Below are 71,647 nucleotides of genomic sequence, written 5' to 3'. Positions count from 1 at the left end.
CCCCAGAGGAGGCAAGAATTGAGTTGCTGCAGACCTCTATGGATGCGTCGCTGCTAACATTCACTCCTCTGTTGCAGGAACTCCCTTCCTCTTCCTTTCACGTGTCAACACATCAGGACCTCAAATTTTGGCTGCTAATTTCTATGGGAGCAGCAGGAGCTGGCACACCCTACATGGGAGCTACTATGGTTACCCTGAGCTTGTGTCCTCAGCTCCTAACAGCAACTTTCCCTTCTGGAGCTCCATGGCAGGTCCCTGATGGAGCTATTCCTGGGAGCCACCTGCAAACTCTGAACTGATTGGCATTTCTACCACCTGCCTTTCTTTTCTTTTTAAATTCTGAAAAAAGAATAATTCATGGTACTTCTTGATAATTTACATTGCCAATTCCCTAGTTCTCATCTGTATACTGAGGCTACAGGTCAACCATGTGACTGACTTGTGGCAAAGCGAAACCCATGTCTGTGTGATTCAAGCCAGAATCCACTTCCATAGCTACAGAAATGGAGGCCAAGTTGGTCTGGGGCTTATTTATCTAAAAGCTTTACACAAAGCTTTATCTAAAAGCTTTAATGACCACATGGCATATGAGACAGAGAGATTTTTCTGCACAAACTGACATCCCAGACTGCAAGTGATTTCTCCAAGATGTTCTTGAATTAATAATGGCAATAGGTCTCCTGAGAGGATAGTGGTTGCTTTCTTCAAAGTGTCTCCAATATGCTTCTTGGGTGCCCACAGAAGGAGCCAATGCCCAAGATGCAGGGGATGTGCCCGTAGATTTCCAGAACTGTAGCCTCTGCTCTGTCTGAGATGAAGTGAAAACAAGTAAGACTTGTACGCTAAGCTCTTGATCCTGTGCCCATCAGCTAGTAGGCACTCAACAAATATTTGTTGAATGGATGGATGAACTGGCTGTTAGCTAACATGTATGTGGTTTGACGTTCAGAGATTTTTGTAGAGGATCCACTTTCCCACTTCCCATATTTTCCATGGCTTTTCCTGGGATGTCTGGAATTGCCCCATGATGGCTTGTGGCTGAACACTTTACTCCTTCTCAAATGTCATTAACACACAGGATGAAAGGCGGCTCTGGAGAACCAGTGGGAGACAAGAGTGACTTTTTCCACGCTTGCTGTGTTTCTTGCTGTTGCACTTGGAACTGTGGCGTCCTTCAGGGCAGGTAGTGGGCATCTCATCTGTGTGTCCTCTGGGTCTTGCACTGTGCTCAGTGCATGCAGGCGCTCAGAAAAGTGCTCTGAACAAGCGATAGAGAGGATACTTTTGTCTCTTTAGTGTTGAGCATTGGGCTTGGCACACAGTAGGTGCTCAATAAAGGCTTATTCCATGGAAGGCCAAGCATGATTTCTCAGGAACACTGGGAAGTGAGAAACATTTTGATCTCTGGAAAAGGCCACATCCAGGCTAGATAAAGAGGCTTTCAAATATCTTTCAATGAATGAGACCCATGCCTGACACACCTGCTTCCAAAATGTTCATTTCCTCTCCTTTGACTCAGCCCCTGGTCATTGACAGCACAGATTAAGACGTTTCCCAGTGAGTTTCTGGAGGAGTTCCTACTGAGGAACCCCAGGGCCTGCACCCAGGTTCTTGGGAGAGAATCAAAGCACGGTGAATTGCTGGGCCCAGGCAGCGGGAGGCAGTGGGGCATTTGGCCTCTTCCCTCACCTTTTGAGTCAAGCCAGGAAGGACAGTGCCCTCTGTCCAACATTTACTCAGTGCCAAGCATTTACCAGCAGAATCCAACTGAATCTGCACACGATCCTAGAGAGCAGGTGTGATCCCCGCTTTACAGATGGTAAAGCTAATTCTCAGGGGTGTTAACCAACTGGCCCAAGTTCCTGTGGGAAGAGTAGCAGAGCTGGCATCCACACCAGCTGCAGAGCTGTGCCCCCACTCTGGAGCTGCCTCCCACAAGATGGCTGCAGGGTGTCAACACACAATGACGTCAGTCCCGGGTGCACTATGTGCACACAGATGGGGACCTGTGGTACCTCCATTTTACAGAGGAAGGAAGATGCTCGAGCCACCCAGCTCAGGAGGGGACTTGAGTCTGTAAGCAGGCCCTGTAGCCCAAGGCCTGGCTGTACTGGCCTCTTCCACTCCTGTGTTACTGTGGCCACGACATTCCCGACAGAGACCACCTAACAGTCTCCCTGCCCCACCCCAAGTCTTGTCTCTCTTCAGTTTTTCTCACCCCACCCCAGCCCCAACACACCTCAACTGTCTGTATTTCTGTCTGCATCTGAGATCTAAATCTCAGATCTGTCACTCCAGTGCCCATACAAGGCCCCTTGGTGGCCCCTTCTGGGACATGTCTATTTTTCAAGAGTAGACACAAATCAAAAAGCTATTTACCTTGGAAACACTTCACACAAATACTTTCTTAATTAAATTCCATCTCTATCTCAAGCCCCTACTAATAAAATTCCATCTCTATTTCAGTAGGTGTATTAAGGACCTACTATGTGCCAAAACCTGTGGGAAGTGTTGGTGGGTGCGTGGGAGAACCCAGGAGGTCTGCAGACCTCACAGGTGTGGTGTTTCAAGCTGAGGAAGAGGGAAACGCATTCACCCTTGAATCCTCGATTTACCCTGTGCATTGGTACAAGGCCAGGGGATTACACGTGTCAGTACGTTTGATCAGCCCATTTACCCTTGAGAGACGGAGGTTTGAAAGGGCTGAGTGGCCTACCCCAGTGATAGGTGCTGGGGACTGAATCAGCCCAGGTCTCTGTTTTTCTCACAGTGAATACCATGATAGGTGGTGTGCATGAATGAAGGTGGGTGCACAGGCGGCGCTGAATTCGGGCTGAGACTGGCTCTCAATGGGGGCATGGTGGCAGCTGACGCTGAACAACCTCCAGGATTCATCTCTCCTCATTCACAGGGTACCTACAAGATCCCAGGAAACCAGAAACATGAGTAGGAGACTGAGTCTCAGTTCACAAGCTGTGTCACAAGCTGTGTCACCTGGGACAAGTACTTTAGTTTCTTAGCCTCATTGAACCACCTAGGAACATGGAGAACGTAGCTGTGAAGAGGAGGGAGTGGACTGGGTGAAGCCCATGCACATGCTCTGTTCCCATGCATAGGGGATTCCCTGTAAGTACTGGGGGGAGGAGAGGGAGGGGAGCTCTGGGCTGGACTCTGCGTGTGGACAGCACTGAGGTCCCTGCCCCCGAGCCCTTTCCTCCAGGGAACACTGTGGTGGACACGCATTAGTTCTTCCTGGGGCTCAGAGACTGCCCTGAGAACTTGATGGGTGATAGCTTATTTAATGCTGACAGCAACCCTAGGAGAACGTGCCATTGCTGTCTCTCTTTGACAGGTGGGGAAACTGAGGGCTGGAGAGGTTGAAAGATGTCCCCACCCAGGTGACATGGCTGATGGTGAGAGAAGAGGTCTGAGCGTCAGTGCCTCTGCACTTGACTGCATGTGAGGAGCTGGGGGCTCCAGCAGTGGGGGCGGGTGGGAACGGGGCACCTGCTCTGCCAGGTGGAGCTCTGTTCCCTCTCCATTCCCATCATACATGAAATATTCACAGCTGATACCCACCGACAGCTGAGGTGTGTCCGAACTATTTCTCTTCCAGTTTCCCTTAGACCTAAGAAATACCCTTTGGATCCTAGCACTCATTGCTAAGCCTGTGTCTTCCAAGGACAGAAGTAAAAAGGAGAAACAGCGGAGAAAAATCGGGACTGAGATGGGTTCTAAACAGAAATCTACTGTCCTGGGAACTTTTTGGAGTCTGTCTTCATGGGAAGGGGAGTGGTGAAGTGAACAACAGGTGCATCTGAGGGACTGGGGAACATGTGACCATGGATCAGGGGGCACCGCATTTTAAAAGAGGACAGAGAAGGGAGGGAGGAGGCTTAGTCTGCTCCGGCTGCCGTGACAAAATACCATAGGCTGGGCAGCTTAAACAGCAGAAATGTATTCCTTGCAGTCCTGGAGGCTTGAAGTCTGAGATCAAAGGGCTGGCCATTTGGTTTTTGATAAGGGCTCACTTTTTGGCTTGCAAACAGCTTCCTCTCTGTCCTCAAATGATGAAGACGGGGGAGGAGGAGACGCGGGGGTGGGAGAGAGAGAGAGAGATAGCTTTCCACCTCTGGTGTCTCTTCCTGCAAGGACACTAACCCTTTTGGATCAGGGCTCCACCCTCACAACCTCATTTAACCTTAATTACTTCCTTACTCCACATACAGCCACACTTGGGGTTAGGGCTTCAACATATGAATTTGGGGGAACACAATCTAGTTTGTAGCATGAGGCATTTGGGAAGGTGACATTTGAGGCATCCTTGGGGGAGAGTTTGTGGGTAGGGAGAAGGCTTCCCAGAGTCCATCAGAGAGATTCCCTTCTCTGACGCCCCCAGCGTGCCTCAGTTTCCTCATCTATAAAGTGAAACTACACAACTTCCTCACAGGGCTCCTATGAGATGATAGTGAGAAAATCTATCTTGAATGCTCAGCACAGGGTCTAGCACACAGGAGGTATTTCTCTTCTTAGCTAGCCAGGGGGGTGGGGTCTGTTGTCCATCACTTGGCAACGGCTGGGCTTGCGACTTGCTTCGAGCAATGGAATGTGTGGAAGGGACACTGAATTTCAGAGCCGGGGTCCCCAGGTGCCTTGCAGCCCTCCCTGTCACCTCTCTTGGTATCCTATCAATAAGCCTGAGCTAGCCTTTTGGGTCATGAGAGTGAGGCAGAGGAGAGTGAGGAGACATATTCTAGACCATCCAGGTGCCAGCTGGTCACCGACTTTTGGGGAAGCCCAGCGAATATCAACCTGGCTGGCCCAGACCGGGAACATTACCCAGCTGACTGACGGAATTATGAGTTACAAAAAATGATTGTGGCTGTAAGTCATTACATTTTGGAGTGTTTTGTTTTGTTTTTAAGCCCAGCAAAAGTTAAGTGGTAGCTGTATTATCTGTCCATCTTGCTGGTGTGTGTTTATATTGTACATGGCAAAGATCTTGGCAAATATGAGGGATTTTTGTCTTTCTTATTAAACTGGAAGATGACCTCTGAGTTACTATTGAGGGGTACAACATCAGAACTGCTCTACGGCCTTGTTTCTTCCTCTGAATATTTAATTATACGAACGTAAAAATTATACAGATAACCTGTGTACGTGTTCTCTGCGCAAAAACCTGGAACATCTTAGTCGAGGTCCTTTTGACCACGTCTGCCTTCCGATCCTCTCCCCAGGGTAATCCTGGGCCCCCCTTTCTCCCTGTGCATTTCTCTCTGTGAACCCACAGACACTGCAAAGCGGAGTTTTCCATCTTCTAAATGGCATTACGTCAATATTTTTCAACCATTTGCACTTTTGCCCAGTGATTACATTTTGGAGAACTTTTATCGAGATAAGAGCGGCCTCTCTGCGGATGTGTGTCAGCCCTCCCGCCCGAGGTCTGGCACATGGCATGCTCTCAGTGAGTTGTTGCTGAGGGAGCGCCTGAAAACACGCACATGGGCAGTGACGTTGTCGTCCCGCCCGGCTTGCCCTGCTCCGGCACAGCCACCTCACGGTCTGCACACCCGCGACTCCGAGGTGAGTCCTGGTGGCCCCGCCTAGAGCTCCGGGGAGGACCACCCCACACGCGGCCCTGGCATCTCATGGGAGGATGGGAAGAAGAACTTCGAAGGCCACGGTCATTGCCATGGACACCAGGCTTACTCTGCTTGCACAGAGTAAGTGGGGAGGAGAGTGGAGGGGATAGACTTCAGCGACTTGGGGGAGGGGTGTGCGAGGTGGGGGCACCTCCCCTTTGGAGGATCAAAGCGCATGCGCTCAAGCCTCCTCCACTGTGCTCAAGCCTTGCCCAGGTCTCAGAGGGGAGGGCGGATTTCTCAGCTGCTCTGGTTTATATCCACACACAGATGTGGCCTGGTGTGAAGTCTCAGTACAGACGGTTTCTAGGGCAGGGTTGTGTCTAAGGGACCTGAAAAATGGGGAGCCTGAAGTCCCAGGAGCGCCCGATGCATCCCCACTGCTCACTGCTCTCGGACCCGTTAGACTCACATGCCAGATCAGGCCATTCCCCACCGCACAGCTAAACGCCAAGCAGCCTGTGTTCTGCCTGGAGGGCATTTTCTGTGACATCGGTCACGTTGTGGGCTGGAAGTCTGAAGGACACAGGTGTCTTGGGGATTCTCTTCCTGCCTTTCTTTCTGTCTTCCTTCCTTCCTCCCCTCCATCCTCCAGACATGATATATTGAGGGGCAGCGATATGCTGGGCAGCGTGGCAGGCACCAAGGATTTCAGGAGCCTGAGTCAAGTAGAAGGGTCCTTGTGAGGGCTCAGTGCTCAAGAGAGCAGCCCCCTCCCACTAAAACCCATTCGCTCATGGTTGGAAGAGTTGGACAGAGCCTCATCTGCCTTAGAGGTCTTTAGGGAGCACCTTTCTCCTTGGTTAGTATTTGGGGGGAGGCAAGAGAGAGGAAAGTGCACTAAGGAGAGGGCTCCTGGAGCTTACGATCTAGTTGGGGACAAATACGTAGCAGTGAAGGCCTGTGAGAAAGACACAGGAACAGTGACCCCAACAAAGTGGGTTGATTAGGGCCCCAGGGCAGGGCCAGCCATGGCAAACCAGAGGAAGAAGATGCTGGTGGGGGGCAGGGGTCAGAGTGGGGCGGGCCCTGAGACCAGGCAGAGCCTAAAGAGAAGGAGGCTGTCCTGTACTGGGGAGAGGGATCAGGCGCCATGGGAACCCACCACGGGGCAGGCTGCCTCCACTCCAACAGCTGAGTAGGGTGACCAACTGTCTCAGATTGCCCAGGACCTAAAGGCTTCCCCGGACACGGGGCTCTCGGTGCTAAAACCAGGAAAGTCCTGGGCAAATGGGGATGAGTTGATCACCCTCAGGCTGGGTCACTGGGCCAAGCCTCCCAGAGGCTAGACGAGCTATAGCTGGGCCCGGAATGTGGTGTGGGCTGAAGCAGACCAGGGGAAGGCTGTGGGCGGGGTGACTGCATCCCTGCCTGGGTTATTACTACAGGGAATGGTCTGGCCGGCTGGCCACCCACTACCAGCCTGAGATGAACTTTTGCTTTCACCGCTGGCTGCACTTGAAACCAATGACGCAAGCCGAGGCATGTAAATAATGACTTCACAACCACCTGGCCTGCATCCCGTGGTTGGGCAAGTCTGGAAGGGGCCTGGGGATGCAATGACTGTAATCTCCACCATATGGCCTCCTTCCCTTCCTCACATGGTCAGAGGTCACTCCTCGTTTCCCCCAGGAGCGTCCTGGGGCCGGAAAGAGGCAGGAGGCAGATGGGGCAGAGGTTCGGAAGCCCCAGTATTAACCAAGTGGCAGCGGCTCCCACTTACTGAGCTCCAAGCTGTGCCTCAGGGACCAGATGCTTAGAGACCTCCTCTCAGTTCACCCCTACAGCCATCCTCTAGGGGAGGTGCTTGTGGTAGGGTTTCTTACATCTGCCGTCACCAATGACTGCAAATTTAGTGCTTAAAACAACAACAATTTAGTACCTTACAGTTCTGGAACTAGAAGTCCAGAATTATTCTCACTAGGCTAAAGTCAAGGTGTTGGTGGGGCTGGGTCTTTCTGGAGGCTTTCTGTAGCCTTTTCTTTTCTTGTTTCCTTGCCTTTTCTGGCTTGGAGAGGCAGCCCACACCCCCGGGCTTGTGGCCCCTTCCTTGTGATACTCCATCCTCTGGCTTCCTTTGTCACACTCTGACAGCTCATTCTGACCCTTGATCCCTCTCATGGGGACCTTTGTGATGACATTGGGCCCACCTGGATAATGCAGGATGGTCTCCCATCTCAAGATCCTGACTTAGTCACATCTTCAGAGTCCCTTACGCTATCTAAGGTAACACATTCATGGGTTCAAGGGGTATCTTTGGAGGGCCTTCATCAGCCTAGCACAGCTACTCTTGCTCCCATTATACTGATGAGGAAACTGAGGTTCAGATAATGTGTGTGTCTTGCCCAAGGTCAGGGCTAGGATGGGTATCCAGCCCAGGCCCTGGAGGGCCACCACATTAGCTCATTTGGCCCGTGGGTTCCCTTGTGAAAACTAAGAGGAGGTGTTTGTCCTCTGGGCACAGGTGGCCCACACTGGGTGCACAGCTTGGTGAGTGGCACGATCTGCACATCAGCCCCTGGATGCCCCTAAGCCAGGTGTCACTGTAGTGACAACTTGTCACTGTGCAGCCATATGTGGCCTCCAAGGCTGCTTCCATCGTCGCTCTTAACCTGAGGGCTAATGATAAGTGGCCTACTTGGGGTGAAGATGGGATGATAGGACAAATGACTGTGGGGCTGCCTTCTCTGTGCCAGTTGTGTACAGAACTGCTTCCTCCTAAGTCCCCTAGGGGCAGCTGCACCCAAAGATGATAAAAGGGAGGGTGAAGAAGAGAGACTCTCCTGCTGTACTAGCCAAGTGACCTTGCTTGGTCTTTAGGAAGGGCTAGTTCTCAGACTTACCTTCTCTGGTGAGGTTGGCAAATGCTTTCTATAGAGGACCAGACAGTAATTATTTTTTACTTTGCTGGCTATATGGCCTCTTTTGCAAATACTCAGCTCCTATTGCGGTGCTTAAACAGCTATGGACAAGGACTAAACTCTTGGGAGTAGCTGTGTTCCAATAAAACTTTATTTATAAAAACAGGCAGTGGGCCAAACTTGGCCTCTCCTTAGTGCACTTTTCTCTCTCTTGCCTCCTCCCAAATACTAACCAAGGAGAAAGGTGCTCCCTAAAGAACTCTAAGGCAGATGAGGCCCTGTCCAACTCTTCCAACCATGAGGGAATGGGTTTTAGTGGGAGGCGTCTGCTCTGTTGAGCGGTGAGCCCCCACAGGGACAGTCACTGCTAGGGTCTGTGAGCACACACTGTGTGTAAGACAACTGCTGACGTCATCTCCTTAAATTTATAGGACGCTCCTCCATTATATTCCCAGGAAGTAGAATCATAAACAACCTCACATCCCCCACCACAATACCCAATACAAAGGCGGGGGCGGGGTGACTTTGATGGGAATTCATAAATATTCACAGAGCTAGAACCAGTCTGAAATTATTAGGCTGGCTAATAATTTCATCCCATCTATCCCTTTCCAAACAGATGTTCTTTAAGTCCAGGGTTGTAAACACAATACCTACAGGGCCACACAAATAAGATGAGGCTAAACAGCTGCTGTAGAACAACCTGGAGTTTCAGGGAGGCTTCCCTTAACTCACACTGGGCCAGGGCTACTGTACAAATGGAGGACAACACGCCATTTGTCAAAACGTTTTAAAGATAGGATTCAGCTAATGAATTGTGAGCAAAATATGCCCTCTCCTTTTACCTGGACAGATGCACCTTTGCACCCTGGAAGGATGGCTGGGTTTGAGTATAGCCTTCTGGGAATCTGTGATGGTGACTTTTATGTCACCTTGGCTAAGCTATGGAGGCCTAGTTATTTGGTCAAACCCAGTCTAGCTGGTGCTGTGAAAGTATTTTTTAGATGTGATTGACATTTAAGTTACTAGACTTTGAGTTAAGCAGATGACCTTCCATTATGTGGCTGGGCCTCATCTAATCTGTTGAAGGTCTCAGGAGATAGACTTTGCCTGAGTTTCCAGCCAGTTGCCCTTTGGAATTTGGACCTAAGACAGCAATATCTGGCCTACGAGCCTGCCCTACAAATTTCAGCCAGCCGTACTTGCCAGGACCCACAACTGCACAAACTAATTCCTTATTCCTTAAAATAAATCTCTCTCTCTCTCCTTCCATGTATACACACACACACACACACACACACACACACACACACACACACACACACTATATTGGTCTGTTTCTCTTCTGAACTCTAATAGTGGCTTTTCAGGGTTCTGTGCTGGGGTGTGGTGCCCAGGACAGTGGGCCTGGCCCCAGGTCTGCCCCCCTTGTCTTTCCACCCACAGCTTGAACTGTATTTATTTACTTATTTAGAGATGGAGTTTCACTCTTGTTGCCCAGGCTGGAGTGCAATGGTGCAATTTTGGCTCACTGCAACCTCCACCTCCCAAGTTCAAGTGATTCTCCTGCCTCAGCCTCCCAAGTACCTGGGATTACAAGCATGTGCCACCATGCCTGGCTAATTTGTATTTTTAGTAGAGACAGGGCTTCTCCATGTTGGCCAGGCTGGTCTCAAATTCCTGACCTCAGGTGATCTGCCCACCTCAGCCTCCCAAAGTGCTGGGATTACAGGTGTGAGCCACCGTGCCCGGCCAGCTTGAACATCTTGAACATGCCCTTTCCGCATGTCACAGATAGCTGCTCCTGAACCATGGCAGTCAGCTCTCAAAAGTACGAGAACAGACAGAATTCTGGGGTCCTGAGTACAGAAGTGTGATGTAGAAGGGGGATAACAGAGTCAGGTGGACATGTCTTCTGGCCTTTGGAGCCCTTGCCTTGTGGGGAAGGAGCATGGAAGAGGAGGACAGGGAGGGCCTTTAAAACAGAGGGTGCAGGGCAGGCTCCCCTTTTCCCTGGGCTAGGGGGCCGGGCATGAACTGCTGTTCCAAGCACGGGCAGCCAGCCACTGTGTGAATCTTTCCATTTTCTCCAGAAAAACCAGAAATCCAACTTTTCTGTTGCTGTTATTGTTGGTAACCAGTTTAAGTGAGTTTCACAACAAGGTGCAGGCTGAAGACGTTTCCGAGAATGTTCCGCTCGTTGGCCCCATTTCTGGGTTTATGGGGTATGAGGACTTCGTCAAAATTTGTTGAACAGTATAGATAGTTTTCTTTCTGTATGTTGTACTTCAATGCAAAGCTTTATTCAAACAAAGCAGAGCCATCAGAGGTCTGAGGACTGGGTTCGGCCTGTTCACCTGTCTGGGTCCTGGCTTAGAAGGTTTGCTTGGCATTTATTTTGGGAGTGGGGCAGGGTGATCCCAGGAAGTTATCAGTTAATTTCCTCTCTGGGACTTCGTGGTTTAGGGGCTATTTCTCATAGGGGAACATGATTTCCTGAAAAGTACTAGGGGGAATCTCAGAGCTTCTTCTGTTTTTCTTTGCAGCCACCAGCAGGCGACAACCCACTGACCCCAGAGGCTGCCAGGGTCTCTTCCCATCCCTAACACCACACTGCCCCCTGCTGGTCCTGACTCACTGCATTTTTCCATACCACTGATTTTCTAGGACCGGTAACTCATAATTGCCCCTGGGGGCAAATTTTGGTAATAAATTAAATGTTTTGGAGTTTCTTGGGCAAGGCAGGATTTTGAATGTGCTTCCAGGGAGTCAAAGATTGAGGGTCAACACAGGTGCAGACAAACACAATACTCCTGTGGGAGGAGAGTGCAGGTAGGGAGGAGGGGAGCACAGGTAGGAAGGAGGGAGGTAGGGAGGAGGGGAGCATAGGGAGGGAAGGGGGAGGTAGAGAGGAGGGTAGTGTAGGTAAGTGAGAAGGGAGAGCATCTCGGCTGTACCACGTGCTCCTCTGAAAGCTGCTCCAGCTCACACGACCTCCTGATTCTGCAGGCCTATGGGTGTAAGGGAGCCCAGGAGCTCATGGCTCTGAGCAGCCCACCGAGGATTTCGCCTCTGATCCAGCTTCTAGCAGCACTTGGAGCCAGCCAATGGGAGTCACACGAGCTCATCACACAGCCACGTGCCTGCAACTGACCGGTCATCCATCACACGGTGTTTTCATGTTCACATTTGCCCAGTAGTGCTCCTGCCCCCTCCCCCAAACAAAAGGAACCCTAAGCACACTGCAAGGGGAGGGGGGAGCCTTGAATGGATATAAGAAAACCTTCGTCAGTGGCTTCATAACAAGTATCTTTTTCACAGGGTGGAAGCAGTCACAGTTGGGTTCAGACCCTGTAGCAACTGGGCCTCTGTGTTTCTCCTCTTCAGGGCTATCTGGATGGACATGAAGGCTTCCATCCTAGGATCCACACAGTTGGCTTACAGAGCAAGAAAAAGGATGGCCAAGGCTTGGGTGAAAGGGCAGACGAAACTCAGGGCTGTGGCTTCTGTGGTCAGTGTTTACGATGACCCTGGGCTGCAGAGAGCCCTCTAAGGCTCTGGTGTTAGCCTCCAGCTTCTCAAGACTGATTGCTGATTGCTAAATTCAATCCCAGGCATCTAATTAATCAATGGAGGATGGAGTGCCTTGGGTTGTGGGGTCTAGAAGAACTGAATTTGAAGCCTACCCTGTCACTCACTGGCTGTGTGATATTGGACAGGTTGCTTAACCTCTCTGAGCTTTAGCTTCCCTATCTGTAAAATGTAGATGAGCATGTCTAACTCTCATGGCAGTTAGGGTCATTTCTTTTGGTGTGTTCCCCAGAAACAGACCTGAGACCAGGGTTCAATGCAAGTGATTTATTAAGGAAGTGCTTCTGGGAAATGGGAATGTTTGCAGGAAGCAAAGCCAGGGTAGCAGTTTCAGGCAGTGTCCTGCTGGGGGCAGCTTCAGTTTGGTCCTGCAGGGAGTTCTGGGGTGTAAGTTGTTAGAGCCCATTGGAGGCAAAGGGGCTGGGACACCTGTCGTCAGTGCCACCGTGTGGGAGGAGGAAGGGAGCAAACTGCCTGGCCTTCCCGGCTGCTCCCTCCGTGTGGACAAAGCTGCTGCTCCCATAGCCAGAGGGCGGCCTGCAGATGTTTCAGTGACAGAGGCACACTGCTGCTGGGAGGTGTGCACACCAAAATGCACCAGCCCTCTGAGGATATCTGGGCAGTGCACTGCAGGCCTCCTGTGTGGTCAAATTTAAAAATGTATGTGAAATGCCTTAGCTTGGAGAAACAACAGAGATTTATTTCTAGCAGCTCTAGAGGCTGGAAGTGCAAGAACAAAGTGCCAACAAGGTTGGGTTCTGGTGCACCCCTTCCAGGTTGCAGAGGGCCGTCTTATTACATCCTCACTCAGCAGAAAGGGGGTGAGAGGGCTCTCTGGGGTCCCTTTGATGAGGGAACTTCCCATTCATGTGGCTCTACCCTCATAATCTAATCACCTTCAAAAGATCCCCTCCCCGCTCCCCTGCTACATCTTAATACCATCACATTAGGGGTTAGGATTTCAACACAGGAATTTTTTCGGGAGGTGGCAGAAATATTCAGTCTACTGCATGAAAGATTTCTGCAAACTACGAAGTGGGATGCATAATGTTGGTTATGGTAGGCTTCCTGGAGCAGCAGTAATGGCAAAGGGCTGTACTGGGGCTGTCCCCTACCCCACTCTACTGGCATGAAACAAAAATGAGAAGCGAGTTTGTTTGACACATTCTAATTCTTTGGAGGCAGAGTCAGGCTAATGCTGGGGTCAGGTCGTAGGTGCTGAGCCTCATTGGTGGTCAGATTCTGGGGCCATCAGAAACCAGCAGATAAGGCCAAAACCAGGGACAACGTGTCAAGCCAGAAAAGCTGAACCTGTGGCTAGACTCACAGTTCAAACTTCCAGGGACAAATGGAACTAGGTGAGAGCAGGAATAGAGTGAGGCAGCAGCCAGGCAGGAGAGCCCAGGATGGCCGAGAATGAATAGGACGGCGCCCTGGAGCTCCTCAACCTGGGGGTGGCCATCCCCATGTGGGGTGAAGGTCAGAGTGCACTGAAGTAGTATTGCCAACACCCTTCCTATGACAAGGGGCAGAGACTCAACTCAAACTGCTTCAGGTAGACAGGGAATTGATCAGCTCACATAAGGAGAATCAGATGTGGCTTGATCCACGGGGGTCCAGTTAGACCCATCAGGATCCAATCTCTTTCTTCCTATCTCTGGGCTCCGCTTCCTGCAACTTCACTCTCAGCAGCTTCTCTCACAGTGGTGAGATGGTGGCTGCCAGGACAGGCTCACATCTTCCTGGCTTTCCTTCCAGCAGAGAGACAGAGTCCCTCCTGCAGACCTCACTTCCCAGTGCTCCCTTACAAATCTGGGCATCTATGCTGCTTGCATCTGTCTGGTTGTATAATCACTCCTGGCCCAGCCACTGGGATCAGGGGGTTGCAAGGTCGCCACTGCTCAGGCCAGAGCCATGCGCCCACCTTGTACATTTCATTGTGGCCATGGGGCATTCAGACTACCCAGCCCAGGAGGGATCAAGTACACAGACAGGGGATTGTGGCTCCCCAAGAGGAAATAGCAACCTTTACCGAAAGGAGTGACAGCAGATGCTGAGTCCAAGACCAGCATGCACCTACCCCAGCAGCCGTGTCTGACTTCTCGAGATAGGTGCTAGGGTGCTAGGCCCCAGCAGCACCTGCGGGAGCCACACAGGGAGGGGCCTTTCCCACTCACAAGGGTCCAGCGAGGTACAGGGCACCATCTGGGCATTCCCTGTAGGCAGCAATCTCCAGCCACTGTCACCCGCATGCAGACTTTGGCTGGTTAACCAGGTATCTTCTGAGACTTAATCTCAGGGGAGAACTGGGTCCTGTAGCCCCAACCATGAACATGACATAGGAACTTTGAACCTGGACCATGAGCACCGTGGGGGCAGCAGCCAGCGGGTATTCTTGCCTGTCCAGCTCAGAGTAGAGACTCAGTGAAGGAATGGACGAATGAATGAGTGAGTGAATGAATGAATGAATGAATAATGCTATTTCCAAAAGCACTTCCGGGACAAGACTGTAAGAACTGAGTACAAAACTCTCTGTATCCAGAAGCTTGGGGTGGCCAGGCAGGTTGTCAGGTCACCTCTCTGAACTGTCACCCTACCCTGAGCCACTGGCACCACCTCTCCCCTGGGGATAGGAATGCCTTGATCATCCTCTCCAAAACCGCATGCCCCTCCTGCTCCAGCCCCACATTTACCTTCTGTTTCCCCCAACACCTGTCTCTATTCTGCAGCGCATTCTTTCACGGTTTCTTTCTTTTGGTTTTTCAGAAAGTAAGGCTTGATCTTTATTTCTTAATTGGCTTCTTGTCTACCTTCCCTTTGCCATCAGAAGCAGGGGGCTTTGTTTTGTTCACTTTACACCCTGAGTGTCTAGAACAGTGCCTGGCCCGTGGCAGGTGCTCAGTCATTGCTTATTGAATGAACAAGTCAAGGAACTTCAGTTTTGTTTTCTAAAAACTGGAGGCTTGTCTCCCTGGCATTCTAGCCTGAAGTGCTAGCCTGGTTAGGTGGCCCTACTCACCCCTGCCCATTTCCGCTTCTCATTGTTATGCAGTTACAACCCATTGTCTTCATCTGATCATTTGCCTCCCCACCCTGCCCCCTACACAAGACAGAGAGTAGGTGCCCTGCCTGGTTGTGCTTGGGGCGTGGGAGGGGCAGACACAGGTCACCTGTTCAGAGGATGGAAAGCTGGAATGGAAAGTTCTCACAAACCCTAAGGGCAGCACGTCTCAAATGCTAGTTGCTGTGGTAGTTAATATTATTTGTGTTGCTTGCGGAAGAGGCCTCAGCAGCTGGCTCTCATCAATATTAATTGTTGGACCACCTCTCCTGCCTGGTATGGCCAGCACCCTGCGGGAGCCTGAGCCGCTGGAAGTCAAATGGAAAATCCCCAGCGAGGGCAAGCTTTGGAGACCATGGGTATCAGGCAACTAAATAAACAGGCAGCCTCACCAGAATCACTAAGGGGCCCATCTCGGCCTTAGAAACCTGTCCCTCCCCTTTCTCTCCCCCTCCTCCACCCCTAAAGGCTCAGGAAGCTCTGGGGAGCGGATGCAGGGCTTGGCCATTCCAGCAGGCACTGAAGGGAGGCTGTGGTGTTCATCCCCGCCCCCCTCATTAGTTCATTTATGGAAAGCTTGACACTGCCATCCCTGGGCTGGGCACTGGGGAGGACACAGGGGTGAGCCAGAGGAGGCATTAGCCTTCCAAGGGTACACAGCTAATGGGGGGCCAGCTCATCCCCAGGAGAGAGGAACACCCATAGCCTAACTGGCTCCTGGGCAGAAGCGAAGAGCTGTGGTTGTTTGAACCTTTATTTCTTTACAGGCCCCACATTACAGATGGACATTCTGCTCCAGGAAATCTTCCCATACCCTTACAATACCAGGGTTGACTAGGAACAGGCACATTGCATGAGGATGTATGTGTTTACAATCCTGACTGGTAAAACCAAAAATTCAATTAAATGTTAGCAAGGAGGGTGGGGCAGGAAGTGAGGGACATGTTGCGGCCTGGGCTGGACTGGCTGTAGCTTCTTGAGACATAAATTCAGCAGCATTGGACCGGGGATGCCTCCTTTTCTCGAAAAACCTTGCTGCTAGCCATTTTTGCTATTTCAGAATGATGCTTATCAGTCTTGAGAACACAGTCCTTTGGGCCATGTGAAAGCCTCTGCCATCTTTGCAAGGCACACGACTGGGAGGGAGACCCTAGACTATCAGCGATGGGTGCAGGGCAGAGGTGCCATCCAGTGAGCTAGGGAAGATGCCAGAGGGGCAGGTTCGGGGGGAAAAATCAAGAGCCCTTTCCCAGTTCTTTTGCTGCCTCCCCGCTCCAGAAACTGCAGCTCTCTCCACTTGAGAACCAGCCCTGCTTCTGTATGGCCAATGGTGGCCTATGGCCCACCATGGCGCCCACCCTGATATTCAAGGCCCCTTCCAGCTGGCTGTATCCCTTCATCCTCAGCAGCCTCAGCTCTACTGCTGCCTTGACCTTCATCCAGCCTGGCCTTCTAGTCCGACCCCCATGCACCTGCTGCTGTGCACCTGCTTCTGCAGATTCCATGCCAAGTTAAGTCTTGCCTCCTCCAGGCAACCCTCAGTGATCTCTTTAGTTGCTGCCTACAAAGTCCATGCAGCTCTTGACATTATGGAACAACTTCTTGCTCTAACCCCTCCTTTGACTCACTTATCTGTTGGGCTGTTGGCAGGCTGGGAATGGCCAGTGGTCTCTCCTCATCCAGCAGGCTAGCCTTGCTTGCATTCTCAGGGTTCCAAAGACAGAACCAAAAAGAGGCTTCTTAAGGCCTAAGCCCAGGACTGACCCCAAATCAGGTTTCAGTCCTGGTTCACCGGTTACATGGCCTTGGGCAAGAAACCTCTGCAAGTCTCAGACTCCTCATTTGTAAAATGAGGATTAAGTGAGTTAACATGTGTGGAAAGAGCTCAGAGCTGCACCAAACATCTCATAAGTGCTATACGAATGTTTGTTATTATCAGTGAACTAATAAAGAAAATATGGTCCATGTTCCTTGTAGTGTTTAAATGTACTGGGCTGGTCATTCAGGTATCATTCACTCATTCACAGAATAGTGGGTGTTTGCTAGGAGACAGGCACTAAGCTGGGTGGTGGGGATAACATGTTGAATAAGATAAACTTTGCTCTTAGATGACTCAGATAGTTGGGAAAACTGAATGTAGCTTTGCGATTCGATTTGCTACAGGCGTGATGATGGAGTGGGATCAGGAGGGGATAGGGAGCAGGGGACCTGTCCTGCCCCAGTGGGGCAGGGAAAGCATCAGAGTGGAGGTGACGCTGGGGCTGAGCCTTTTAAAGCTGAGTAGATTGTCTGCTTTACATAAAGCACAGATGAGAACGAGACACAGAGGTGTTCATGTTTTCTTCTTTTCTCTCTTCAATTATCATAATAGAAAACGACAACAGCAACAATGCTAACAAAGTGAGAAGATTTCACAGATACATTTTTACATCTTTTAAGGTTAGATATTTTTAATCAAAAGAGCACATCAAAATCCTACATTAAGAAAGAGTCTTCGCTGTAGAAAAGTGAGTGATCGCATGGTGAAACCAGGTGCTTGGGTAGCAAAGGTCCAAGAATAGTTAAAATATCTTTTATGAAGTCAATTGCTTACATTTACAAGTTGATCATGAAAACACCAGTAAGACACAGAAACATTTCCGATGCTCTCAGCACGAAGAACTGGTATCCGGAGAGCAGCACATTACAATAATAAGGTTTCTGCAAAAGATTAAATAGTATAAAGAATATTAGTATGCCTTCAACTGGCGGAAATAGGACTGGGCACGTGGAAAAAGGTCAGAAATAAGAGAAGATGCAGATTAGCTCAAAGGTTGCTACCCAGCACTCCCACGCCCATCTCATTCCTAAGCGCTTCCCCAAGCATGCGCCTCAGGGGCACTGGTGAGGGGCCAGGTCCCTGGAGATCCCAGAGACACAAAGTTAGGGGTGGGGAAAAATCCAGCCCCACACTCCCATCCACTTTGTAGGGTTTTCTGCCTTCAGTCTGGGGGACCCCACAAATGCCCAAGATGGTGGAAACAGTCACATGAATTTCTAAGAGACCCATATGACATGCTGGGAGTTCCAGATCACTGTCCTCCACTGGCGTTATTTGAACTCAGGGCAGTGACCATGATCACTGCTGCTGCTCAGAAGAGCTTTGATTTATTCAATGACTCACGAATGGGGAAAAGTGGAAAGCACGCATCGTTTTGGAATCAGAGATAGGATGGTCCAGGGCAGGGTTCCCTGACCTCGGCACTGTTGGCATTTTGGGGCTGGGTAATTCTTATTTGTGGGGGGCTGCCCTGTGCATTGTAGGATGTTCAGTGGCATCCCTGCCCTCCACCCATGAGATGCCAGTAGCAGTCCCCACCAAGCTGTGAGAGTCAAAAAGGTCTCCAGACGTTGCTGATGGACCCCAGCCCTTCCTTGAGAACGACCGGCCTCATGAAAGTCACCACTAAGTCTCCTAGTGAAAACTCGATAGTTAGGTGTCCTGGGCTCAAGACCCCTGGCTCCTGAGAAGCTCCACCTGGCAACACTCCCAAGCCTCTCAGAGACTCAGTTTCCTCAGGTTAAAAGGTTGGAAGCTCCCTTCTGCCAGCCTATAGAGCCCTTGTCAGGACCATCTGCACTGCTGGGACAATGCTTCGAACGGCAAACGCAGTAATGGTGTGGTTCTTTAAGAAACTGGCAGAAAGCAAGCCAGTGAGACAGATACAGGGGACACAGGGGTGTTGCTCAGCCACATGGACGGGGCTCGGTGTGGAGTGGGCTCTGGTTCTCCCAATAACCAAGGCCTGCAAATTCCCTGCAAATATGCCGTGCACAACTGTCAGGATTTATTTCCAAGGCAGAATGGGGCTCAAATCTCCTCTTGGGGAGGCAGGAAACCAGCTTGAAAAAGGATCCAGGAGCAGATGACGACCTTGCCAAATGTCTGGATGGAGCCATCTGGGCAGGGGTGAGGCTGCCGCCACGGTCAGAAGACCAGCATCCGGAACCCCCCGGGGACCGCACCGCCGGTGCAGCCTCTCCAAGGACCAATGTCCACGTCATTCTCTGCTTTTATTTTCTATCTTGATAATAAACGCATGGCTTCTACAGTGACTCAGAACACACCACACACTTTTATTTCAAAATGTATGGAGTCAATTTTGTGTACTTTTTGGCTCTTCCATTCTGCTTCTGGCAGTAACTGTTTTCTCGCTCCAGGGAGTCTTTTATCGTCTTCAGTCATGATGGTTTGCATTGCTTTGTCCTTTGTCACTTTCCCTCCTCCTCAAAAAGAAACCCAGTAAATGTTCAAGGTCTGATCTCAGAAGGACGCACTGGGAATGTGTGGGTGCTGTGATAATTCTGGTTATCCAGATTTTTCAGAGAGGTCCCTTTTCCTGTTTGGAAGTTGTGGACTCTGTCCCTCTGGGTTCTCAGCACTCAGTTCAACCACCTTCTCCTCCATCCCTCTCAGTGAGTGACCATGGTCAGGGGCCTGTGGAGTGGGCCAGGGCCGGAGGGGCTGGGGCAGGTGAACATAGAACATTCAGGCTCTGACTGTTCCCTTTGGCTCCCTGAGCAGAGCTCCCTGGGCCTCCCTGTCACAGCAGCTCAGCCCAACCCTGGGACTTGCTCAGGCACAATCACTGGGCATCTGCCAGGATGAAGCAAAGGGGGCCGGTGGCAGCTGCAGTGAGTACAAGCCACCTCGGGGCTGGGGCAGGCAATCCTGGGCAAGCCCTTTGCTTCCCACTGAATGCACAACGTGCTGGACCACGGACCCCTGGGCCAGGCGCCCAGACTCTTGTCAGCTCTCCACTAATTCTCCATGTGGCCTCAGCTGCTCTCCCCCAAAAATTAAAGGTCTCGATTAGATGCTCTGTAAAGCCTCTTATCACTGCGAGGTTCTGAAACTGATAAATCCATGTGCACTGCTGCCTGCCCCTTTCCTGGACTTACACTTGAACGTGGCAATCTGGCTACAAGCTCTTCAGGACCAAACCTCAACCCCAGTCTCCGAGGCCCCATATCCAGAGATGGTCCATCCCAGGGGGATCACCCTGGTGGGCACAGATGCAGGTGCCTCTAGAGCTGACAGAACTGGGTCTGAATCACAGCTCCTTAGCTGTGAGCAATCAGCTCTGGCCTCAGTTTTCTCCACAGAAAAATGCGACAGTAATTAATGTGCATCTCTCTGCATCCTCATTCCTGCCCCCAGGGGCAATTTGAGAAGCAAATGAGATACAAATAGAGCAACAAAAAGATATGCAAAACTGGCACCAGCAAGAATAATAACTGGTAATAATATTACTGTTAATAACAAAGGCAGATCATGCTTCTGAAGAAGGAAAGTGCCATTTGTCTTGCAGGGATCAGGCAGCAGCGCTGACAACAGACAGACTCCACCGAGCCTCTTCAGTCTCCAGGGACCCACTCCAGGATATGCCAGAGTGGTCTGGCCAGCCTCCAAGCCTTCCAGCTGAACCGGGGCTGGAAAAGCGTCTACTGCCTTTCCAGCGAAGTGCTGCTGCCCCTCCTCCCATCCTTTCTCTCTCAGATCCTGGGGGATCTGAAAGGAGACAGAATCATTTCTCTCTTGGGGGTAGAGTGGAGCAGGGAGTCTTATTTGCTTCTTGACCTTGACTTCATGGGAAAGGGGAAGGACAGCATTGTCTTGGAGTAGGAAGAGCTGCGCCATCATCCTGCCTGCCTGGGTCCCTGGAGGCACAAGTCCTCTTAAGACAGGCCTGGCTACTGGCTACAGTCGTGTCTGGCCACTTCTCAAAGACTTCCAGTGGTGGCCGCTCACAACCTCACAAGGCAGCAAGTTGCTCTTTTTTTTTTTTTTTTTTTTTTTGAGACAGAGTCTCGTTCTGTTGCCCAGACTGGAGTGCAGTGGCACGATCTCAGCTCACTGCAGCCTCTGCCTCCTGGTTCAAACAATTCTCCTGTCTCAGCCTCCTGAGTAACTGGGATTACAGGCATATGCCACCATGTCTGGTTAATTTTTTTTTTTTTTTTTTTTTTTTTGTAGAGACGGGGTTTCACCATGTTGGCCAGGCTGATCTTGAACTCCTGTCCCTGCCCGCCTCGGCCTCCCAAAGTGTTGGGATTACAGGCATGAGCCACTGTGCCCAGCATAAGTTGCTCTTTTGAATCACCTAATTGCTTGTAGAGGAGCAATGGAGGGGCACACAGAAGGGCAAGCACAGAGAACATTCCAGAAAATGCAGGACACTTTCTCTGAGGCACAGCTATTTAACAGGCAACCCCATCAAGGGAGAAACCAGTACAGAGGTCCCAGCTAGAGTCTGAACAAGGGGTGATCCCTCTCCCCTGTCACCTTGCAGAACAAGATGGTCCCAGGACTCTGACTCTGCACTTCTGGCTGCTGTGAGCCTCTTTCTATGTGTGGGTGCTTCTGTTGGGGTCCTGGGTGTTGGCCAGGGAGGGTCCCCTTTCTGCCTGCATCCCAAGAAAACCAGTCTCCGAGAACTTCACCAGAGACTTCCAAGGAGACTTGAGCTCAGTCTTAAAGAAGGGGGCACGCCTTCGGGACCGGTACCCCTGAAATCTGGGCAGAGAGAGCGCACTGGGCAGGAGGTTGAGCATATTCCACTCTGAGGGCGGTCAGGGACCTGTGGAAGCCAGAGCTGGCCCAGGCCACACCATGACGGGCATCTTGAGAAACAGCCTCTGCAGATTCAGGGCCTGGTGTAAATGTGCCCTGGAGGTGTCACCCAGTCACAGAAGGCAGTACTGTGTGGCAGAAAGAGCCTGGCTTTAGAGCCCAACTTCCCAGATTCAAATCCTAGCTTGTCACTTTCATGCTGTGTGACCTCAGGAAGGCGACTTCACTCCTCTGAGCCTCTGGTTCCTCATCTGTGCACTGGGGCGATGATGCCGTGTGGTGATTGTAAGGAGTTAGTGTGCATGCAAGTCTAGCGGCACCTGGACACATAATTCAAGCAGTGAGGACCGGCATCTTTCTCCCCTTTCCGAACTGCTAAGACGGACCCCTGCTGAGGCAGGAGGGAGAGTGCAGCTCGCTCTGGCCGGAAATCCATCCTTTGCTCCTTAATCAGACACTAATGGGCACATCTATCTTCATTGTTGTTTGAGAGATGGTGGTAAAAAAAAGCTGATAAAGAAACCATAGGAGACCAAGATGGAGCAACCCCAAGGAAGTCACTGAAATCTGCAATGCAGAGTGGTTGAGGTCTCCAATGCCCTGGACCATCTACCGCTCTGATAATGAAAAGCGAGAGAGGCTTGAAAACTGAATTTAACTGACATTTATGTTAAGGGCTGGAGGCTGAGGGGCCTCCATAGGGAAAACTCCTGCAGCCAGAAGCGCCCAGTTCCTGGGATGCTGGAGTCCTCTTCAGGGCTAGAAGCCATCCTTTTCTCCTGCCTTCTCCTCCCGTTGCCACAGCAGACACAGAACCTCCTCTCTCGACTGCCATCTCCATGGGCCATTTGGAAGCCAGGGAGTTGCCTCCTGCATCTTTACAGGGGTCAGGCCCTCCTGGGGATGTGGGGCCAGAAGGGAAGATCTGAGCATGTGGGGCAGAGTGACTCCATGAGGACATCACGCAACCCCGCCTTGGCTCTGGGCTTCTCGCCTTGGGTTTTCTCATGGAGACATCCATCTGTTAAAGATCTTGCTTATGGAGCAGACCTGGGGTTTGATGGAGAGAGACTTGCTGGAGACACAGCCACCCACGCACACCGCAGCTAACTCCCCAGCCCAGCCTCCACCCTGTCAGTGATTCCAGGAATTCCAGGCAGGTGGTCCGTGTCCCTTCTCCCTTAATGCCAAAGTCAGGTTCTTTGCACTCGTGACCTCCCCTTAAGCTGACGCACTGGCAGATGATATACGGCAGCAGTGACGGATGTGATCAGTAAGAACTGGTAGCCATGAGCAGGCACTGTCTGGAGCCAAGCTAGGAATCCTATTACCATGGCTGCTTCCAGGGAAGAGTGCTGCTTCTGGACACCTAAGATGTCCCTTTGCCTGTCGTCAAGAACGCTCATTTCTCCTGAGACCAGAGTGAAAAGTTCAGCTTTCTTGTAATTGTCCCTAAACCTACACACGAGCTTCCTAACCAGCTTTTTAAGTTTCTCTACCACAGAGGGTGTTATTGACACAATTTTTCTTCTTCTTTTTTTTTTTTTGCAGTGTACAAAGTGAGGAGAAAGCCTCTCTGGGCCTAGAGGTGAGCCCCCTTCTGGGACCTTTGCCACTCTATCTGCACAGGGAGGCTGCCTTGGGAAGGTGTGGGGTTGGGGGTCGGTCCTGTGCAATAAGATTTCCTAAGGAAGAAAGAAAAGTCTGCCCTTCTTTCTGGTTTTTACTTGGAAGCTTCCTTGTTTGCCAGGACCCCAGATGCTGATTTTTGAGAATTTAAGGAAGTGGCTTGGGCAGAAGCACTTTCACGCTGCAGGAGAATGCACGGTATCCACACTGAGTGTAAAGGACGGGTGACTGAGCAGCCTGCCAATCTGGCATCCACCTTCAAGATGCCTGGACATTCTCCCCAGGGCAGCTTCTCAGCAACCTCCTCAGGGAAGTGCTTAGTTGGGGCAGAGAGAGCAGTGAGCTGAGCAGTGAGAGAGAGCAGTGAGCTGAAACAGAAAGGACACATCTTCCTCTCCCGACTCCTCCACGAACGTGCCTGGTGACCACAGGCAAATCACCCCACTCTCTGACCCATGCATTGAATAATTCAGTGGACATGAATCTTGTTCATCTTTAAAATTCCACGATTCCTCAGAGAAGAAAGAGCATCCTCATGTGGGTGGCCTGAAGAGTCCACTGCCTGGCAGATCTAGCTCTTAAAGACATCCTCTCCCATCCTCTCCCCTCCTCTTCTTAAAAAGAAGAGAAAGTCCGGCCAGGAGATAAAAACCACTAACAACACTCCCAGAAACCCCACCCTATTACCAGTAACCCCCCATCCCTGGGTCTCCAGATGCACTTGGGTCTTGGAAGGGACCGGGTGTCTCGTGACAAAGGTGCCATTTCAAAGTCAAATTAGGAACATCCAATGGCCCTACTAGATGGCCAAGGGACTGAATGTTAAACCAGAATTGGGTCAGGAACACTGAAGTCCTGAGGGTTGCTCCTGCCCCAGCACCCCACACCCTAGGTTCGATAAGTTTGCATAAAAACAAGACACACGAGTGATTATTTACCACCAGCAAGCGACCATCAAACCGTGCCTATGTTTTAAACCTAACTAGCTGTTCCATCTAGTCTCCTGTTCCTGGAATGTAGTTTCAAGGATCCCCAATCTGCCCTCTGAAGGCCTTGCCCCATCATGCCTGTAGGAGTGGGAGGCCCATACTTCCATGTCTTCTGACTCAGCTTGACCACAACGTGGGATATTTGAAATCAGGGCTGCTGGGGGGAAATTCCAGAAGGATGGCTGCTGCCTCTGGTCAAAACTCCTGGTTCTAGAACATGAGAGCAGCCAAAGGCCAACAGCAAATCAGAGCTACGTGCCAAGCCTCACCCCATGGTGGTGGAGGGTGCGCCGTCCTCAGAAGGTGAAGGCGTACACCACACCCACCACCACGATGTTCCCCAGCGTGGCTATGATGGCAATCCATAGCAAGACGGCGTCGTTGGAGGACCGAGGAGGATCTTCCGGCTGGCCCTGGCCGTTGGCAGCTGCGTGGACATTGGCAGAGGAGTTAAACAGGGAGTACTCGGTGCTGAAGTCCTCGTTGGGCGAGTCCATGAAAGCTCCTCCCATCATGGGCAGCTGCAAAGAAGGAGAGAGAGAGACAATTATCCAGGGCCATGGGAGCTTGGGTAGATGTGCCCTCTAAAAGGGATGTGGCCTGGCCAAACAGCCCCACATGAAGCTATGACTTCTACTGCACCTGCAAAACAGGGCTTTGCTTTCATGGTTTTATAATTGATGGTGCATATGGTAATCTATAAAAAATTAGTGTTCACAGCAGCCTGTTGAGGCAGACGTTGTCATGCCCACGCTACTATGAAAGCATCAAGGAACTCACCCAACAGCTAGCTGGTGACTCACTAGGACTCACAGCAACCCCTCCAGCCATTCCTCTCCCCCAATGCCAGGCTCCTCCATGACAATATGGGTTGTAAAATACCTTCATTTCTCTTCTAATTTTAAAAATAATATATGCTTAGCATAGAACACTAAGAAAACACAAAACAGGATAAAAAAACGAGAATCATGATCCCACTACATGATCACTGCTCACATTTTGATGGTTTTTATTTCCAATCTTTTTTCCTCTGTATGTGTGTGTGTGTATGTGAGAGAGAGAGAGAGCGAGCGAGCGAAAACACATTTAAATGTGTTTTTTAATCCATGTTTCAAAATGACCATCAAAATTCCATTTTAACAGTTGTATATTATTCTATCACGAACATAAGCCAAAATGTAACCACTGCCCTAGAGTTGGAGATTTAGCAATTTCCACTTTTCCTATGAAAAATAATGCACCGATCAACACCCTTGTACATCCTTTAGCATGTACCTGCATCCTTGTACACACTTTGTTATTTATTAGGGCAGACTCCCAGACACACAATTTCTGAGTCGATGAGTATGAACACTGTATACCTTCCGGTGGATAGGAACAAATACCCCAGAAGAGTGACCCTAATTCCCACCGCCTGCGCCGCACACCACTGCACACGGGATGCCAGAATGTTTGCATTCATGGATGAGAACTTCCCATCTCTGTTTTTAAAGGTTCTCTGCTGCTCAGACTTCAGGTGGGAGGTGAGGTGCTCCAAGGGAGGGGGTGATCCTGGACACAACAGTGAAGAGGAGGCCCCTCCCTGCCCCAGCCCAGGAGGCCCACATCCAGGCTTCCCAGGCCCTCTCCAGAGGCAGAATGTGCATCTGCATTCCCGGGCTGGCACTGACACCTATTTGGCCCATAATCAATGTTTCTTTTGAAGGGAACCTGAGTGAATGAACACGACACAGTGATGCCTGCGTTGGATGCACAGTTACCAAGCACTGCCTGAAACAGTATTCTGCGTGGAGCTCCTGCTATGGTCAGGGGCTGTGCTAGAGATATTAAAATACTCTCAATCATTCAACTATCCTGGCAGAGGCTACTACTGCAACCCCATTTTACAGATGGATAAGCAGAGGTCAAGGCCATAGCACTAATCTGTGGTGGTGTCAGGGTTGAGCACCAGGAGTGTCCAACTATGAGCCCAGGTACTCCCTGCTCCGCATGCAGCCCCATGGGCTTCAGGGTCAGGCTCCTGGAACATGAGAGGCACACGGGTGCCTGGGCAGCTGCTGCTCAGAAGCTCTCTGGCCTGCTTTCAGTCTCAGTGGCCTCTTCTTAAAGGATGACCATTACCAGGTCACCAGGTGGCCCTTGAGCATCTGCTTCTGATGGGCTCCTGCCAGGAGGCACTCGGCACCTATATTCCTAACATGGTGCTGTCCTTGAGGGGATGGAGCAAGGCAGTTGTGGACCTTGACAGTGCAGTGACTAGAAGGGACTGTTATGGGGCTCAGGGCAGGCCAAGCGCAATTTCCGAGTGGGGGCTGCAGGTTACCATGCTGTGTTCACCCCTCGAGGGGTACATTTTTATATAAGTACTTCTTATATATATAACATTCTATTAATATATTTAAATTAAATATGATGACCAATGCAGACAAGAATATTACAATAGTTTTTCTTAGGCTAAAAATACAATTTTAAGTGGAAATAAAAGAATTGCAGGTCAGATGGGGTGCGGGTGAATCAGACACATGCCAGCCTAATGGGCGGCTTCCCCTTCCCCAGGTGACATCGTCAGTGCCTTTGCCCAGCCTGTCCACAACAGAAGGCCTCCCAGGCTAAGGTAAAGTCACCAACATTTGCTGGTGGCCTCTTGGAAAGCAGGCTCAGTGTGGGAAGCTGTGCTTTCTTCCTCTTGGGTGTGACAAGGGCTGCGGGGGTTTGTTCTGCCCCCACATCCCCCCATGACCCCTGCCAGATTCCCTGGAATTAACCAGAGTTCCCGTCCCTTCCCACTCATTGCTTCTTGTCTCTCCTCCCTCACCAGGCCCATGCTGCTGGGTGCTCAGACAGATGGCTCCCTGGACTCCACGCATGGGATCTGATCCACTCTTCCACCCCATGGAGCTCTCTGGGCATATGTCCCATCTCTCTCCTCTCTTTAGAGCAAATGTGAATGAGATGAGTATTTTCATCCAGATTACTGGGGAAAGAGGGAGGGAATCTGGACAGATCCTTTTGTAGGACTCCCGCCAACCGGGTCATCAGGTGGCCCTTGAGCACCTGCTTCCGATGAGCTCCTGCCAGGAGGCACTCGGCACCTGTATTCCAAACACTCCTGCCAAACAGGTCAGAGTGATGCCCTCCAGCCTCTGCACCCCTCACTTCTCTGCCTCCCTGCAGGTATTTATTTAATACCTTTGCATGTCAGTTTCCTGTTGCTGCTATGACTAATTACCACAAGCACAGTGGCTGAAAACAGCACTAATTTATCATACAGTTTCAGAGACCTCACTAGACTAAAATCGAAGCGTTGGCAGAGCTGCACTCCTTCTGGAGGCACTAGGGGACAATCTGTTTTCTCCTCTTTCCCAGCTTCTAGAGGCCGCCCACATTCCTGGGCTCATGACTGGGCTCATGGCCCCTTCCTCCATCTTCAAAGCCAGCAGTGTAGCATCTTCCAATCTCTCTCTCTCATCTTCCAATCTCTCTTTCTCATCTTCCAGCCTCACTCTTATAAGGGCCCTTGTGATGACACTGAGCTCCCCTGGCTAATCCAGGCCACTCCTACCATCTCAAAATCCTTAACTTAATCACACCTGCAAAGTCCCTTTGGCCATGAACGGTAACCCATCCACAGGTTCTAGGGATTAGGATGTGGACATCCTTGGTGGGGGCATCATTCTGCCGACCACATCCCGGACTTCTGTTACAGAAAGGAGTCAGGATGGTGTGCATAACTGGATGTCCACTTCCCATTAGACAGAGAACTCTTGAAGGCAAGGATATGGTCTATTTATCACAAACTCCCTCAGCACCATCCTTAACATACAAAAAAAGTGACAAGTAAAAGCATGCAGAATTAATGAATATGAAATCAGCAGGAGGGTTCCCCACAGGCAGTACTTCATAAACCCCAATCCTGGAGCTCCCAGGTGTGGGACAGGCCTCACGGGGAGTCCCCTTTGCCCTGCACCTGTGGTGGGAGCTCAGAACTGCCAGAGAGGATGGTCAGTGTTGGATGGATTCTGCTGTCTCGGAGTGTGGGAAACGAGGGTGGGTTCTGGTGTCAGAAAGGCTCGGGGTGAATCCACATACGGTGGGGCTTGGGTGAGTGACTTACCCACTTGCCTCACTTTCCCTTCTGTAAGTGATGAAGAGAATGCAGTCCAACCAGCGAGACTGTTGCAAGCAATGAATAAGATCATGTATAAGAAAGCATGGCCCCAAACAGTTACACAACAATTACCAACCAGTATTCCTTCCCTCTGTCGTCCTTATCGGAGAGTATTATATGCATCTCTTATCCAGCTGCTTAAGCTAAAGTGAGGAAATCAGGAACACGGCATTTCTGGTCTTGTGCTTTTTGTGTGATTGATAACTAGATACTCATTTTTAGTTGTCAGCAGATGGCCACCCGTGCCCCCAACGTATGCTGAGACAGGCGGCTGAGAGGTGCTCCAAAGCTGGTCAGCCCTGTTGCTCCATCCGTCTCAAGTTTGTTGGTTTTATTTTGTTTTGATATTTTTTTCTTTGTAAAATAGGTTCTAAATGGAAAGTGCTGAGTTAGACATAAAAACAACTTCAACCATCCTGGCTAACACAGTGAAACCCCACCTCTACTAAAAATACAAAAAATTAACCAGGCGTGGTGGCGGGCGCCTGAAGTCCCAGCTACTCCGGAGGCTGAGGCAGGAGAATGGCGTAAACCCAGGAGGCGGAGTTTGCAGTGAGCTGAGATCGCGCCACTGCACTCCAGCCTGGGCGACAGAGCAAGACTCCGTCTCAAAAAAATAAAAATAAAAATAAAAAAATAACTTCAAACAGCAGAATTCCATGACTCGAAAACAAAAAGTCAGTCTCAATTCCAACATTTGGAAGTTACGAAAATTTGATGAGGATCTGGCTTGTGGTCAGCACGAAGGGTGTTGGCTGAGGTCATCCTGGAAGCAGGTGGTGAGAGAATGTCACTCTCAAAGCCCGCCCGACCAGCTCCAGTCTACTTTTAGCCATTTTTAAAGATGCCCTTTTGGTGGCACGCCACTGCTGGAAACGAGCAGCTGGGCTTTCTCACACCAGTGGGCAGGGGTGGCCACCGGCCTTCAGAGAATGGGACTCTTGGATGAGGTTTTGACTCAGAGCAGATTTGGGGGGTGTGATCCTAACCTTAAACCCTAGAAAAGCTACTGTGTAGAAAAGAGAGTGGCTTAAGGGGGCAGAACAAGAAAACTAGTCTCCTGTTGCTGAGTTAGACACTGGCAACCAGGACAACATGAGGTGACCTGGGGGGCGATGGTGGCCTTGATTCCCTATCAGAGGAGATATTCATGTCAAGATTAAAAACAAACAAACAACAACAAAAAAAACATTTGTTGGCCGGGTGCGGTGACTCATGCCTGCAATCCCAGCACTTTGGGAGGCCAAGGTGGGAGGATTGCTTGAGGCTACGAGTTCAAGATCAGTCTGGCTAATGTAGTGAGACTCTATCTCTATAAAATATTTAAAAAATTAGCGGGGTGTGGTGGTGTACACTTATGGTCCCAGCTACTAGGGAGGTTGATGTGGGAGGATCACCTGAGCCCAGGACATCGTGGCTGTAGTGAGGTATGATGGCACCACTGCACTCCAGTCTGGGCACCAGCGAGACCCTGTCTCAAAAAAAAAAAAAAAGAAAAGAAAAAGAAAGAAAACAGAAACACTGATTGGCTTGTCGAAGAGAGAAGGCTGTATTTTTCTGCCTACACTTTTCAGAAGGCAAGGATTTTCCACAGTATCACCGTATCCCCAATGCCTAGACCAGAGCAGACACTCAAAAAATATTTGGTGAATGAATGAATCCTAGGACCATCAGTCAAGAATCCTGAGGGCATGATGAGATTTAGTCCCAGGGCCAACATTGCCTCCTGGTGTGATCTAGGCCCACTTCTTAACCTCTCTGAGGCAGAGGGTTCTCAGTTAAAAACAGGGAAAATAATAAAGACAGCTCATAGAAGGGGGCTGCTGGGAGGTTCTTAACACTGGATGAAAAATGCTTTCTAGGGGAAAAAGGCAAGTCACAAAATAAACTCAGATAGCATTCTTGAAATCAAAAACATGCATGCATAATATTACCATGTACTATGCATGGATTTATACAAATGTTAGTAAAAGTACCAACTTGGATTGAGAAGCCAGATTCACGATCGCGGCTGCCTCTGGGAAAGGGGGAGATGGGACAAAGGAGACTGATTTCATTTGCAGTCGTTTCTTATAAGGAAAGACAAGGCAGACATGATGAAATATTATAAATGGCCTATTCTGGTCAGTGGGTACCTGAGTGTCTGCTATAGTCTGGTATTTTTGAACTTCCTAAAATTAAGAGCAGTGCTTCGAGCACTGGAGTGCACCACGCGCGTGATGGTTACAATCGATCGTGGCTGTGGGATTAAGCACTCTCTGAATTCAGGAGGGTGCCCCCGGCTCGGAGTCTCTGCCCTGCAGTGTTGGGGCACCATATGGCATGTGGCGGCTGAGTGCGATGTAGGGTGTTCCCGGTGGTCCGGGCCATTGTGGACAATGGGATGACATCCCCCAGGGGCCTCAGAGGGCCTTGCCTTCCCGACAGTCTCCATCCTGCTCCCAGAGCAGAGCTGCTCCAAGGAGTGGAGTAGCCTTTAGGTCACCACCTGTTCTGCTAAAGAGGTGACGGTTATATAAATCTCCCCTAAGCGCCACCTCTACAGAGAAAGGAATGGAAAATGCTTTCAGAAGGAGATCTTCAAAGCATGGTTATCAGAGGTGACCCCGGCAGGCCTTTCAGAGGACGGGTAAACACAAAACAACAGAAGTGTAATTGTGATAGCTTATGATACGGGGGCCACCAGACCCTCCTCCCTCAGATGCAGTCTCAGTGCCCGGCTTGGCCTTGCCCATCCTGTGGCATCCTGGCCCAGAACGGTTAGAATCTGATGCTCCTGGGCTGTGAATTTTAAAGTTAACTTTGTATGGGGGTAAAGACAGCCATGTCCCCAGTGGGCTGTGCTGCTCCCATGCTGCTCTGGGTCTGGAGAGCCGAGATCTGGCCCTGCTCCAGCCCTGCCCTGTCTTGGAGCTTTACGTACTAGGGATCAGCCTAGATGGGGTGATATCTAAGGTCAGAAGTCCCTGCCCAATACTAAGAAGGCTGAAGTCAGTTATAGACAGGCCTAAAGTGACAGCCTGTGTGGCAAATATTGCCACACAAAGCCTTCAATAAAATTCTCAAACAAAATATAAGATGCCCAGTTAAATTTGAATTTCAAATAAACAACAACACAATTTTTAGCATAAGTATATTCCACATATTAGCATAAGTGTATCCCACATATTGCATGGCATATACTTATCCTAAATAATTATTTGTTGTTTATCTGACAAGGAAATTTAGCTGTGCGTCTTTTATTTGCTACATCTGACAACTCAATATGTGGCTATCTAAAAAATAGCAGCAATTTCAGAATTTGTACAAGGGACCACGCCTTCAGTTTTGTCTCTTCAGAACACACCATCTGTGGCCCAGGCTCTCTGGGGGACCTAGCACATCAGAAAATTCCAGAGAAAGCTCCAGTTAGTGTACAAACATTATAAAGATAATTTCTCTCATCACTAAATTCTCGCAGGCTCTCTGTGGTCCAAACATAAAGCCTGGATAGATTTGAATACCATCCATCCATCCTTTCGTCATTCATTCAACAAATACTGAAGGCCCACTGGCACCAGGAACTGATAGACAGACATTAGGCACACCAAGGGTTACTCATGACCTCTGAAGGGCTCAACATTTTAAAAGAATATAGACTTAAACACACAGTCATAAAATAGTGTCGTGTGCACTTTCACAGAGAGAGGAAAAAGGTGATGGGATTTTGATGGGATGAAGATATTTCGGCTAGAAAGAAGCAACACAGGCCGGGATTCTTTACAAGAGCCGCAGAATCAGGCATGAGACTGAGCTCCCGCGTGATTCCTTTTTAGCTGTATGATGAGGGCAAGTGACTAACCATCCCATGCCTCAGCTTCCTTATCTGTAAAATGAAGATAAGAGCAGGAACCACCTCCTAAGGTGCTGTGGGGTGACAGACAGAAATTCACAGCACCCGGCTGTGTGTGTTCCATGCTCGTGAGCTGTCATTGTAAGTTTCATCCTTGCTGTGTGGCCCCATGGCTTCCAAGGCAAAGAGCTGGATCTGCTGTCTCAGGGTGTCTCTAGAGTGGGGTCTCTTTTGATTTTCTCCATTTTCCACTTTTGGGTCTGGTTTACTTTATGTGGATTCCACTGGTAAGAAAAGAAATGAAAGGCGCATGGCGAGGTACACGCTGATCCCCTCATAATGTCCTTTGATGGGGAGGGCTGAAGCCCCACAGAGCAGGAGGGTCAGCAAAGGATGGAAAGGCACCTGAGTTTTCATTGCCCACTCACGGGCTCTTACAAATCAGCAGGAACTGCTGGGAGGCTGGGCTCTGAATGGCACAGTGGCTTCCTGACCTGGGACGGGCAGGACCGCAGGACCGCGAACAGGCAGGCAGGTCCTCCTGAAGGGATGGGTGGTACCTGAAGGGGCCCTAAGGGAGATGTAAGATCCTGATGCCAGCCCAGTCTGCCTGCTGGACTAGGCCACTTCTATTGCTGGATCTGTTCCCTGTCTCAACACAAGAACTCCTGCCTGGGACCCACGGGACCATTATGAAACTAGGAGAATATGATAAAATGCTTGCAGTGCCGGCGCAGATAGAGTAAGCTCACTGCAGATTACAACTAAGAACCCCAGGCAGGCTCCAACAAGCAATGGCAACGCCCCTGACAAGAAGGCCGCAGCAGCTGGCTCGGGGAGGGAAAATAAACCTGGAGAAAGACAGGCGTCATGAGCTTACTGGGGTTTTTGCCTTTTTTATCTCCCAGGATTGAGCACAAAAGCTCTAGAAGAAACCCCCCTTCTCTAGACAGAAGACTGAGAAGCCAGGCTCCTGTGAGCTGGCAGTTTGAGGGGAATCCCTGATTTTTGCTTGTTTTCTCTTTTTTATCTCCTGGCCCTGCCTCACAAGGCTGTGTCAGTTGCTAAGCTGTGTTGCCACGGTCACAACGGCAGCAGTGACAGTGACCTAAACACAAGAGAAACCCTTCCTGCTGGCCAGAGGAACCCGGGGAAGGACCTCATGTTCTGAAGAGTGTGGGGGGCTCCCTTGATCTCTTCCATTTTCTCTCACTGCTTTGCCTGCAGGGTGCCCCGGCGGTGCAGACCCGTGCAGCAGCACAGGAGGATGCAGCGGGCAGAAACGCCGGCTTTGCAGCCAGAGTTTTAGACAGAAAGGCCCCTGGTAGCTAGACAGTGTCAGGGGAACCCAGAGGGAGGAAGTTGGAGAACGGAACGCCCTAAGTTTGTTGTGTGAACCTGTACACATTTTGGGTTCACCCCAAACTGCATGCACAAAAGAGATTCAAAGGAGCACAGTAAAGGCTCTGATAACTCAACTATGGTGCAAATCCCCACCATGTCGAGACTAACTCCTGAGGGGTGCACCTGCAAGACACACCCAAATGACATGCAATCACTGCTTATAGAAGGTGACAGAGAATTTTCAGACCAGACCCAACCTGCTAAAACAAAGCAATGCTCTAAAAATTTTAACAAGACACAGTATACTAGTTTGCTCTGGCTGCCATACAAAGTACTGCAGACTGGGTGGCTTAAACAACAGAGATTCACATCCTCACAGTCCTGGAGGTTGGATGTCCAAGGTTGAGGCGTTGGTAGGACTTGTTTATTCTGAGGCCTCTCTCCTTGGCTTGCAGGTGGCTGTCTTCTCCCTGTGTCTTCACATGGTCTTCCCTCTGTGCATGTCTGTGTCCTAATTTCCCATTCTTACAAGTACTCCAATCATACTGAACTACGGCATACCCTAGTGACCTCATTTTGACTTTTAAAGACCCTATCTCCAAATACACTGACGTCTAAGGTATTGGGAGTTAGGGCTTCAACATAGGAATGGCGGGGTTGGGGGAGGGGGCAACAACTCAACCTATAGCCGCCAGCATCTCACAACATAATATTCAAAACACCAAGAATCCAATCCAAAATTATCACACCTCAGTACTTCTCTCTTGGTATAGGAAGAAATAGGAAATCAACAAGGACACAGAAGACCTGAATGCCACCATCAACCAACAGGATCTAACTGATGTGTATTGAACCTTCCACCTGACAACAGAATGCACATTCTTCTCACAGGCACATGAAATAGTCACCAGGACAGATCATATCCTGGGTCATAAAGCAAACCTTCACAAGTTTAAAGGAATCAAAATCCTGTGAAATATGTCCTCTGATCATAATGGAATTAAACTAGGAGTCAATAACAGAAAGATATTGGGGAAATCTCCCAAAACTTGGAAGCTAAACAACACACTTCTAAATAATCCATGGGTCAAGAGGGAAGTCTCAAGGGAAACTAGCAAATACTCTGAACCGAATAAAAGTGAAAATACAAGTTATCAGCATGCATTGATGCAACTAAAGCAGTGCTTAGAGAAAAATTTATAGTACTAATTGTTTATATGAGAAAAGAAGAAAGGTCTCAATTCAATAATCTAAACCAATCTTTTCCAACCCACAGCCTACGGGCTGCATGCAGCCTAGGACAGAATGTGGCCCAACACAAATCCATAAACTTTCTTAAAACATTACTAGATTTTCTTGTGTTTTTTTTTTTTCTCATCAGCTATCACTAGTGTTAGTGTATTTTATGTGTGGACCAAGGTAATTCTTCTTCCAATGTGGCCCAGAGAAGCCAAAAAGTTGGACACCCCTGATCTAAACTATACCTTAAGAAATTAGGACGAGGGGAAAGTTAAATTAAACCCAAAGCATACAGAAGGAAGGCAACAATCAAGATAAGAACAAAACTCAATAAAATTGAAAACAGAAACAATAGAGAAAAATCAATGACTCTACAAACTGGTTCTTTTAAAAGATCTATAACAATGATAAATAATTCTTGCCACACTGAACAAGAAGGAAGAAAACACAAATTATTGATATCAGAAATGGAAAAGGGATATTGCCACAGACATTACTGAGAGCAAAAGGATAGACAATAAGGAATTACTGAGATGATTAAAAACAACTACATACCCATAGGTTTGACATTGTAGGTGAAATGAACCAATTCCTTAAAAAACACAAACTACCAAAACTTACTCAAGGAAAAAAGATAAACCACATAGTCCTTTTAGCTATTAAATAAATTAAAATTTTAGTTTAAAATCTCCTGGGAAAAATCATCAAATGATTTTATTGAAGAATTTACCAAAAATATGAAGAAGAAAAATACCAGTTGTAGACATTCTGTTCCAAAAAATAAGAGGAGGGAACATTTACCAACTCATTTTATGGAACACTTCCCAAATTATCTTAATGAGGCAGCATTACTCTGCTAACAAAATCGAAGACATTACAAGAGCAGAAAACTGTGGATCAATATCTCAATTGAACACAGACAAAAAGCAGTCGACGAGATATTGGCAAATTAAATCCAGCAATATATAAACAAGATAATGCAAAGCATTCAAATATTCAGCATTCAAAAAAAATCAATCCATATAATTTATGCCACACTGACAGAACTACGAAGAAACAAAACAATCATATCAGTAGATGCAGAAAAAACATTTCACAAAAGTAAACATCCACTCATGATTTAAAACCCTTAGTAAAATAGAAATAGAAGGGAACTTCCTGGATCTGACAAAGAACATCTAGAAAACAAAACCAAACAACCTATAGCTAACATCATACGTAATGGTGAATGAGTGAAAGCTTCCCTCTACGATCTAGGGAATACAAGAGGATGTCTAACCTCACCACTCCCATTCAAAATCACAGTGAAAGTTTTTGCCAGTACAATAAAGCAAGAAAAAGAAATAAAAGTCATATATACGTAGATGTCTTATATATAAAGAAGACATAAAACTGTCTCTAATTGCAGAAGACATGTTTGTCTATACAGAAAATCTCAAGGAATTTCCAAAACATTATATAACTAATAACTGAATTTTGAAAGGTCATAGAACACAAGGTCAATATTAAAAGATCAATTGTATTTCCACACTCAAGCAACAAACAATATCAACTTTAGCCAAAAAGCACTATTTACAACAACACCAAAAAATAAAATATTTAGCCCAGATCTAACAAAATATGTGCAGGAACTGAATGCTTCATGAAAGCAGCATACTGATGAAACAGCAAAGAAGATCTAAATAAATGGAGAGAAATACTATGGTCATGAAATCAAAGACTCCATATTGTTAAGATGTGAATTCTCCTCAAATTGATGTAGAACCTCAATGCCATCCCAATGAAGATCCCAGCAGGAATGTTTGTTGATGCCAACAAGCTGATTCAAACATTTATTTGCAAAGGCAAAGGACTAAGCATAATCAAAACAATTTTGAGAAAGAAAACAAATTTGGTGAGCTCATGCTACTGTATTTCAAGACTTATAATAAAGCTACAGTTATCAAGACAGTGTAGTGTTAGCAAAAGGATGGATACATACATTAAATAGAAGCTCCAGAAATGAGATGCACATAATATGGCCAAATAATTTTTGAAAAAATTGCAAAGGCAATTCAATGGAAAAAGGATAGTCTTTTCAACAAATGATACTGGAACAAGTGGACATCAATATGCAACAATATACAGAGAGATAGATATGTGAACTTGGAACCCAATCTCTTACACAAAAATTACAAAACAGCTGCAGCAAAAAAACGAAACTCATACCAAAAATTCAAAATGAATCTTAGACCTAAATGAAATCATAAAACTATAACACCTTTAGGAAAATATGTAAGAGAAAAATGCCTGTAACCTTGTGTTAGGCAGAGTTATTAGCTCCAACATCAAAAGCATAATCCATACAAGAAAACACTGCAAACTGGATCTTATTAAAATTATAAATGTTTTCTCCATGAAAAACACCATCAAGAGAATGAAAAGACAAGCCACAGGCTGGAAGAAAATATTTACAAATCATCTATCAGACAAAAAAAACTTATAAGTAGAATATATAAAGAACACTAAAACCAGTGTCCCCACATGTGTCCATGTGTTTTCATCATTCAGCTCCCACTTAAAAGTGAGAACATTCAGGGCTTGGTTTTCTGTTTCTGTGTTAGTTTGCTGAGGATGACAACTTCCAGCTCCAACCTTGTCCCTGCAAAGGACACGATCTCATTCCTTTTTATGCCTATGTAGTATTCCATGGCATATATGTACCACATTTTCTTTGTCTAGTCTATCATCGATGGGCATTTGGATTGATTGCATGTCTTTGCTATTGTGAATAGTGCTGCAATGAACATATACATGCATGTATCTTCACAATAGAATAATTTATTATATACTCCTTTGGATATAATCCCAATAATGGGATTGTTGGGTCAAATAGTATTTCTGCTTCTAGATCTTTGAGGAAGTGCCACACTGTCTTCCACAATAGTTGAGCTAATTTACACTCCCAACAGTATAAAAGCATTATTTTTCTTTACAAACTTCCCAGCATCTGTTGTTTCTTGACTTTTTAATAATCACTGTTCTGACTGGTGTGAGATGGTACCTCATTGTGGTTTTGATTTGCATTTCTCTAATGATCAGTGATGTTGAATTTTTTTTCATAGGTTTCTTGGCCACATGAATGTCTTCTTTTGAGAAGTATCTGTTCATGTCCTTTGCCCACTTTTTAATGGGATTGGAAAACAACCCACTTTTAAAAATAGGTAAAAGATCTGAACAGCTAAATAGAAAATATATCCCTGAACAAGAGATACATACACAGAGGGCAAATAAACACTTGAAAAGGTGCTCATCATCATTAATTAGGGAAATGTAAATTAAAACTACCATGAGGTAACACTACACATCTACCACAATGGCTAAACTTAAAAAAAAAAAGAAAAAACCCTCATGTTACTAATTTCTGATGAGAAAGTAGGGCAACCGGAACTCTTGTACCTTGCTATGGGAAGCAATTATGCAGCCATTTAAAGAAAACAGTTAAGCCAGTTCTTACAAAGTTAAATATATGTTTATCATATGACCCAGAAATCCCACTTCTACGTATTTACCCAAGAGGAATAAAAACTGATGTTCACCAAAAACCTGTGTGCAAATGTTTACAATAGCTTTATTCATAACTGCCCCACACTGGAAACAATGCAAGTGTCTTTCAACTGGTAAATGGGTGAACTGTCTACATTCACCCAATAGAATTCCACTCAACAATAAAAGTGAAGAAGTTATTGATGTCCACAATGACATGGGTGAATCTCAAATGCATTAGGTTACCTGAATGAAGCTATATGGGAAAAGCCATTTAGACAGTATCCTGGATGATGCAAAAAACAATGGGGTGGACAACAGCAGAGACAGGGGTGTGTGCAGTAGGGGGTGGTTGGCTGCAAGAGACAGCAGAGGAGATATTTTGGGGCGATAAAGAAAGTTCTAAATTTTGATTGTGGTCATGGTCACAGGGTTCTGTGCATCTGTTACCAGTTAGAGAACCATATCATCCCCTCCACCAAACAATCTTCTGGTATGCATATTAGCAAGTAAATCAAAAGCACACCTGGGAAGGAGACTGTGGCATTTGCTCTTAGCCAGGCGCTGTGGCAAGCCCAGCGTTTGCCATTCCATGCAGTCCTCAGGGCCCCTGGGAGGTGGTGGTGGCCTTCCAACTGCACAGTCTCTCAGCTGAGGCCCCAGCGCCCAGGGTCAGGTTAGACCCCAAACCACATCTGCCTCCACGTCCCAAGCTCTTTCTACAGCGCCAAGATTTTACTGCATGTATGACAAAGGTGCTTGGCAAATCGAGACTCAGTGGACCTCAGCCCACAGCAGAGATCACTGTGGCATTTCGACAGGCCTGCAGAACATGTGACAGCTTTCCTGAGGAAGTGCTCAGGAGTCTCCAGCAGCGTGGCACAGCTCCCCAGGTCCCAGGCCTTTCCACTCACATCTCCCACCTTAACCCTGATGTCCATTCCAACCTGGGGGCTCTCTGGAGCCCTGCATGACCAGTGTGGAGTCTGAGTCAGAGGCAACTCCAAAGAGAGCTTCTCCCTTCACACCAGGTCTCCCTTCACCTCTCTGCGAGGCCACATTCACAAGGCTCTCCCAGGCATGCCCCGGAGCTGAGGCTCAAGCTGGTTGATTTCAGCAAAAGTCCTTTGTGATGAAGGCCCAGGGCTGGACAGGCACAAGGAGACGTCCACCAGCCCTGGCAGAGCACCCTGTGTGCCCCACCTCCCTGCAGCTCTCCACACTCCCCATGGGGCTGGTCTCCTGCTGAGACATCTGGGGCTCTCACTCACCTCAAACCAGGGCCCAGCTTCCCAAGGTTGAGTGGCACCATCCCTCAGGGTGGCAACAGGCTGGGTCCACAGGCTGCCACCTGAACCCCTTCAGGAGAGAGGGCTGGGACTATGGCAAGCTGGTCAAAGACTGGGGATCCCCAGGGAGAAGTGTGTGTGTTCATGGCTTAATTGGGGTGATAGTAGTCAATGATGGCAATCAGAACACTTGAGTTTATGCCACCAAATTCAGGGAAGGTAGAGAAGAGACAGGGGCTTGCTTGCATTTCACTATAGGAGAAAGACAACTGGTGATGAAGCCTTGAAGGGAGACATGGGCCACAGAGGGAGAGTGAAAAGACTGTGTCCCCACCCAAATCTCATCTTGAATTGTAGCTCCCCAAATCCCCATGTGTTGTGGAAGGGACCTGGTGGGAGGTAATCGGATTACTGGGGCAGTTACCCCCATGCTGCTGTTCTCGTGATAGTGAGTGAGTTCTCACACAATCTGATGGCTTTATAAAGGGGCTTTCCCCTCTTTTGCTCAGCACTTCTCCTTCTCGCCATCATGTGAAGAAAAATGTGTTTGCTTCCCCTTCCGCCATGATTGTAAGTTTCCTGAGGCCTCCCCAGCCATGTGGAACTATGAGTCAATTAAATCTCTTTCCTTTATAAATTACCCAGTCTCAGGTATGTCTTTATTAGCATCATGATAATGGACTAATACAAACCTCATTGGATGTTGCTTCCCCTTCTCAGCACATCACCGAAGGCTCAGAGTGAGCTCAGCTGTCTCTGCAAACGGCAGACAATGATCAATGACCTTCACAGTGCGGCAGTCATTAACTCACAGTGGTTTAGCTGCCTTTCAGAGACCCTACCACCCTAGGGATGAAGAAACTAAGGTGATACAGGTGCACCCCACGAGGATGCAGGGCATGCAGCTACTCCCCTGCACACCTTCCATCGGAATCTTCAGAACTGCCAGTGACTCTGGTGGGATAATTTCTATCCATGCCGTTAACAAAAGGGGATGCAGAAACTGCCCCTAGAAAGGGTTAAGCGATTTGCCCAAGGTTAGTCCCTCAGCTAGCAAGGAGTAGAAGGGGTCAGTGCAGAGTGTGTGTGTGTGTGTGTGTGTGTGTGTGTGTGTGTGTGTGTGTCTGTGAGAGAGAGAGAGAGAGAGAGAGGGAGAGAGACTTCAGGTAAACCTTTGCAATCCAGTTCAGATTAGAATCTGGGTTTCCTGGGACATGCCTCGAGTATCTCCTCCTCCCTGTGGACTTGCATTTCTACAAACCTGGCTCCAGTTTTATCTGCCATGGGCTTCCTCAAGGAGAGAGAAAAGGAGAGACCTTTAGATGGTACAGAAGAAGAATGAGGCAGCGATAGGTAACCGGCTCCAGAAAAGGCAGGCCGGGCTGAGTTCAGCTCCAGTGATCCAAGGGAAGATGGCTACCCGGCTCATGACACACTGAGGTGGGCAATCAATTATTTAAAAAGTAAACAACCAAGTAAAGAACGTAGGGCTCTAGGCACCTAGACTTAATTACCAAGGAAAAGGGACAATTCCAAGGGGCACAACCTGAGTGCCCTCCACAGTGGAAAACCCTCATTTGTCCACAGAGTTCCTACCTCACAGGCTCTTGGTTTATCCCTGGCTACAAGTGTAGGTGAGGTCTGCGGGTGCATTTCAGTAAATCTGCCTGGCTTAGTACAAAAGCCAACCCCTCTTCCTGGGGCAGGGCTCTCGGTGTGGAATATTAAGTGGAAGCAGGGCAATAGCATCTTGGTGAATTTCCTCCCAGGGGTCTTTGGAAGGCCCTGGAAGAAATGCTAACCAGCACAGGTTTGAAGACTTCTCCTTAGTGAGATGTCTGCGCCAAGAGCATCAAAATAAAGTTCCAGGCTGTAAAAATAAAGGTTGATTGGTGTTTGCTGGGAAGAAGGGATCTCAAAGTAGAAAGCCATCCTCTCTAAAATAATACATATTGAGGTCCTTTAAAACTTAATAAAAAAGCAGGATTTTGTGGCATGCCATTCCACATCATCAAGGCCCTCAACACCATTACATGAGTAACTCATGGGGGTCCCTGGTCAGATGTCAGCCTCTGAGTCCTGGGCCTTTGAAGCCAGTGCAGGAGGCTGAAGCCTTCGAAAGCCACCTGTCTGCCCAGGCTGACTGTGCCAGCTCCAGACTGGGCTGCCAGTTGTCCAGCTTCATGCACACCCCGTGCCTGCCCTGGCTAATCACAGTGTGTCTCACAGTGAGGTGGAGGTGGTGTCTTCCCACCACACAGGTATTATAACTGAGGCTTTGACAGTTTAAATATTTCCAGAGAACCAGAAACTAAATTCAAACTGCCTGAGTATCATGGTATACTTTGCAATATTCTAGGATTATATAAATCAATAGTCTCTACCAAATCTGTATTAGTCCAGGTTCTCCAGAGAAACAGAAACAGAACCAATATGTATATATATGGTTCATATATATATACTTAATATATATATGTACAGAAACAGAACCAATAGCATATATATATACACACACACATACATACATATATGAAGAGATTATGAGGAATTGGCTTACGCAATTATGGAAACTGAGAAACCCCACCATCTGTTACCAGCAAGTTGGAGACCCAGGGAAGCTGGTGGCATAATTCAGTCTTAGGTCCAAAGGCCTGAGAACCAGAGGAGCTGTGGTGGTAAAACCCAATCCAGGAGCAGAAGACCAGTGTCTCAGCTGAAGCAGGCAGGCAGGAGACAAAAGGGGCAAATTCCTCTTTCCTTCTCCCTCAGTGGACTGGTTGATGCCACCCACATTGGGGAGGATCATCTGCTTTACTGGGTCCACGGATTCAAACGCTGACCTCATCCAGAAACACTGTCATGGACACACCCAATCTGGGCATCCCAGGGTGGAGCCAAGTTGACACCTTAAATGAACTATCACAGTCCCCTGGTGCTCAGCACAGTGCCTGGAGCACAGCACGTGCTAAAGGTGACAAGAGCTAATGGGCAGAATTTTGCACAGAAGCCAGGTACATAGGCTTTTGCTGATGAATGTGGCGAAGCTTTTCTCCCGGGGGTACTAAGCGGCTGCTGCTCTCTATGTGGTCCGTGTGCTCATCCTGATGGAGGTGGAGATAGAGAGCTCCAAAGAGTCCCTGCTTTGGTCGCATCTGGAAGTGAGAAATTCTTCTCTACTCCCTGTAGAGGTTACCAGTGAGTGGGGTCTGCCTCTTTCTACAGACAGGGGGCTGAAGGCTGGAATCAGCACCCACACATCTACAGTGAGTGCCTGCTGGACGGGGCACGGAGCACCCCGCCTAAGATCACTCACATCACACACCTGGGAATGGCGTCCAGGCCTCCTCCGATCCCCAAACCCCAAAGGCTTTCTCGTTAACTTGCCCAGCCCTGCAACATGTTGGGGTGACATCCTGCAGAGAATTGGCCTCCAAATCTGGCTGTTTTGCTGAAAAAACATAATCTGCCCTTTCATTAAGCTTTCCAATGCACAGGGAGCTCCCAAGCCTTTCTGTGCTGCTCGCCCATGCAGGCTGCAGTTAAGGGCAAGATTTGCTACTGGATATCAGTACTTGCCACTCTCCTTGGCTAATGTTTTCATGCTGGAGAGTCTCAATTTACAATGAGGTGGATGAAATAAAAATGAAAGCTAATATTTATTGAGAGCCTGCTCTATGCCAGGTATGGGCTGAGCACATTACAGGCATGATTGGGTTTTTATTATCGCAACCCTATGAGGTGGGTACTATTGTCACCCTTGTTTGACAGGCGAGGACGCAGGCACACATGGCAAAGAAGACATCACCCTCTCTGGAACCCCTGTAAGTGGCCACCTGCATGTCCTTACATTGCGTAGGACAAAGAGGGCTGCTTTCTTCCCTCAAAGAGCATCTAAGCTGGTGGAAGGTAGAGGGCAACCTACGGCACTCCAAATGTGACCAGGCACAATGACACTGGGATCTATGCTGAGTGCATGCTAATTTTTTTTTTTTTTTTTTAAACAGAGTTTTGCTCTTGTTGCCCGGGCTGGAATGCAATGGTCTGATCTCCACTCACAGCAACCTCTGCCTCCTCAGTTCAAGCGATTCTCCTGCCTCAGCCTCCCAAGTAACTGGGATTACAGGCGCCCACCACCGCGCCCAGCTAATTTTGTATTTTTAGTAGAGGTGGGGTTTCTCCATGTTGGTCAGGCTGGACTCAAACGCCTGACCTGAGGTGATCGGCTCGCCTTGGCCTCCCAAAGTGCATGCTAATTTTTAGAGCAGTGTTCGTGTTTGTTGCGGTGACTCCCTTGCAAGCACTTTACCACTGTGCTATCTTTCTGGTTCAGCTGAAGCTTTCAAAAGGGGTCCCACCCAGAGCCCAGGGATGGCAATGGGTTCAGATCCAGTTCCCTGCACTGGCCACACTGGCTGTCCTATCTCCCCCCGAACTGATGTGTCAGGTGTGCTCACGTGGCCGCCTTGCTGCTGGCACGACTGCCTTTGACGGAAGTACTGGCCTGCCTCTTCGCTGCCTGCGGGTCCCTCTATCTATGCTCACGTCCTCTCCTGAGCCCCTTCTGGGCGCCCTGGCACCTGGGCAGGGAGGAGCAGTATCTTTCGAGTAACAGCTGCTCCAGGACTGGCTGTTGTAACTTTGTGGTGTCCCCTCATTTTCACAACAGCTCAGGATGAGATGGAGGATTAGAGCTCAGAGAGGGATGTTCATTTCCCTGAGCTGGCACAGCTCGTATGTAACTGATCAGGAATCAAACTCCAGATCTACCGACTCCTAACCCTCCTCACTCCAGGCTGAATTAACAGCTTTCTCTACTGGGGTCCTATGCTAATTTATTCCTAGAACTGACAAAATATTCATTACATTACATTATATTTATTACATTGCATATATTATAGTACATTATATTATATTACTTTATAATATATTATGTTATATTACATTATCTTATAGTTAGATGTGTCCTTATGTTACATTATAATTAGCTGTGTATTATCTATTTTTCGTAGGGGCTGTGAGCACTTATAGGATATGAGTTGAGTCCAACTTCTCTTTGAATCCCAGTGCCTAGCACATCTACTGACATAGAGCAGATACTAAAAATATTTTTTATTAAAAAAAGTATACCCAATCAATAGCTGTGCATTGAGCTACTTGATATAACATATACATGGCAGAGGAGATGGTTGTATTTTCTGTGTGTCCGACATGTAGGACCCAAGGAAATAAGGATATTTTTGGAAAGCTTGAGAGCATTTCAGAATTAAGAGGAAAAAGCCAATTCACCTCTTCTGAAAGTGTTGCCATAGTAACTCAGCACAACGCAGGGGGAGAAAACGCTGTCTCATCAGAGTACATCATCTTAGATTAGCAATAATGGAGGAAGCACTTGCCCTGGGGAGACAGAAAGGCCCAGATGGTGTGGTCCAGGGCCCTGGGGACCTTGTCCTCCATATGCATCCCATGGTCCATGGTAAGAACTCAGGGGACTGGGACAAGCCCCAGGCCACAGCTTGCATTCAGAGGAGGCTGGCTAAGAACCTTAAGAAGAAACAGCCAAGGCCAGTTTGAGATGCCCCACCTCCCTGTCTGTACCTGAGGAGCTCCTCCACCTGGCTGTGGCTTCCTGAGGTGGGGATAGGGGGGAGGAGTCTGTGCCTCTGTTGGTTCAGCTATGAGAAGTTCAGGCCACTCTCACTGGATCTCAGCAGTCAAGCAAAGCAAGAGGACGGGGAGTTTAAAAATTTTCCCTTGGGGAATAGCTGGCAAAGATTGCTATAAATTAGTATTTATTCTACCCCAATTAACTCGATAGCATCTTTCAAGTGATTCAGCAGTGTCATTGGAACCAAATGGATGTCCCCTGTGTGGGCTAGCAGCCTCTTAATCAGATTAAATTCCTTTCTGCTGTGGAGAATAAAATATCAGGGCCTTAGGAGGATGGATGGGGAATTTGTTTGTTCAATTGTTATCTCGTTCATTGGCTAAACAGACATTTTACTGGGCACCTACGACATGCCAGGGGGTCAGGTTGGAAGCCAGAAGTACCGAGAGAAAAACTGTGTAATCCCTATTTTGGAGGAAGAGAGAGAGAACGGGAAAGTGGTGGTGGGTGATGAAGGCTGAGAAGAGAAGACAAAAGGAATGAAAGTGAAATTGAGCATCATTCTCCATCAGCGAGCACATGCATCCTGGAGCCAAGCGGGGGCTGGGGCAATGGCAAGTCCAGCGTGTTTACCTCCCTGAGTGGATCCTTTTGGTTTATCTTTAAACATCCTCTCCTCTATATGGCAAAATTGTCTTCAGTAGTAATCATAGCATGAAACAATAGCAACAAAAGGCCAGATTCTCCACTGGAGGTGCACATCGGAATCTCCCGGAGAACATTCTAAAATGCTACAGTCTCCTCCAACCAACGTAGCTCTCAGGGGCACGCACTGCACTCTCCTCCCCAGGGGCACCTGTATGAGCAGAAGAGGAAGGCACAGAGGTGGCCATCCTCTGCCAACACAATCCGGCTCAGGACTCGGCAGCCTCACAGTTATTTCAGCACGCCCAGCCGGGTCAGAAGCCAGAGAAAACTCCCCCCACCACTACACATGATGTTCAGGAAGTCACGTCAAAACCGCCGACCTGTGTACGGGAGGAAGAGCGCACACTGGGTTAGGAAGAAAACAGGGCCAGAAAAGCTAAGGGAGGTGGCACCGTGTGTGCACAATCCCTGCCAACCAGCAAGCCTGTTCAACAGAGCTGGCCTGAACAGAATCCCAGCAGGGAAAATGCAAAATGCCAGGAAAGCAAATTAAGACTAGGATGTGACTATTTTTCTTTTTTAATTTTTTTTAAATTTGATTTTTCCATAAGTTATTGGGGTACAGGTGGTTTATGGTTACACAGGTAAGTTCTTTAGTGGTGATTTGTGAGATTCTGGTGCACCCATCCCCTGAGTCACATACACTGCACCACATTTGTAGTCTTTTATGCCCCCTTCTACTCTTCCCCCAAGTCCCCAAAGTCCATTGTATCATTCTTATGCCTTTGCACCCTCATGGCTTAGCTCTCACGTATCAGTGAGAACATAGGATGTTTGGTTTTCCATTCCTGAGCTACTTCATTTAGAATAATAGTCTCCAGTCTCATCCAGGTCATTGCAAATGCTATTAATTCATTCCTTTTTATGGCTTCCTAGTATTCCATCTCATATATATATCATAGTTTCTTTATCCACTCGATGATTGGTGGGCCTTTGGGTCGGTTCCATGATTTTGCAATTGCAAATTGTGCTGCTATAAACATGTGTGTGCAAGTATCTTTTTCTCATATGACTTCTTTTCCTCTGGGTAGTTACCCAGTAGAGGGATTGCTGGATCAAACGGTAGTTCTACTTTTAGTTCTTTAAGGAATCTCCACACTGTTTTCCATAGCGGCTGTACTAGTTCACATTCCCATCAGCAGTGTAGAAGTGTTCCCTGTTTACTGTGTCCATGCCATCTATGATTATGGCCATTCTTGCAGGAATAAGGTGGTATCGCATTGTGGTTGTGATTTGCATTTCCCTGATCATTAGTGATGTTGAGCACTTTTTCATATGTTTGTTGGCCATTTGTATATCTTCTTTTGAGAATTGTCTATTCATGTCCTTAGCTCACTTTTTGACGGGATTGTTTTTTTCTTACTGATTTGTTTGAGTTCGTTGTAGATTCTGGGTATTAGTCCTTTGTCAGATGTATAGATTGTGAAGATTTTCTTCCACTTTGTGGGTTGTCTGTTTACTCTGCTGACGGTTCCTTTTGCCGTGCAAAAGCTCCTTAGTTTAATTAGGTCCCAGCTATTTATCTTCGTTTTTACTGCATTTGCTTTTGGGTTCTTGGTCATAAAATCCTTGCCTAAGCCAATGTAGGGACGTGACTTTTGTTGTTCCTCAAAAGGACGCCACATGGCTGCGCATGGTGGCTCACCCCTGTAATCCCAGCATTTTGGGAGGCTGAGGCAGGTGGATCACCTGAGGTCAAGAGTTCAAGACCAACCTGGCCAACATGGTGAAAACTTGTCTCTATTAAAAATACATAAATTAGCCAAGAGTGGTGGCGTTTGCCTGTAGTCTCAACTACTAGGGAGGCTGAGGCAGGAGAATCACTTGAACCCAGGAGGCAGACGTAACAGTGACTCAAGATTGTACCACTGCACTCCAGCCTGGGTGACAGAAGAGACTCCGTCTCAAAAAAACAAAACAAACAAACAAACAAAAAGGATGCCAATGCCACAGTCCTGTTCCTTGGGTGGGCAGCACTTTTCGAGAGGTCAGTTCTTATAAGGAACCTCCTTCCTATTCACCCTCTGTTTCTGAGGAGACGGCAGCTTGGACAGGAGCAAGGAGGCCTGAGACCCACCCCAGCTGCAAGTCAATGGCTGCTTCACAGCTCCCTGGCCTCTGCTTACCCAGCTTTCAAACAGACATGATGATCCCTGCCTCATCCACCTCCCAAACTCTTTAAAAGCATCAGATGAAAATAAACATTTTCTGTGATAAAGGTACTGATACCCACTCTTTTTGTGACTCTGGGCAGAAAGGGTCTGTGGTATCTCTTTGATCCTCAGTGTTTTGCACATAGCAGGCACTCAATAAATGCTCAGTGGCTTGTTTGGGCAACATCAAGTCTATATTATGCTCCATAAGTAACCTGTCTGTTGGAGAGAAAATCATCTCAGAAACAAGATTGGATTCGTCCTGAGAGTATGTAAGGGCACTCCGAAGGCCGAGAAAGAATGTGCCTGGCAGCCCAGGAGAGAAGACAGCACTTTAATCCGCTGTTGAAAAACCTGAGTCCAGTTGCCGAAATGTTTGGCAAAGGGATCTGGGCCACTCTCTAGGGGTTCTGATATGGATGCAGCTCAGAGTGGTGGAATTGAGGGGGTTGTAAGTGTTTGCATCCGTGAGAAGGGAGCTAGACAGGAGGACTTTTTCTTAAGAGGCAGAAAATGCTTCCTTTCCAATTGAAACAGACAGTGCTGGTGTTTCAAATTATTCACATAAAGACACATGTGGAGGGCTGCGATCCCCATGTCAGCTTTTATAAAAGGCAGGGGAGATATAAAGTAGATTAATGAAAGGCAAACACAAAGATCCATTGGTCCTTTTTGCTTTCTTTCTTGATTAATGGGGAACATTTAGAGCTGGTGATGCTCATCTCATGGTTGAGGGTGAAAGAGGACTGGGGGTTCAGGCCAGGGTGCACAGTCAGGCTCTGTCTCCAACTGGTAGTATAGCCACACGTCCACTCCTTCACTCCAAGCCCATTTCACTCCAGTGGGCAGACTGTGGAAGGTTCGGAGATGACATAGGTACATAGCAGGGACTCAACCATAGAGCGACTTGCTGGAGAAAAGCTATGAGCAGATAAGAAAAGCTGCCTGCAAGGGCTTTTGACTTCAACCTGTGCCAAAGGACCAGACCAGCTGGATAGAGGGTGTATCCTCAGGAAGTTTGATTAACTCCTCGTTAAGGGGGAATGTGGTGACTTAGATAGAGACAAAGTATTAGAATAATGGTTCTGTTGAGCATTTGTAAGAAAGTTGTGGAATTATGCTGAGATGTTTATTTATTTATTTATTTATCGATTTATTTATTTTTAGAAAGAGGGTCTTACTCTACCACCCAGGCTGTATGCAGTTGTGTGATCTTGGCTCACTGTAGCCTCGAAATCCTGGGCTCAAGCAATCCTCCCGCCTCAGCCTCTCAAGTAGCTGAAACTACAGGCATGCACTACCACACCCAGCTAACTTTATTTTTTGTAGAGACCAGCCCTGGCTGGTCTCCGACTCCTGGCCTCAAGCCATCCTCCTGCCTCAGCTTCTCAAAGTGTTGAGATTACAGGTGTGAGCCACTGTGCCCACCCTGAGATGTTTATTTCTTTAAATATTGCCCACCCAAAGGCACATGATGGCTAATTAGTGCTACTTAAAAGAAAATGCAGTAAGTTAAATCCACACACAATCAGAACCCCCGTGAATCATATCTGCCACTGCAGACGTTCATCACACACAGCTCTAGCTCTGGCAGTGGGCTCTCCAGGCAGCCACGTTTGCTGTTTGTCACACACACAGTAGCTCCTTAAATGAACCTATGAACTAAAATGAGGGGTGTGACTACACATGCCCAATGGCGACAGATAACACCAACCCCAGCCACTCCAACAGGGAGCAGGTACAGGAACAAAGAGCTGGGCTGTCCGCACCCCTGTCTGACTTGGCTACCATGGAGCTGTGTGACTGTGGACTAATCCCTCACCCTCTCTGGGCCTTATCGTTCTTATCTCTAAATGTGGGTAATGAAAATATTTCCCTCCTTGAGGTGCTGTGAGGGCTTCTTGAGCTGACAGAAGAAAAGCCCTGAGAATGAGACCCAGTGCATGGTTCTAGGCACAGAGCCTAGCACCAGGGAAATGGTAATTTAATAAGCTGCCATTGTGTTCAGTTTTAGTAGCACTAGTAGTAGGTGATGGTCGTGGCACTGTCTTTGTTTTTACTATTTTAAGATGGTGCATGTTCTCGGAAGAACTTTTTCAAACTTGAGAATTATGAGCTTACTGTTTCACTTCCTATTCAAAGGTCTACAGCAAATACACAATGGGCTATGGAAATGGGCAGGGGTGTGTCTCGGGGCTCAGGGAACCCTTTACCCAGACAATTCCCATCTCAGCTCCTTGGATGTTTGGCATGAGAGATGTGGGACTTACTCCTCTTTAGACAGATGTGTTTGCTGGATTTGCTGATGCTGGGCTGAGTCCCTGGCACTGGGCACGGGTGGGAGGGAAGAGGCCTGTGGCCAAAGCATAGAGGTGAAGTTCCTGCCTCTTTCAGGCACGCAGCTTGGGAATTGGGGTGGCTAAGGAGGAAATCAAGTGAATGGGTGAGGCAAGGGAGGAAGACAGAGTGAGGAAGGACATTGCTCTGTCAGGAAGCTGAGCCCTGAGTCCCCAGATGGTAGCACAAGAATGAGGGTGCAGAGGATAAAAAAAAATCTGCTGAATAAACTCAACATTCTGTTTAGCCACTCAAGCAATAAATATGCACGGCGCCGGAACTCTCTACATGTCACAAAGCACATCGCAGCTCTCTTGGCTGGTCAGTGCTCGCTGTGACAATAGAACGGCTGTCATTCCACTTTTACTGTTGCAGAGATGGTGGTTGTAGGGGGTCACCTTTGCAAAGATCCCACAGCCAGGGTGGGGGCCAGCAGAGACCTGGGCCTGTGACACCAATCCCACCTCCTTCATCTTCAATGCAGAATCGACTTCATACCAGCCCTACGTCCTGTGCTAGGGGGAGCCACACAAGAACCGGCCGATCATCTCCACAAATGACAACCTAGCAGATAGGGAGGGAGAAGTCCCCGGGAATGCTACAGAAAAGCACTGGCCACTCAGAAGGACAGCATCTTAGCGTGTGGGATCCAGGCACCTGGTTTTGTGGGAAGGGGATTCTGAATCCAGCATTGAAGGAGGGGAGGGGGGCATCCCAGGGACAAGGCACTGAAAATTTAGGACACCACTCTAGAGAGCTGCATGTGTCTCAGCCTGGCTGGTGTGGGCACCAGGAAGATGCATTTCAGGCCCAGGCCTAGAGATGGTGTCTGTTCACGGGAACAAGGGTTGGACCAAGGCCCTGGCACTGTATCCCATGGATGGAGGAAGCCACAGAAGACTCTCAGCAGGAGGAAGCTCCCTCTGGCAAGGGTGAAGAAAGGAAACAGATCAGGAAGCAACTGGAGACACCCCCCAGGTGAGAAGCACCTGCAGTGGTCCAGGGAGGAGGAGAGGCGGGGCCGAGGGCTGCAGCAGTGCCATGGCGATTTGGACGGATGTTATTGGGTCAAGAAATACCCAGCCCATCTAGGACCCCCTCAGCAGAGACTGCTGCCAGGTTAAAGAATATCCTACGAGCTATGCTGCTGTGTGACAGGTGAGCACAGCACAGTGGCTGACAGCAAGGATGCCCAAACACGACCTGCAAATCCCCCTCTGCCACTTGCTCCCTGTGTGGCTTGGTGCCATAACCCTGGGGCCTCAGTTTCCTCATCTATAGAATGGGAAAGATGAGAAGTGCTGAGAGCAGAGCCTGGCCTTTCATGAGTGCTCAATACATGTCAAGCTGTGTCAGTACTATCTGTTATATTTACAAAGCTATTTGCACAAATTACTCCCTCCAATGTTCAAAATAAACCCATGGAGCAGGTTTTTTGTTTTGTTTTGTCTTCTGAGTGTCTCATTCTGTCACCTCGGCTGGAGTGCACTGCTGCCATCATGGCTCCCTGTAGCTTCGACCTCCTGGGCTCAAGCCATCCTTCCTCTTTAGCCTCCTGAGTAGCTGGGACTATAGGTGTGCACCTGGCTAGGCTAATTTTTTAACACCACACCTGGCTAACTTTTTTGTAGTTTTTGTAGAGACAGAGTCTCACTCTGTTGTCCAGGCTGATCTTGAACTCCTGACCTCAAGAAATCTGCCCGCTTCAGCCTCCCAAAGTGCTGGGATTATAGGCGTGAGCCACTGCGCCCAGCCTGGGGAAATGTAATCTTGAGCCCCTCTTCAAATATACAAACAGGCTCAGTCATGACTTTCTGGGGACATGCAATCGGTTCACTGGGGAATTGAAGCCCCTTGGGCAACCTGTGGCTACCCTGCACAGAAGATAGCCCCCTAGCTGTTCCCAGCCCTGCCAGTGGCAGCCCTACTGCTGCAATGCTTCAGGAGGCACCTGAGTGGGCTGGGCCAGGTAGGGGAATCTATGGGGGCCCATCCTTCTCATTCCCTGTTTGAGATGCATCCTGTCTGATCCATGAGCCCAGGTGGCTGCTGCTTTCTGCTTGAGGGCACAGACTCGTGGATGCATTCTCCAACATCACTTTTAATCTCCCCAACATGCCTCAGTGTCTGGCTGTGTGGGAAAAGCCACAATGCTAACTTCAATTAAAAACTGTTCTCATGCATCTTGCTTTGCTTGAAATGTTCTCAGCACGGGTGAGGGATTGGAGTCTTTCAAGATGTCTCCAGCAAGACGGTAGATGATTAAAACCTACCCCGGGAGGCCTGAGATGGTGCATAAGTATAAATAAGCCAATGTTCACAAGATTCTTAAAAGAAGGGAAAGGTGAGTTGAGAGTGGAAGTCAGGGAAGAGGGGAGGTAGAAATGGTGTCATTAAGGATCTTTATTCCGGTGGAATAAAATAGCACTGGGTCACAGAGGGCAGTTATTTCCAGGAGCCACAAGTTGTGTTTGTGAGTAAGTCGGACATAGACAGAGGTGTAGAGTGACCGAGTGAGGAGGATCTGCCCCATGAAGTGTGGGCAAGGAGGAGAGTGGAGACCCTGAGCTGAGGGAGTGAGCCATGAGACGCAGCACGTGGGAGCCAGGTGGCTGATTCAAATCTGCGCCTCAGTTGCTTCACCTGAAAACTGGGCTTAATTGTAATCTTGACTTCAGAGCATGGTGGTGAGGCTTAGCTGTGCTGCTTCATGTAACACAGAGAGCCTGGCACACAGCAAGGCAGGCGTTAGCATGGTCGGCATGGTCAGTTCTGGTTATGGTGACTCAAGCAACCAATGACACTTGAAGGTTAGCTTCTCCAACCTTCATGATAGGAGCCAAGAGAAGGAAAAAGCTTCAGTGCCTTCACATTGTTCTCCACAAAGGATTCAGGGGTCGAGGCGAGCTTCCTTCCAGATAGACTACAGGAGGCCTGCAGGATCCTCTCCCAGGATGTCTACTAGCACCATGTGATTTTCCTGACCAAAAGTTTAAAAAATGGACTCCACTTCCAAGGGCCAATAGACATCATTCATCAGCAGGAGGCCAAACAGATTCCCCTTTTGCAGAAGACATCACTCCTGCAATGTTTGGCAGAAAGGAGTCTGCTGCTGGGCCCTCAAGGGAACCTCAGAAGGGAGGGATGCCCCGATGGCGAGCTGCTTTTAGCTGCAGGGGCAGAGGAGAGGCATGGCCCCTCCCGGGGGGAGCAAGCTTCCTGTCCTCCAATGCCCCTCTCAGTTCTTTCAGACTCCTGTGGGGTCCTCACCTCCACCTCTGGCACCAGCCTGTCTGAGTCGTGGGACACCTGTCTTCAGCCACAATCCACTCTGCCTGGACAGGCTGCAGAGACAGCCAGGCTGGAAGGAGTTGTGACAGAGAACCACACTCTCTGGGGTTCAGATCTGCCTCCATCTCACCCCAACACTCTACAATCCATCAGCTGTGACTCAATCCTAGCCTTGGGCTCAGATCTAGCCTTGACCCCAGCTTAGCCTCTTCTCACCTGGATGACTTTGGGCAAGGCCCCAAAGCTCTCTGAGCCTCAGTATCCTCTTCTCTAAAATGGGCATGCTGAATGTGTTGCCTTCATAGGCTGCCCGTGCAGCACAGAACCTGGCTGTTAGCAGGTGCTCAAGATTCACCTACACCATCTGTCCTCTTCTTCCACCAGAGGGTGGGGCTCCTGCCTCACCGGTCTTCGTGCCTAGGAATGATGTTCTGTATGCAATGTGTGCTCTCACGCTGTTGGTAAGGATGACAAGGATGATGAAGGCTGGCAATCACTTCTTTCTGGCTTTCCACATTCCCCAACACAGCCTGCCGCAAGGCTGGCCCTGCCTGATTGATTTGATTATTGGGATACGCAGCAGGGCCCAGATGGAACCTCCTCAGGGAGAGAAGAAAGATTGGCAGGAGGTCAGAGAGAAAGCAGGAGATACAGGAAGGGCTGCTAGGACTCGGTGCAGAGAGACGGGGGTGCAGGGTGCCTGGGAGAGCACATTAGTCACCCCCCCTCAGGTGTCCCTCAAAGCTGCTGGAAACCAAGTCTTAATTCATTTCTAATCAGCTTCCAGAGCTTCATGCTGAGGAAATGGATGCGGGGTCTTCACGAGGGCTGGAGGAAATAAGCAGTATTCCAGCTCTTGGCTAAATGGTAGGCTGGCAAACTGCATGGGCCTCAGGCTGGAGCAACCTGCTTCCACCATTTCCCTTCACTTTCATCCTTCTGAGGAACCAGACTTCCTAGGGCCCAGGTATTTGGGATGGAGGCCTAAATAACCCATCCCTGTTCACTGAACTACCCAATTCTGGCTCCTGGTATACAGACCCCACACCTGAATTACAGACTGGCTCCCTCAATGTCTCATGGAACATCGTGTCACAGGATACCTGGAAGAACTCCAAGCGGCAATGGCAGGATGGAAAGGAGTTAGGCTGGTCCATGCATGATTTGGCTTTCTCACTGTTGTTCCCCAGGCTCACTTGACCTGTAGAGTATGTATGTATGTTACTCACATTTTGTGGCATTTGGGAGACAGGGAGAAAGAGAAGTGCTGGATGGACCAGGGTCCATAGCTGGGAGGTAGGGGTGATGGTCTAGATTTAGATTCAAGTGTTAACATTCCTTTTCTCCACAATTGGAGAAAAGGAAGAAGGGTGGAAATATAGCTGTTAAAAACACAGGCTTAAGAAAATTCCACTTCCAGCCAAAATGGAGTAATAGGGACTAGATTTACTCTCCCAACTGAAACAACTGAAAACCAGATAAAATACTTGAAAATGATTTTCAAGACACTGTACATCAGACAATGAAGGACAGTGACCCTTGAGAGATGGGGAATTAGCAAGGTGAGCCATACAGGTGCTCCAGTTTACTGCCAGTGGAAAGTTTCCAGGCCATGGAGCAGGAAACTCAGGCAGGGCTCAATAGACTCCCTGAGTTGAAGAATGGAAATGAGTCTAGGGAGAGTGAGGCAGCTGGAGACCATAGGACAGAGTACGGAGAGAAGACAGCTGCCCAGAGAGAGAACCCTGGGCTTTGAGAGAGGGACCACTCAAACATTCAACAGTGCATGTTTGTGCAGAAGCTGCCTGAGGTAGGGAAGGAATCACCCAAAAAATTGCAGGAAACAGTGCCTGGCACCCGTACAGGACCAGAAATAGTGCCTGTTTCCCTCAGCCATTTTGAAAATCTCATCATTTATGGGGCACTGAGTAGGTAGAATACTCAGAACGGCATTGCCTTAGTGATGGGGAATAATTACTCTTAGATTAAATATGGCTTGATCCTGCCTAACAAATCTTAAAAACAGTACTTACAAAAATCAAACTGTTCTCAAGCATCTGAACCGCATCCCAGAACAAAGCACAAGAATATTTATGGGAATATAAAAATATCTAGCGTACACCACAGTAAAATTCACAATGTTTGGCATCCAACCAAGAATCATCAGGCATGTAAAGCAGCAGGAAAATATGAACCATATGAGGAGAAAAGGCAATCAATCAAAAGCAATCCAGAATTGACATATTCATAATTAATAAGTGAGGACATTAAAACAGTTGTTATAACCATATTCCATATGTTCAAAAAGCTACAGGAAGCAATGAACATCTTAAGAAGAGAATGGAAGAGATATGTTTTATGTAAAAGATCTAAATTAGCTTCTAGAGATGAAAACTATAATATCTAGTATCATAAGTACACTGGGTGGTGCCATTATTAATAGCAGATTAGATATTCAGAAGAAAACCTTGTTAACTTGAAGGCATATCAATAACAACTATCCAAATACAACACAAACAAAAACAAAGACCAAAAAAAAAAGAGAAGAGAGCATCAGTGAGCAGTGAGACAACTTCAGGTGACCTAATATATGTGTATTAGTGACAAAAGAAGAGGAGAGAGAAGACAGAACTATAAATATATATATACACACACACATATACATACATATATAAATATCCATATATATACATGAAGGACAGTGACCCTTGAGAGATGGAAAATTAGCAAGGTGAGACATACAGGTGCTCCAGTTTACTGCCAGTGGACAGTTTCCAGGCCATGGAGCAGGAAACTCAGTCAGGGCTCAATGGACTCCCTGAGTTGATGGAGATATATATATATCCATATATAGACATATGTGTGTGTATATATATCTCCAAAGAAATAATAGCAGAAAAATTCCAAAAGTGATGCAAACTATAAATCCACAAGTGCAAGAAACTCTCCAAACTCCAAGCACAAGAAACATGAAGAAAATGACACTAAAGTACATTATCATCAAATTGTCCAAAATCAATGATACGGAAAAAAATCTTTAAAGCAGCCAGATGTCAAAAAGATGCATTACGTTCAGAGAAACAAAATAAGGATGGCAGCAGATTTTGCACTGAAAATAATGTAAACTAGAAGATGATGGAACAATATCTTTAAACTGTCAACTTAGAATTCTATGCCCAGGAAAAAACAAACAAACAAACTTTAAAAAAACAAAGCCCTTTCCCCCCACACACATACAAAAGATATAAGAATGAATTCATCAGCACTTCTGCATTACTAAAAAAAGTCTTTCAGGCAGAAGGGAAATGATTCCATATAGAAACATGGATCTGCACAAAGGAAGGAAGGGCACTGGCTATAATAACAACATGGGAAAATAAATGAAAATGTTTCTTACTATTTAAACCATTTAAGAGAAAACTGACTTTCAACAAATAATAACAATGTATAACAACAATAGCACAAAAACTAAGAAGGGAGAAATAGAGTTTTACTGTTCTAAAGTTCTTTCTGTATGTACAGTGGCATACTATCACTTGCAGATCCAATCTGACAACCTCTGTTTTTTTAATTGGAGTGTTTAAACTGTTTACATTTAATGTGATTATTGATATGGTTGGGTTTAAATCTATTATTTACTGTATTTGTTTTCTATTTTTTCATCCGTTCTTTCCTTTGTTTTTCTTCTTTTTCTGCCTTCTTTTAATAGGTTGTAATAAGTTAAAGAGCTATCCTATAAATACAAAAGCAACCATAAATTAACAAAACAAAGAGTTGTGTTTAATAAGCCAGCAGAGGAGATAACATGGAAACATTTAAATTTCCCAACCCAAAAGAAGGCAGAAAAAGAAGAAAAACAGAGCAAAAGAAGGATGAAAAAATAGAAAATAAATACAATAAATGGTAGATTTAAACCCAACCATATCAGTAATCACATTAAATGTAAAAAGTTTTGGCCAGGAGCAGTGGCTCACACCTGTAACCCCAGCACTTTGGGAGGCCAAGGAGGACGGATCACAAGGTCAGGAGATCGAGACCATCCTGGCTAACATGGTGAAACTCCATCTCTACTAAAAAATACAAAAAAAACAAAAATTAGCTGGGCATGGTGGTGGGCACCTGTAGTCCCAGCTACTTGGGAGGTTGAGACAGGAGAATGGTGTGAACCTGGGAGGCAGAGCTTGCAGTGAACTGAGATCATGCCACTGCACTCCAGCCTGGGTGACAGTGAGACTTTGTCTCAACAAAATAAATAAAATAAAATAAAATAAAATAAAATAAAAGTTTCAACACTCCAATTAAAAAGCAGAGATTGTTAGATTGGATTTTAAAATAGGCTCTTAAAAATTTATGTCCACAGAAAAACCTGAACAGAGATGTTCATGGCAGCTTTATTAATAATTGCCAAAACTTCAGGTGATCTGCCTGCCTCAGCCTCCCAAAGTGCTGGGATTATAGGCGTGAGCCACCACGCCCAGCCCAACACGGCGAAACCCTGTCTCTACTATAAATACAAAAAATTATCTGGACGTAGTGGCGGGCACCTGAAATCCCAGCTACTCGGGAGGCTGAGGCAGGAGAATTGCTTGAACTCAGGAGGTGGAGGTTGCATTGAGCTGAGATCATACCACTGTACTCCAGCCTAGATGACAGAACGAGACTCCATCTCAAAAAGCAAAGCAAAAACTTGGAAGCAACCAAGATGTTCTTCAATAGGTGAATGGATAAACAAACTGTGGTACATCCAGACAAAGGAATATTATTCAGCACTAAAATGGAAAAAGCAGGCTGGGCACAGTGGCTCACACCTGTAATCCCAGCACTTTGGGAGGCCAAGGTAGGCAGACCACCTGAGGTCAGGAGTTTGAGACCAGCCTGGCCAACATGGTGAAACCCCATCTCCAGTAAAAACACAAAAATTACCTGGGCATGGTGGCATGCATCTGTAATCCCAGCTACTCGGGAGGCTGAGGCAGGTGAATTACTTGAACCTGGGAAGCACAGACTGCAATGAGCTGAGATCATGCCACTGCACTCCAGCCAGGGCAACAGAGTGAAACTGCGTCTCAAAAATATAAAAAATAAATAAAAATAAAAAATAAAATAGAAAAAGCTATCAAGCCTTAAGTGCATATTACTAAGTGAAAGCAGCCCATCTGAAAAGCTACATACTGAATGATTCCAACTATGATACCCTGGAAAAGGTAAAACTGTGAAGATTGTAGAAAGACCAGTGATTGCTAGGGATTGAGGGAAGGAAGAGGTGAATACATGCAGTCCAGAGGACTCTTGGGCCAGTGAAAATACTGTCTATAACGTGGATCCACGTCATTATACATTTGTCCAAGCCCACAGAATGTACAACACCAAGAGAGAACCCTAATGTAAACTATGGACTTTGGAGTGTTTTGTTTTTGTTTTTCTTTTTGTTTTTTGAGATGGAGTCTCACTCTGTCGCCCAGGTTGGAGTGCAATGGCACAACCTCAGCTCACTGCAACCTCCACCTTCCGGGTTCAAGCAATTCTCCTGCCTCAGCCTCCCAAGTAGCTGGGATTACAGGTGCCCACCACCATGCCCAGCTAATTTTTGTAGTTTTAGTAGAGACAGGGTTTCATCATGTTGGTCAGGCTGGTCTTGAACTCCTGACAACAAGTGATCCTCCTGCCTCGGCCTCCCAAAGTGCTGGGATTACAGGCATGAGCCACCACGCCCAGCGACTATGGAGGATTCTGATGTGTCAGTGTAGGTTCATCAGTTGTGGCAAATGCACAGCTCCAGTGGGGATGCTGATGGTGGAAAAGGCTGTGCATAAACAGGGGCAGAGGGGCGTCTGAGAAATCTCTATGCCCTCCTCTCAATTTTTCTGTGAACCTAAAATATCTCTTTAAAAAAGTTCTTAAAAATAATAGGCTGACGTGATGCAGAGGCCTTTGTTTTATCCCCAGCTATGTGCCCTCCAAGCCTCAGTTTCCTCACCTATAAAATGGATCTGAATGTGCCTATTCCATGGGGCCGCTGCAAGGATTCAGTGAGATTCTGTGTATTGCTCAGCACAGGGTTTGTCTGGTACCTCAAAGGCATCGTTGAATGGTAGCTGTGATGGGAAGGTACAGGGACGTCTTGAGGGGACACAGTGAGGAGGGAGTGAACACAGATGGGTCTCCATCACCTCAGCGTAGAAAGAGCTGGGGTACAGGACCTGAGCAGAACAGAGCACACAGCAAGTGCTCCCTAAACAATCAAGCGTTTCACTGGAGACTTGCCGTCCACCCGCAGATGTCCCAGTTCTCTTAGCTTTGTGAGATTCCATTGTTCAAGTCAAATGTCTGAAATCTTAAAACACTAGAAAATTGGTCTACAAAAATCACTGGAATGTTTACTTCTTGAACTGCTCATTACACCTCTGCATAAAATGTAGCCTTGTACTCTCTCCTGAAGCAGGTCTAATTAGAAGGATAAAATATTTAAATCTTTGCAATGGAAACCTGAAGTACAACAAGACAAGCCCTAAGGTAACAGACAATTTGTATTTTAATGTTAATTCTTGCTTGAAGGAAAAGAAGCACTCATTGGCTGAAGAAAATATTCTCCAAGAAGCAGACTGCCAGATTCCCTGGAATTCTATTTTTCTGGATGATGATATGTTCCTCTGGGGATGGACAACTTCTGCTAGTCTCTTGCGTATCTGTCAGAATGAGGCCCTTCCCCGTAGCTAAGAGAGTGTCAAGAGATAAAAAAAATCATCTCTCCAATACGAAGAGATGTCTTTTGTATCTTTTGCCTCCTGAAAAATGATTGAAATGCAAATTAACTGTGAGTCTCTCAAGGTCCTGGGGGTAAAGAGAAGGGGAATTAGCAGGGGATATGCCAGCATCTCAGCTGTGATTAGATACACATGTGGTGTCTCCCAGAAGGACAGGCCCAGTGTTAACATGATGTAAATATGTAGGTGAGACTGAATCCTCCCACCTAGCAAGGGCCAGATTCCAAGAGACAGGCGGAAGAGAGAGGTGGGGGAATTCCCAGCTCCTCAAGCACAGGAAGCCTACTTGGATCTCCCCAGTACAAAGCTGAACCAAATAAAATGGTCATTTGATAGGTCAAAAATGGTCAGATGTCAGCAATTTCACATGGTTCAGCCTAATAAAGTCATGGCCTACCTCCTTAGGAATAAGTGACTTTTCTACTGGGCATGGCAGTGTTTTAAGGTTTTGCCAAGTTCTATACACCATTATTTAGTCTAGAGATAATACACTGTCAGCCCCGGGACGAATCCAGCCCACACACCTGTTTTGTTTGGTCCAGGTAGTAGCCAGTCACCAAGGACAATGACCATCCATTCTGTCCCTCTCTCCTAGACACACACGCTACATGAAGAGCTGGAATCCAACTCTCCTTCCTTTAAATCTGGGCTGGCCTGGAGACTTTCTTGACCAAAAGAATGTAGTGTTAATGACATTCTGCGACTTCCAGGCAGGTCCTAGTAAGCCTGCAGCTTCTACCTAGAACTGCTGGAATACTCTTGGGGGAGCCAACACCATGCAAGAAGAGCAACAACCCTGGGACCTCCATACTGGGAGGAAGCCCAAGCCACCTGAAGAAGCCCTTGCAGGATGAAATCCCAAGAGGAGAGAGTGGTCAAGTTGCCTGGAGGCACCAGACAAGTTCGGAGGAAGCTACAGGCTAGAAGCCTAGACTCCAGCCCCTGCTGTTCCAGCTGATGCCACTGGGGCAAAAACAGGACCCTTGAAAGCTCCCAGGTGATTCTAATGGCAACAACATTTGAGAACCACTGGGTTGGCCAGGTGCGGTGGCTCAAGCCTGTAATCCCGCACTTTGGGAGGCCGAGACGGGCGGATCACGAGGTCAGGAGATCAAGACCATCCTGGCTAACACGGTGAAACCCCGTCTCTACTAAAAAATACAAAACACTAGCCGGGCGAGGTGGCGGGCGCCTGTAGTCCCAGCTACTCGGGAGGCTGAGGCAGGAGAATGGCGTGAACCCGGGAGGCGGAGCTTGCAGTGAGCCGAGATCTGCCCACTGCACTCCAGCCTGGGTGACAGAGCAAGACTCCGTCTCAAAAAAAAAAAAAAAAAAAAAGAGAACCACTGGGTTGAAACCACTCACTATAGGGACGGGACAGTGCAAGACAAAAATAAGGTTGCGCTCTTATGCCCGAGGCATGCTTTCACAGGAGAGTTACACCGTAAGAACAAGCGAAGGAGTCCTCCTGTCTCTGTTGTCCATGCCAATCCCCCGTAACGCGTGCTGGCTTAACCTGCAGAACGTTCCTGAAATGCTCGCTCCCTTCCCCCAGCACCATGGCCTCTGTGTCACTGCACTTCTTGGATGATGTGGGCTTCCCCTGGAGCAAGTGAGCGTCCCAACAGGCCCAAGTGGAAGCTAAGGCTTTTTAGGACTTAGCCACAGAATGTCACCAATACTGCATTCTCTTCACCAAGAAAGCCACTACACTTTCTCTTCACCAAGGATAGTCCCAGATTTAAGGGGAGAAGAATCAGATTCCAGCTCTTGAAGTGGTGGGCAGCAAGCGTGTCCAGGAGGGAGAGAGGAAATGCACAGCAGCTGTCTTTGAACATGGGTGACCCCACCAATGACACAGGGATTTTGGACTCAGTCCTAAAAGACTGATTCTCCCCTTGTCCCCAGGCCACTGGGCGCCCAGGTGACCCTGTCCTCTTGGCCACTCCTGGTCAAAGAGAAATGGATGCCCTTTTGCACTGTTTATATCCTCCAGACTCTCCAGAGACTCAGGGACTGTGTGGAGTGGGACTGGGGTGTTTCCCGGGTGGGGGAGAGGGCAACCAGGAGCCTCCAGGGCTCAGAAGCAAGATGGGGCCCATGAGCACACCCTCAGTGCCTGCAGCCTCTCTTACACTGTCACACAGCCACGTGTACTGCACCAGGGAGGGTGCCTCTGCATAAGAGGATTTGCCAGATAACTGGTGTCTACTCTGTACACCCAAAGAGGATATCTATTTAATGCTTAGCTTCTGAGTGGAAAATCTTTCTAAAATGGCTTATGTGTTCTGGGTCTTCTTCAGCCAAAAACAGGAATCACATTTAACAACATGGGTAAGAAGAAACGTGGGCTTGGAGTCACGTGGATCTGGCTTCACTGACTTAGTAAATCACACAAGTGTGCACGCCCAGCCCCAGGCATCCCTCCCTCCTTCTCTCCTCTACAGGGGCTGAGGTTTTCCCAAGGAACTGCTCCAAGGAACTGCCATTCCCCTGCTTAATAACTTGCAATGGCTCCGACTGCCTACCGATTAGATGCAAACTTCTCACCCCAGCAATCAGCACCTTCTATAATCTGGCCCTGGCCTCTCTCTCCCAGCCCTCCTGCACCCCTATCTTCTAACTTTCTGAAGGACTCTGTGAATATTTCCTGGGCTTACCTATCTTGATACCTCTCCACCTAGAACAGTCTTAACACCCAGGCCCACCAGGAGATATATGCCTATAGTTCTAATCCATCTACAGCCCCCATTCTCAAAGTCCTGATGATGACAGCTGTTCAGTGGCATTGGCATTTGACACTTTGAATTCACTGTCTTTTCCTGTTAATGTCTCTTCGTGAACATACATCTGGTCCTCATCCAATCCTCTAACAAATACTTGTGGACCTACTTTGTGCTGGGCACCTTCTTCAATCCAGCACTTTAGCCATTCCCCTCTTTGGGTCTTGACTGGGCCCATTCTTTCTCCAAGATTTGATAAACATGCAGAAAGAAAATCTACGTTCCATTCAAGTTTGTCCCGCAGGATCCTTGCCCCAGTGCCTGACACTGAGCTTATCACAAGGCAGGTACTAGACATTTGCTGAGCAAGTGGATGGATGCACCAACATTTCTCTGCAAACTGCTCCCTGTTGAGGGAAAGACTGCACAGGGGGACCGTGACTGTCACCCTCACCTGGTGGCCACAGGACACACGAGGGGCAGGGTCTGAGCACTTACTCCAGCCAAGCACTGCGAAGTGCTGCAGGTAGCGGAGCAACAGTTCCCATCCTTATGGGGATAATGGGATGAATCAACAACAGAAAGCAATCCACTAGAAAGGCACAATAGTAAGACCACTTCCCAGAGGGAGGAGAAGAGAGAAATCACTCTGAAATAGATCTGTACTGTACCTTACATCATATCTTTCTCAGGCTGCAGCAATAAGGTGGAAAACCCAGTGGCTTTGCAGATACTCAGACTCAGATTTGAAATCCAGTTCTCCTCCTTACAAATGGCATGTCCTTGGGCAAATTATTTAATCTCGTTTAGTGTCCTGACCTGTAAAATGGGGCCTCCGTCATGGACTTGTAAGGGTTTGCTGTGATAAAATATGCCAAGCACCCAGCATCTGGCACTTAGTAGGTGCCCAATAAACCTTAGGGTCTGTTTTCACGTGTGGGGCACTTCATGTTTCTGTCCCTTGTAGCTAGCACAGTACTGCGCATGTAACCAGTGTCAAAAATGTGTCAAGGAGAATGCGTTGACCAAGTGGAATGTGAATTGTAAACAAAAAAGGAAAACTAGGAACCTGGTCTCTGGGCAGACTCTGCCTAAAGACGTTGAAAAGCCCTGTGTTTATTTTGTCAAGTTGCCATGGCAGCACTGATACTCCAGCCAGCTCCAGGGTTAGCAAGGATCAATTTATCTTGTAACCATGGAAATTCCGGAGGTTCGGTGGGATCCAGAGGGGAAGGCAGACACAGTTCCTCTCCACTCTAGAAATAAATCCCAGAAAGCCTCCTTAGTTTTCGTGCAGCTAAAACCATCATTATCTAAAATGATGTTTACATGACAATATTTATAAGTATGGATTTAGGCACAGGAGAGGTAAAATCAGGCAAAAAAAAGAGGGGGGGGGCAGCTATGCTCAGAAGGGCAATTAGCATCATGGAAAACTTGAGAAGCTGCCAGAGAGCCAGGATCTAGACCCCCAGAGCTAACTTGGGGCTTTTGCATCTTTTATGCTTCCATTTGCAGACTCGCTGTCCACACACAGTCTGGATTTTACTGTCACTTTTCAAACAGGCTTCCACTACAGGTGAAGCTTGGTGAAAAAGAAAGCGTCCCCTCAAACTTCATTCCCTGTAAAAGAAAACAGCAGCAGATGGGGTCCCTGCCACACAGCATGGAGACAGAAGGGAGCCTGGGTGGCCTCCCGACCTCTCTGCTCCCACCATAACCAACCAACACAACCAGAGAAGTTGCAAGACGTGGCTTTGGTAGATTGGGACTTACTCTCCCAAGCCAAATGCAGCCCTTCCCTGGAGCCAGCTCTGGGTCTTCTCTAGCGCCCCAGACTGATGGAGAAATCCGGGATTTGTCTTTGTTCTGGCTCAAGAGAGTTAAGGCACAGAAACAGAATCATCACCCAAGCTCAGAACTCCAGGGGATTCCGCTGGAGGAAAATTCAAGCTGCGAGAGATTTGTTTTTCCGGCCATTGGGAGTCTGTTTGTGTCGGGGGAGGGTTCCGGCCGCGCTGGGCACTGGTGGCTCCATTAGACTCTACACAAAGCAAAAGAGGACAAATGACCGCGGCGCGTCGACGCTTGGCGGGTCACGGTCACAAAGTGGGTCTCAGCGCCTTCCTCAGGCGGCGGCAGAGGGGGCGCTCGAGGTCACCGGCAAGAGACAGATTACCGGCGCCTCGGGAAAACAGAGCGGGGAAGAGCCAGACTGTGCGCCCATCCGCGTTCGCGCGGGTCTGAGCCGCCCCGGTCTTGGAGGGCTCCGGGACCCCAGAAGGGGGACAGCAGTGGGGGATGGGCAGGAAGGGGGCGACTTGGGTTGCCCAGGCTCCTCGCAGCCTCCCTGCCAGAGAGAGGGGCCCGAGTGAGAACAGCTCCAGCCACGGGGGTGCGGGGCGCGCAGCCCGCCCCACCCCGGGAGAGCCGCGATCGCCGCCCCCGACGCGTGCACCAGGTGGGGGTGCCCGGCTCGGGACAAAGGACCGGGACGCGGATCGCGGGCGGGCGCCACTGCCCAGTCCCAGCGTGGAGGGCGAGACCGTGGCCCCGAACCTCCCCAAACTTGGTGGCCCGGGCCCCGTGGGGAGGGCCCCCCGTTACCTGCGCGGCCATAAAGGAGAGATCCATGGTGTCGCCGTCGCCGCGGCTGTTGCTGCCGCCCGCGCTCGAGTCCTCGATGCTGCAGCTGCCGCTGCGGGTCAGCAACCTGCACAGTTGGCGGGTATCGGGTGGAGCAGCTAGCGTCCAGAGCCCGCACGGCGCCCTCGGCTGTCTCTGGGCTTCTGGCTCCAGACAGCTACTGGGCGGAGGGCCCCGAGGGCGGGGGCGGGCGGGGCGGGGCTCGGGGGACTGGGCGCCCCTCCACGTGACCACTCCTGGCCCCACCCCCGGGGCGGGGTCCGTCAGAAACCCCAAGCGCTCACAATCGCCTCCCTTCGTGCGCGGGATGGGGAAACTGAGGCCCGAGGCCGCCCCGCTGGTTGGTGCAAAAACCAGCCTGGAACCCAAGTCCTGAGCTGTTGGCGCCCCGCCCCGTGCAGTTGAGCCCAACCCACCCGGGGCTGTGGGCAGCTCTTTCTTGGGGCTGACACTTTATCCAGTGCCTGAGGACCAAGATCGGAGTGACCTGGCTTTCCACGCCAACTCTCCTCCCAAAGTCCAGTGTGCTCCTGGCTCGGCATCTGGGCAGAACGAGGCTTAATCCTAGCTCTGCTTTGTTGTGCAGCTTGAACAAGATAGTGTCTTTGAGCCTAGATTTCTTCATCTATGAAAAGACAATACAGAACCGAATAATTAAATGAGATAGGGAATATAGCACGCGGTGTCCTCAATAAATGCGAGCCCTAACATGGCTAATCATGCAATAGAGATGAGGCTGTGAGTGGTGTCTTCGAGGACTGCACGGTGCTCAAGTTGCACAGCGGGTACTCTGTGACTCTCAGCTCAAACGAGTATCGAAAATCATGCAGATGCCACAGTTCAAGTAAGGGGAACGGTGTGTGTGTGTGTGTGTATGTGTGTGTAGAGTACCACTGGTCCCTTCGGGTGGTATCTCTTCCTGGTACTTCACACTCATGGTCATCATGAGCCTCTGAGAGGGGCAGCCTGGGACTCCCAGACTTTGTCACAGGCAAGGAAGCTGTGGCACAGGGAGATGGAGGGGTTTGTTCAAGGTCCCCCGGCAGCTGGGGGCCCAGCAGGGACTGTGGCTGTGGGAATGGGACCAGAACCTCACTGACTCATAGAAGGCTCTCAGTGTCATCTTTCCTATAACTTTCCTTTCTTTCCCTTCCCTTCCTTTCTCTCTCCTTTTCTTCCTCCTCTTCCTTCTCTCCTTCTCCCCCACCCGCCCCCACTACTTTTTTCTTTCTTCTCTCTCTTCACTTTTCCCGTCATGCTTGCCTCCTCCCTTCCTCCTCTGGTCTCTAAACCTTCCAATTCCCTGGCCCTTCCTTCCCTCCCTGTTTTTAGTCAGTACTGTGCTCGCCACACCCATCATTCCTGCCACCTCCCAGCGTCGTCCACACAGGGCATGCCCAAACAGTCCATGCCAACAGCCGTCCACCTCCTTCCATCCTTCCTGTGGCCAATAGCAGAGCAGCCTGCCCAGGACTGTCCAGGGCTCCCTATCTGCTGTAAGAAATATGTACATTTACTGTGAAGTGTCATACTTCACAATAAAAGGGCATGCATGTTGTGTGTGTGCAATTTGAAAAATAATATAGCCTTGCATAGGTTAAAAAAGTGGAACAATAAAAAACTGTCTTCAAATCCTACTGTGTATCTCTCTTAAGGCATCTCCTACCTGCCCCGTTTCCAGGGTCACCTCCATCCTATTTAGTATTCATTCATGTCAATTCTCTTGCTTTCCTTTATAGTTTTACCTTTATAGTTTGCCTGCTTTAACCCTTTGTAGAAAAATTAAATTGCTCTAAATCTGTTCTTCCATGTCTTGTCTGTTCCTTTCTCAGCATTATTTGCGTAGTTGATGTCCATTGGTTTTCAGTGCTACACAATGTCCCATTTGTATGTCTTTATCACAGTTTTTACTGATGCACTAGCCCTTTGATGGATACTTTGGTCATCTCCAGGTTTTCTGATAATGCCAAAAAAAAAAAAAAAATGCTGCTATAAACACTCTCGATCTTGTCTTCGGATGCACAGGTGCAAGGGGTCCTCAGGGAATATGCTAGGAATGGAACAGTTGGGTCTTGTGGTCAGCTCCTCTGTGCTTTTACTAGTTGATGCCTATTGTCTTCCAGTTTCTGATTTCCAAGGCGGTTTCGCCCATTTTATTATCCTACCTATAGCAGGCATGGGTTCTTATTGCTCCACAATTGACCAACACTTCGCATTGTCAGGATTTGTTTTTAAGTTTTGCAAAATGATATGATGAAGTAGTGTTTCGTTTGTATTTGATCCTCATTTCTCTGACTACTAATGACACTAAGCATTTTTTACACACCTATTGATCAGTTTCATTTCCTTTGATGAGAAATGCCTTTCATCAGGTCTTTTGTGCTTGTTTTAAAATTTTGCTTTTTTTTTTTTTATTGACTCAGGAAAAGTATGTATATGTTTTAGATACTAGTCTTGTTAGTTATAGGTTTTTAAATATCATCTTTCATGTTTACATTTCTTTTCACTCTATTATATATTTTCATGAACAGAAGTAAATAATTTTAATTTGCTCAAAATTTATTAATATTTTCTTTTATAGTTAGCCCTTGTTTAATAAATTATTTGCCAATTTGAGACCATAAAGATATTGTCCTGTAGTATTTTAGTAAAAATTTAAATACTTTTTCTCATATTTCAGCCTTGTATAACTGATATATTGTGTGTGAGGCGGGAGTAAGGAAGCAATTTTATTTTTCTCATATTAATGTTCAATTATTCCAGCCCCATATTGACTAGATCGGCTCTTTCCTGTTGATCTGCAACACCAAATTTGTCAGGTGTCCATCTAGCCATGAGTCTGTTTCTAGGCTGTTCTGTTCCATTGGTTGTTCATCTGTCTAATACTAATGCTATTCTGATTTAGTTACTCTAGTGTCATGCTAATTCATGTATGGGAGAGCAGGTTTCCTCACTGCGTTCTTTGTTTCCTTACTACCTGTGGCTCTTTGCTCTTTGGATACATTTTAGGGTGACCTCGTCAGCTCCTCCAAATAACCTGGACTTGAACACAATTCTATTAACTCTTTTTGGGTATCATTGACATATTACAGATAACAAATATTTCTCTTCAAGAACATGCCATATCTCTTTACATGCTTAACTTTTCTTTAGTATTTCTATATAAAGATCTTGCAAATCTTTTGCTGAAATCATTTCATGGTGACTTTCTTAAAAATTTTTATTTTCAGATGATTATAGGCTCATGTAGGAACTAATACAGAGATCTCATGTACCCTTTACTTAGTTTCTCCCAATGATAACATCTTGCAAAATTAGAGCACAATATCGGCCCAAGGATACTGACATTGATATGGTGAAGATACAGAACATTTCCATCACCACAAGCATTTCTCACTTTGCTCTTTTATAGGAAAACCTACTTCCTCCCTGCCCCACCCACTCTTTAACCTGGGGCAACCACTCATCTGTCCTTCCTTTCTATAATTTTGTGACTGCAAGAATGTTATAAAAGAATCATACAGTTTATACTCTTTTGAGATCAGCAGTTTTCACACAGCATAGTTCCCTGGAGGTCCATCCAGATTGTTGCCTGTATCAATAGTTTGTTCCTTTGCATTGCTGGGTATTATTCTATGTTATGGATGTATCATAGTTTGTTTAACCATTCACCTGTCAAAGGACATCCTGGTCGTTTCTAGCTTTTGGCTGTTATGAATGACACTGCTATAGACATGGTGTATGGCTTTTTGTATAAACATGTCTTCACTTCTCTGGGATAAGGGCCCAGGATCATGTGGTAGTTACAGTTTTCATTTCAAAGAAACTGCCAAACTGTTTTTCACAGTGGCTGTAACATTTTACATTCCTACCAGCAACGTAGGAGTGGGTTTTCCATATCCTTGCCAGTATTTGGTGTTGTGATAGTTAATTTTATGAATCAGTTTCTATCGGGTGCCCAGATAAAACATTATTTATGGGTGTGTCCCTGAAGGTGCTTCTGGATAAGGTAAGCATTTGAATCAGTGGACTCAGTACAGTAAATTGGCCTCTCCAAGGAGGGTGGGCATCTGTATTAGTCTGTTCTCATGCTGCTAATAAAGTCATACCTGAAACTGGGTAATTTATAAAGGAAAGAGGTTTAATGAACTCACAGTCCCACAGGACTAAGGAGGCCTCAGAATCACGGCAGAAGGCAAAGGAGAAGCAAAGTCACGTCTTACAAGGCAGCAGGCAAGAGCTTGTGCAGGGGAACTTCCCATTTGGAAAATCATCAGATCTCGTGAGACTTAATCACTACCACTAGAACAGTATGGGGGAACCACCCCCATGATTCAATTATCTCCATCTGGCCCTACCCTTGACACGTGGGGACTATTACAACTCATAGTGAGATTTGGGTGGGGACACAGCCAAACCATATGAATGTCATTCATTTATTGAGGTCCTGCATAGAACAAAAAGCTGGAAGAAGAAGGCATTTGCTTTTTTTTTTTTTTTTCCCCCTACTTTACTACCTGAGCTGGGGACATTGGACTGAATTACACCACCAGCTCTCCTGGGTCTCCAGCTTGTGGATGGTAGATTCTGGGACTTCTTGGCCAACTCTTCATAATAAACCTCCTCTTATTTATCTCTAGGAATGTCCTACTTGTTCTTTTTCTCTGGAGAAATTTGACTAATATGAGCATCGTCCTTTTTTTTTTCTTTATTTTAGCCATTATGATAGGCATGACATGATACCTCATTGTGGTTTTACTTTATGGTTTCCTAAGAAAAGGCTAACAATGTTGGACATCTTTTCAGATGCTTATTTGCCAGTGGCATATCCTTTTTTTTGTAGAATGTCTATAGATGCAGTCATACAACTGTACTCTTCTCTTCGTTTGACTCTTTTGTTTGGCATGATATTTTTGAGAATCACCCATGTTGTTGCCTGTGTCAGTAGTTCCATTTATACTGCTGAATAATTTCTGATGTGTGGATATAGCACAACTTGTTTATCAATTCTCCTGTGGACGGGCATTTGGGTTGTTTCCAAGTGTTTGGCTATTATGAACAAAACGCTGATGAACATTTGTGTGTCAGAATTTGTGTAGATATTTTGTTTGCTTAGTTGCTTGTTTGTAAGAAGCTGCCAAACTGTTTCACAAAGTGTTTGTACATTTTATATTCCCACCAGCCGTGTATGAGAATTCTAATTGCCCTACATTCCCTGCCACACTTGGTATTTTCGTTGCTTTTAATTTAGCCATTCTAATGGGTGTAAGCCAGTATTTTATTATGGCTTACATTTGCGTTTCTCTGATGACGGATGATGCTGGGCATCAAATCATGTGCTTATTGGCCATTCTTTTATTTTCTTATCTTTCACTTATTTTTTAAAAAATTGGATCACTTGTCTTTTTCTTATTTTTTTATTATTGAGTTGTTCTTTATGTATTTTGGGTACAAGTTCTGTGTCAAATACATATGCTGCAATAATCCATGGTATTTTTTCATTTAAAAATTTTTTATTTATTATTTAATTTTATTGTTTCTGGTCTTTTAACTGTATATATTTAAGTGTACAACATGCTGTTTTGATATATTTATCTTCTTATACACATATATAGTGAAATGGTTACTGCAGTCAAG

The 71,647-nt window shown here is 47.7% G+C and overlaps 1 protein-coding gene across 8 annotated transcripts; it reads right to left on the bottom strand.

The window, feature by feature from the left end:
- Positions 1 to 17,486: 17,486 nt before the first annotated feature.
- Positions 17,487 to 66,190, bottom strand: C24H14orf132 (chromosome 24 C14orf132 homolog). 8 transcript variants are annotated; one of them, XM_037984464.2, is made up of 4 exons: positions 65,972 to 66,190; positions 64,036 to 64,183; positions 40,476 to 40,539; positions 22,787 to 24,907 (listed from the first exon to the last, which is right to left on the bottom strand). In XM_037984464.2, exon 4 carries the CDS (start codon positions 24,899 to 24,901, stop codon positions 24,683 to 24,685), a length of 219 nt encoding a protein of 72 aa, XP_037840392.1. In that variant the 5' UTR covers positions 24,902 to 24,907; positions 40,476 to 40,539; positions 64,036 to 64,183; positions 65,972 to 66,190; the 3' UTR covers positions 22,787 to 24,682. The 8 variants fall into 8 exon arrangements, with proteins under 8 accessions (XP_072867406.1, XP_007985945.1, XP_037840392.1 ...); XM_073011305.1 differs by lacking the exons at positions 40,476 to 40,539; positions 64,036 to 64,183 and adding an exon at positions 17,487 to 17,855 and having other exon boundaries at positions 24,651 to 24,907; XM_007987754.3 differs by lacking the exons at positions 40,476 to 40,539; positions 64,036 to 64,183 and adding an exon at positions 17,487 to 17,855 and having other exon boundaries at positions 24,656 to 24,907.
- Positions 66,191 to 71,647: the final 5,457 nt, after the last annotated feature.

The sequence above is a fragment of the Chlorocebus sabaeus genome, chromosome 24 (genome assembly GCF_047675955.1).
Source record: "Chlorocebus sabaeus isolate Y175 chromosome 24, mChlSab1.0.hap1, whole genome shotgun sequence".
Taxonomy (NCBI): Eukaryota; Metazoa; Chordata; class Mammalia; order Primates; family Cercopithecidae; genus Chlorocebus; species Chlorocebus sabaeus.
Note: the sequence above shows the minus strand (reverse complement) of the source record. Positions and strands in the feature narration are given on the sequence as shown.

Coding starts and splice junctions, on each gene's coding strand:
- C24H14orf132 (XM_037984466.2), bottom strand. CDS start 55,118: ATGCCACAAAATGTGAGTAACATACATACATACTCTACAGGTCAAGTG. Junction 24,908..54,980: donor GCCGCTTGGAGTTCTTCCAG/GTATCCTGTGAC, acceptor CCTTCTTTGCAG/CTGCCCATGATGGGAGGAGC.